The following is a 72089-nucleotide window of genomic DNA, read 5'->3' as shown; positions in this document are numbered from 1 at the left end:
GGATTTTCACGAGAAAAGATCTTTAGACTGGGTCATTGAACAGGCTACCCGCATCTATGAGGTGCAGAAGCCCATAGAAAATAAAAGCAACGCCCAGAAAAACCCCAAAGCCAACAGCACCCCTGCTGCTGCCAAGGTGGCAGAGGTAAAGGTCACCCCCGTTTTGGATTTGGAGATGGGGGGGCCTAAAAACCTACCTGCACCTAATAATGCTAGGCCCAGAAGGTCCTCGGGCCAGTCACAGACAGGGAGCCAGGGAGGCAGCCCCACAAATGGGGTCCCTCGCTCTCCTGACTATGTAAGTCCTCGCTACAAAGGTAACAGACCCATCCTGGGTTATGTGTGGACTCCTCCAGCCCAAGGGGGGGGATCCAGCCAAGCACCTAACCCAGGGAACTTCCCTCCAAACTTCCCACCGGAGGGCAGAAATTTACCAAACCCTGGGCAGAACTTTTTCCCCAGATATCCTCCCGACTTTCAGCCCCAAAACCATCCATCCTTCTTTCCTCAATTCCCTGAGCCCAGACCACTGAATCCGGGAGAGGGGAGGCCAAGGGTGGAGGGGTACCCAAATCTTCCCAACCCGGGGTACTACCAGAGGAGGGACAGCTACCCTTCCCGGGATCAGCCCAGGGGAGAAAACAGGGCCCCGTATCAGCCTGAGCGGGTTTCCCAGTTAGAGCGCCAGGTTCAAAACATGGCGCGGGATATGGGTCATATACTGAGGGCGCAGCAGAACCCTCAGATCAGCATGCCGGCGCAGAACGCACCCAACTCTGGACCTGGTGCTCCAGAACAATGACGGGGGCAGCACCCCGATAACTCACCGGTTCCCAGGGAGGAGGCACAAAGGGAAGGGGGGTGTAAAGCCTTGGAGGAAGCTTCCTTCCTCACTTGTAAACAGCCCCTGGAAACCCAGGAACCGGAAACAAAATCTCTTGCCCCTGAAAGTCTGCCTCCTAAGGAGCAGAGGGGGGGTAGGAGAAACAAAAGACCCAAACAGACTCAGTTTGAGGAGGAGGTACAGATCTTCCAATTTGAGGGAGAGGGATCCTCAGAGGATCCTGGGAAAAGGATCTTCTCCTTCAGAGAGGGGGGAACTCCTCCCAAAGAAAAATGGGTCCCTAGGGATGCAAATCCAGACTGGGGAGATGTGGAGACTGAGCTACCGCCGCCCACCATCTCATCCCAGAACCAACAGCAAGAAAATCCCCTGGTTCAAACCCATCCTGGGGACTGCCTCCAAAAAGGGGGGGGCGGCCCAGAAACAGAGCCAGGGGAACCCACAATGGCTCTGATCTCCAGTTGCAAAATTTTTCTTTCAGATTCCCAAGACTCTCCACAGAATTCTGCCCAAATCTCTTCGCTAGCGATGTCCAAAACCAGAAAATTAGCCCACCAGTTGTCCAAAAATGTACATTATCTGTGCCCCCTTGAGGAGAAGGAGGGAAGATATTATGCACCGGTACAAGTACAGGGGCAGGGTACAATCTCGGCACTGGTGGACACTGGATCTCAAGCTACCCTTCTGTCCAGAAGGGCCTTTGACGAACTGAATGCAGGAAGGGGAGAGAATTACCAAATTCCTCTCACCTCTCTTCCTGGACAACTACAGAACTTTGACGGGAAGGAAATTCCCGTTGAGGGGACTGCAGACTTGGACATTAAAATTGGGCGACATAAGTTGAAACACCCGGTCATAGTGGTGACACCAGAGGGCACCCCTTGTTTACTAGGGAATGACCTCCTGAGAAGGTTGTCACCCCTAATAGACTGCGTAAACAAGGTCCTCTGGACTCAGACTAGCCGACCCATAAAATTAAAACAGAGTGTCAACCATGTTAGTTTAAACGGCACATGCCACATGGTTGAACAAAAATCTGACCAAGTAGAATTTCACTTCCAGAACAACCAAATTCCAGACGTGACAGTAATAGCAGTAGGACAACAGACTGGTGATGGGGGGTCCTCTCTATTTCTGAAAATCAACCTTCCTTCCAGTCTAAAGTGGTATTCCACGCTGGAAGGAAACACTCTGAAATTCTATACCAATCCACAATCTGAAGCTCCCACTCCTATAGTCCAGAAAGATGTGAAATCAGCTCAGAGCCTGGCTGATATTCAGCAAATTGGAGAGCAGTTGTTCATCCCTGTTCAGTTAAATGATGGGAAGGACTCTGTTCTCGCTCGAGTGTGTGTGAACAACGGTAAGAGCTTCATCAGCGAAGCCATGTTCGCCAACTCCCAAAAGATCCAGCCATTCCCACCTTCAAACTGATAGACAAATGGGAAATGGACCTGGAAGCACCCAATTCAAAACATCTCCTGCCAAGCAGGTGTATGCTCAAAATCTCCATTGGCAACAAGAGCATAGTCCACAATGGTTGGGTCGTGCGAGACGTCCCTGCCGCCTTTTACTTAGGCAGTGACATTCTCAATCGCTTTGCCATTAGTTTGGACCTAATAAACTTCAAAGCTTGGTCCCGATTAGCGGATAATCCCATGGGCTTTGATGATCCAGAAAAAGCATTTAGGTCAGCTCAATTGCTACCTTATGCAGTTGAAATTCAGGTTAAAGAGGAAGTCACCATCCCAGAAAGGACCCGACAATTCTCCCTGGAAGTGAAAGTTAAAAGAGGACAAGAGTTGAAAAACCCTGATGCTTACATACATCTAAACGCTTCTCTCCAACAGCAAGGGTTGGGGGTAAACCCAACACCATTAGTCAACATAGAACATGACACCATTCCAATAGAGGTGGATAACAGCGACTTAAAGAGTATTACTCTAGCCGCAGGCACCATTATCGGAATGGCGGTTGATGACCGACATTTCTCCATTGATCTTGTAAATGAACTGTTAGGACCAATCCCCAAGGACTGTTTTGACAGTGACAGTGAGGACAACACAACACCAGACAGGATTTTTACCCGGCATGGGGGGAACTTCCTGGTGTACACTTCCTGCCCCTATGGTAAGGAAGATGTGACTTGTGACTTCAGGAGGGATGAGGTGATTTTCCAGGTCCATGAGGGCTGCCTTTCCCACCTGAAGCCTCCAGTCCAAATCAGCACTCTAACCAGGGACTTCTCCACCCAGCTGGAGGAGGCCGCTGAAATAGCCAAACCAGAAGTCTTTCCAGGCTTCAGGCAGATGGTGGAAGAGAGGGTCAACCTAGCTGATGCCTGTGTGACTCTGGAACAAAAGCAAAAGTTGAAACAAGTTTTCTTGGATTTCCAAGATCTCTTTGCGGTAGACTCATATGACTGTGGTCGCACTGACATCCACACAACAACAATCCCCACGGACCCTGGCATGACTCCTGTGTTTGTGAAGCAATATCGCTTGCCTCTCGCATCAATGGAGTCCCTTACTGAAATAATCCAGAACCTTGAGTCCCGGGGAATAATCCGTCCAGTCCACAGCACCTTCAATAATCCGGTGCTGGGAATATTGAAGCCGAACGGCCAGTGGAGACTCTGCGCCGACCTTAGGGAGCTCAACAAACGGGTCCATACTTCCCGATGGCCTCTGCCCTACATTGACCAAGGGCTGGCCCAGATCCAGGGGTCACAGGTATTCACTGCAATAGACCTGACCAATGGATACTGGACTGTGCCTGTCAGTAGGGAGGACCAATACAAACTGGCTTTTACCTTTGGGGGCCAGCAGTATACATGGACACGGACTCCCTTCGGATACCTCAACTCCGGCAATGAATTCAACATTTTTCTACACAAGGCCATGCCCGACTTGGGTGCAAGGGGTAACCTGGCTTATGTAGATGATGTCCTCATCAAAAGTTCATCTGTGGAGGAACACATAGCGGAGATCCGTTATGTTCTGACGCAGTTGAGGGCCGCCGGAGCAAAACTTTCCTTTCAGAAAGCACAGTGGTGTAGAACCCGTGTTAATTTCTTGGGGCATGAGATTACTCCTCAGGGCCTCTGTCCCCAGGAAAAGAAAGTGGAAGCACTTCAGAAACTGAAAGACCCCACAACTCTGCGAGAACTAAGGAGCCTCCTTGGACTGACTAATTACAGCAGAAAGTTCATTGAGGGATACGCAGAGATCACCAGACCCCTGATTCATCTCCTGAAGGGGGGGGTCAAGTGGGAATGGGGTCCAGAACAAGCCGAGGCAGTAAAACAACTCAAGAGAAGCCTCTCACAAGCGCCTTGCCTAGCTTACCCTGTCAGAAACAAGGAGTTCTTCCTGGAGACAGGGTTCTCTAATACGTGCTTGACGGCAGTATTATACCAAAAGCATGACAAGGTCAATAAAGTAATCTCCTATGCGAGCAAAACTTTATCCTCTGTGGAGGAAAAATTCAACGATTGTGAGAAGGCACTCCTGGCAACGGTGTGGGCATTGAAGAATTACCGCCCGTTTATCCAGGGGGAACACATCATAGTGGAGACTCCACACCAGCCTCTGCAATATCTCCAAAGTGACAGAATCCGGGCCGGAAATGTGAGTAATTCCCGAATTACTTCCTGGATTCTGTCAATGCAAGGCTTTCCTGTGGAGGTCAGATATGGCCAAAACAAGAAGAGTCCCCTCGCGCAAGGTCTGGCTGACTTGCATGATTGTGCCAGAGAAAACTGTCTCGAGGACGAAAGTCTAAAAATCAAGGACAACATGGAGGCATACCTTAATTCCCCCCACAAAGTCTTTGAAGAAGACAAGTGTGAGGGAATGCCCACTGTCTATGTGGATGGATGCTCTTACCATGTTGACAACAACGGGGAGAAAGAATTGGTGGCCGGCGTAGGGAATGCATGGGTGAATGAGTCCCCAGAACCCTCCGCTGGATACAAAATTGGCCCCCGAAGTAGTCAGGTGGCAGAATTGATGGCTGTGCATCAGGCCATCCTCACTGCTGTCCAGCATCAACTCCACGAACTGGTCATAATCACAGATTCGGATTATGTACGGAACGGGTTCGTGGAGCACCTGGTTAATTGGAAAACCAGAGGCATGTTATGTGCTAACAACAAACCCTTGAAACATGGGAAGTTGATCCAAAACATTGATGATCTGGTCACATCGAATGGGGTGACCATCTATTGGAAGAAGATCAAGGGTCATTCCAAAGTAGAGGGACCAGACAAAACTGGAAATGACTTAGCTGATCAGCTGGCCAAAACCGGGGCCATCCAAGGGGATCTAATTGAGATTGAGTCCCTGTTGGGGGAAATCCAGGTCACTGCTATCACTAGGTCCCAGACAAATGCTAACAACGACCTTTCAATTGCACAATGGAGTAAGGAGACCCCTGATGCTGATTTGATTACTGCTCAGAAGGGGGATCCAATAATTGGTAAATTTTACCAGCACCTTGAGGACCCTGAGAACTTTCCCCTGACGGATACCGATTACATTGGGAAAGAGGACCTAAGAGTGTTGATGAAATGTCCAAAAATGTTCCGAATCCAAGACGGTTTGCTGGTAAGGAAATCCAAAGCTGGCCACGATCAGTGGGTGGTTCCTACCTCATTCCGAAGCCTGATGTTAAGTCACGCCCATGATGCGGCCACGGCCGGTCATAGGGGGTTTCACACAACATTGGAAATCTTAAGAGAGGTTGCATACTGGCCACACATGGGCCAGGACCTCAACCAATATTTGAAGGGTTGTCTTGTGTGTGCACAATTTCAGCCGACATCCCTCACACACCGGGCGCCTTTACAAAAGAGGGGAATGACACTGCCATGGTCAGATTTACAAATCGACTTTGTAGGCCCTGTGATTCGCTCGGCTAGGGGGAATAAGTACATGTTGACCGTGACATGCTTGTTTACCAAGTGGGTGGAATGTCTCCCAGCCCCAAATTGCAAGGCAGAAACTGCAGCGGCCTTGATGATTAACCACATCTTTTCCCGTTTTGGTCTACCTCAAAGGATTGAGTCAGACAGAGGTAGCCACTTCACCAGTGAAGTAATGACAAAGATGTGGGAGATACTGGGGGTCAAGAGAAAGCTGCATATTGCTTATAGACCAGCTTCTTCTGGGGCAGTAGAGAGATATAACCGGACAATTGTGAGCATATTAAAGAAGTTTGTGGCAGATTCTGGGCCAAGTTGGGATATCCGATTACCTCTGGTCCTAATGGCTATCAGATCTACCCCTTCATCTGCAACCAAAATGTCACCATTTGAGTTGATGACTGGGCGCAAGATGGTGCTTCCGCAGCATTTGCTCTACAGGACCCAAGAGCAGACACTGATAAATGCCTCCACTACTCATGAGTATGTAGAGAATTTAAGGAAACACCTCCAACATGCTTTTGCTTATGCTCAGCGGAATCTAGAAAGATCGGCTGATAGCATGAAGACCCATTATGACCTGAAAACTTCCAGGAAGGAATATCAGGTGGGAGACCGGGTCTATCTATACAACTTCCAAAGGAACCAGGCCAAGCAGCGCAAATTTTTGCCTACATGGAAGGGACCCTTTGAGATCGTCGATAAGATCTCCCCTGTGGCCTACAAGATCCGCATCCCCAAAGGTGGTTCGGCAGAGGGGGAAGACAAGTGGGTCCACATAAACCAGTTGAAATGTTGCCATCCCAGGCACACTCTGCAACAACTGGAGGAATCCTCTGGAATCCTAGCGGGTACTGTATCAGACTAATTCAGTTCCAATCATAAAACCTACCACATCTAGTCTCTAAAATATTGTGATTTACATGAAACTGTCTTTAGTTATACTGTTTTTTTTTTCTCAAAATAAGAATGTAATGTTTCGTTATGATAAAATGCATATGCTGCCCCACTACCTCAACAGTGGTGGAAAAACGTCTATGAGTAGATATTGCCGCTTTTGCTTTATCATCCTAGGAGAGATGAAACCATGAAGGATGACCAAGAAGAACGATCCGGAGACCGGGAGCAGAGACGCAACGGGCCCGGGGTACCGCCCAATCTTCCCATCAGGACCGGCGAGGAGAACCGATCGATCAGTACCGGATGGAGAAGAAAACGCTGAACTGTGTCATCTACAGAAGAGGAAGAAGATTATGCGGACAGACCGGTGCATGGGTCAAAACCCTTGTGCACGCGACTCCCCATCGACTCAAATTCAAAGTGCAGTCGCGTGGGGGGGACTTGTTGGGTGTCCTGACCCACGTTTAAGCTATCCTGCTACAACATTTGGTGCTGTGGGCTTAGGAAATTCAAGATGGCGGAAAACCCACATGTGCGCTGAAATCCAGGAAAGCTGCGCAGTTTGTGCGCCCACCAAAATGGTTGCCTCACTTGCCACCCACCAGTGCGAGAATGAAAGGCCGGGTTGCCATGAGGGAAATGGGTTGCCAAAGGAAAAACAGTAGCGCCGGTTAGCTTCAAAGCGCTTTAAAACCACCATTGGACTACCCGCACAGTAGTCTGAAACCATTGGGAATGGCAATGCTGATTGCCAAATGCAACCTAGAATTGTGGGGAATTCATTTCTTAAATCCCAAAAATGGGTGCAGTACCAGTACTCACCACTATCCAAAAGCCGGCGTTTTAAAACCACTCTGTGTGTTTTTCTGAAGGCAAGCAAAATGCCTATTTCAAACCTTGCAACATGTGCAAAATATTCACTGAACACCAGCAGACATTTGGCAGAATGGAGTTTTGTGTGCCTACAAAATCTGGGAAATGAAGAGCCCAAAAACAATGCTTATAACAAAAATGCTATGGAGTCAGCAGCTTAAGCCTAACTACAACTGGATTTAAAACCACCAAAATCGAAAATGTTAAATTAAATGAGTGACCTATGTTTGGTGTCACATGCCTTTGTAACTGTTGAAATGTCATAGTTTTGCGCTTAGAATCAGCATTCTAGCTGCATGTGTAAAATTACAAGTTATTTTGAAAGCAACAAAAAGTTAGCTGAAGGTCTGGCTTAAGGAACTTGATTTTGCCTAGCAACTAACCCCCATCAGCAGTGAAACTTGAGTCACCACTGTGTTCCCAGGCCAACCTTCCTTTTGCTGCCCAGGCTAAGGATATGCCATCTATCTGATAATTGAATTATCTGTGCTCTGCAAGAGAGTGAACAAAGCCCTCTCCACTCAGGCAAAGGTTTTTTATTACAGACGTCGTAAAAAGTGGCTTCCTCCTGGAGAAGCTGGGAGGAGCACTGCCTGTGAGAAGCAAGCTGGCTTGGCAGAACTGGAAAGAACCAGAAATTCAACCTTGTGCTGAGGGTAAACCACACCCCTTTGGAGCCAGAACATAACTTTAAAAAGATGAATAACTCATAGAGCGGACATGTGAAAATTTTATAAATGATACCATAATTCTTGTGATTTTTCTGCCCACAGTTTAAGACGTGGTAGGAACCGGTGGTATGTTCAGGGGGGTTTTAGCGGAAAAGTGGATATTACTCTAAATGTGTGCATGTTAAAAATCTGAAACTTCATCAGTTAATGTCCCTACCCCCTGCACACATGTATGTAAAGTTGGGTCCATGTCGGAAATTGAAAAAGCAGTTAAAAAGTGAAATATGTGCCAGTTCTGAATGCAAGCTCCCAGGAAGAGCAGAGTTTGAACAGGGGATACCTCCTGTAATGCATGATGGGTGCATATGATTTTAAAACAATATGTACCTCTGCAAATATGTATTTGTTTCAAATCTAGATTTGTGTGTAAGTTGACAGGAGGAGTGGACTTTCTGCAGGCTGTAAAATGACATCAATCTGACTCACAGTTCAGTTTGCCAATCAAGCGGAGGAATGGAAGTTTGACCAATTAGAAGCTGAGAGAGAGGTAGGGTCAGTGATGCTAGAACACACCCACATTCTAAACACATAAAAGCAGACGGACAGGACAGATAGGGGCTTCAAAATCCATCTGCCGCTGAAAGCTCTGCCGGAAAAATCCATACTTACCTCCATCAAACTCCAGAGAGCCAAACTAGAGACTTCAATCTATCCAGAACTAAGAGACCAGACCAGAGAGACCCAGACCAGCAGAGAGAGTGACCCAGATCACTGTGAAGTGCAGAGGCCAGACCAGACCAGACCAGAGCCCAGTCCAAAACCCTGACCAGATCCATGGCGAGGCCCATTTCACTCAAGAATATAGTGTGAGTACATAGCAAACTGTGTAGAACCAAGCTTTTAGTTAAAATCATATAATTCAATCTATTTAACCTAAGTAGAACTGCCTCCTAACTGTCACCTGTCATTTTAGCTGCAAAAGCTGCACGTGTCTTTTTGAACTTTAAAATTTCGAATCTGAAAAACGACCTTTATTCAATCGTTCATATCTCCGCAACCGTTTGTGCTAGAGACTTGCAATAACTTTTATTTAAAAGCTTAGAATCGTAGCTTTGAATCGCACCAAGAACCGCATTCCTACCCCTTATAGTTTTACCGCAATCGCGGAACACGCATCCGCGAATTTTACCGCGATTTGCAATTTCTTCACTTGTAAAAACTGCTGCTGTTTGCCTGATTTCATTTGCCAGAAATTCGTTTAACCTGCTAACTATCCCTGCATCATTGCTAGTGTGAGCCTGGACTAATATTAACTAGATACCACTCACCCTGAACCTCTGAAGGGGAATTAAAAGCGTTTCTAGCATATTTCTCATCCATTGCTAGCACATATCAAAGCATTTGGGCCTGTGTTTTCAAAACTCCTATCTGTTTTCTGTGGTGTAAGCTTGCTGGGGTGAACTGATTACATTGATTGCATTTTTGAGAACTGCGTGCTTTCCTCCCATTCCCTTGCATTGCATAAAGAGGGGGGAGTGAATAGCCAGAGAAAAGTGATTACATTGTTTGGTTGAAATCATATTGAGTATTTTCTGTACTGCATTCATTGAATATTGCATCCACCTGAGCTTACATAAAGCATCCTCTACCACATTATACTTCTGTACCTATTTTACCAGTGTGCTACCTTATCCATTTCTTGTCAACTCCTTATTGATTATAGAGAAGCGTGTTAGTGCCAGATTCTCCGTTGTTAATATTTACCATATCAGATTAAGTGTGATATTCAATTATTAATTTATTAAAAAGTGTGATATATATTTTAATTTATCAAATAAACCTTTTAAACTTGCAAAACAGAATTACTTCTTGGCTCAGTGGGGTCAGGGGGATTCCAAGAGAGGGGTGTTATACAAGGGTAGTCATCCAGAACGCATGAACTGGACCTAAAGATATATCAATAAGGGTTTTCATTCAGTATTCTAGACTAGGCGTTAACTTGGCTGTAGTGCTGAATTGAATCCTCTTACAGCTCCCATATATAAATATGAATATTCTGCTACCCTGGCAATCTTGTTGTGCTCATCCTTGGCCTTAGGGGCCATATATAGTTCACTCAGGGCCACATGTAAGGGACCCTGATCTCTCCATATATCTGACCCAGTTACAGTGACCTGTTGCGTGATTGCCTGCAACCACACATTTTGGTCCTGTTCAGTCCACTCACCTCTCACAAATAGTTTATGTAAGAGGTGCTCTCTAGCTATTTTGATATCTACCAAGGTCGTCATTCTGGAAATTGATTTCCTTCCTGACTTACAGAAGTTAGCATTTTATTTAGCAAAACAGACCGTTTCCTTAGAGCGTTCCTTTGAGGAGTGTTTTTACAGTGTAATACAGCGTGTTGATCCAACAGGATTTATGTATCCTATCAGTTAGCACACTGTATCAAGCTGCACAAGCGGTAGTTCTAATCCAGAATCCCCGGCTACGAGCCCCCACTCTGTTAATGACTTCAATCAAGCACTCCAACTAAGTCAATACCTGGTCTGGGATGCGCAAGGGAAGCCCTTATTTATATATTTTTATGACAAGTTATAATCTGGATGATAAACCCTTATATAATGCCCCTCTCTTTGAATCCCCCTGACCTCACTGAGCCAAGAAGTAGGTTTGGTTTGCAAATTAAAGATTTATTGGAAAAATTAAACAATATATATATATCACACTTTTATAAATAAATTCATATTTGATAGTACACTTATGAATATAATGTTGATCAACAATGGGTAATGTTACAATCACACACTCTTTTCAATTACTTAGGAATGAGTATAGAAAGGATAAGGTAGCAGAGAATACTTTTATGGTTTCAAGGAAATGCAATGATGGAAAAGAATGCAACACAGGAATAACCTTGATATGATTTCAACAAAAGACAATGGGCCTCATCACGACTTCGGCGGTAACCCTTAAATCCGGTGGTAGCGCTATTACCGCTGGATTTAAGGGTCCGCCGAATCAGGGCTCCGGCGGATTTCACCCCAGCTCTGAGCTGGGGGGAAATCCGCAGAAAATTCACGCTATTACCGCCGGCGGGAAATCCGCCTGCGGTATTAGCGTGAAGATTCCCCATTGAGCCCAATGGGGAATGGGGCATTCCCGAATGGGCTCAGTGGGGAATGGGGACTTACATTACCGCCGAACTCGTGATCCGGCGCTATTAGCACCAGGTAGTTCGGCGGTAGGGCTAATAACGCTTGCGCTTATAGTGTTACTGTTACCGCCCAAGTCGTGATGAGGCCCAATGTAATCACTTTTCCCCCTTTTGGCAATTCCCCCCCCCACCCTTATGCAATATAAAAAGATGGAAAGAAGAGCACACAGTTTTCAGGAATACAATCAAATGTAGTTCAGTTCCCGTTCCCCCCAGCAAGCTTAGAGAAACAGGGATGATTTTAAACACAGGCAAAAGTACTTCTAAATGTGGTATGAAAAGAAGGGAAAAATATGCTAAAATGATTTTAATTCCCTATAGGAGATTCAGGGTAGGTGATAGCTACTTAAGATTGGTTCAGGTCAACCCTATCAGTGATTCATCAGGTTGAAAACAGATTTCAGCAATGCAAGCAAAAGACAGCTATTTTTGACAGGTGAAGAAGTTTGAGCTAGTTTTCAATAGATTTTCAGGAGTAAAATTAAAGTTTCAGAATGATAGATGCGCTGTGGAAGGTTTTGGATCAACAGGAGGGACACACAATTCTATGATGCAAGTCTAGATAGGTGGAAATGGTTTGTATTAGATTATTTTAAACTAAGAGATTGGTTTTGCACAGTTCTGGCTGCGTACTCACACTATAAATTTGAAATAGGCCGTCAGGGTCTGGTCAGGTTTGGACTGGACTCCTGGTGGGTGGTGGTTCTGAAGTCACAGCTCTCTAGGTCAGCTCTGCTCTGCTGGTCTGGCACTCGGCACTGCACAGCGGTCTGGATCTCTGGTTCTGCTGGTCTGGATCAAGTGGATTCTGGATACAGCACTGCTTTCTGGGTACTGGCACAGGGTTCTAGCCAGAATCAAACAGCTCAGCCCGGCTGTTTGAATAATTTGCAAAAGATTTTGAGGCCTGCTGAAAAAGGATTCAGCTGGTGGTTCAGGCCCCTCTGCTACAAGTTCTGAAGTCTGGATTCTAAGTTCTGGTGTCTTCTGGATATTGTCTGGTCTGGCAAAATGCTTCACAAGAAATCAGTTTGAAGTGGAAAGTTAATGTCCCTACCTGGGTCTCAATGACTCCTTCTTTGTCTTTTGAAAATGGGTTTGTGCGTGGGCATAACTAAGCCTCCCCCTCACAACTTATCATTGGCCAAGCTCTCCTCTCTCCCTTGATTGGGGGAATGAAATGGAGTGTCATCCTGATGAGGTAGGTTTATGAGTCAGAGGATCATCCCCTTGTCAATTTGCACACAAATCTATTTTTGATCCAAATATATATTTATCTATGTACCATTTTTCTAATATTATATGTCCAGTTAACATATTTTCTGTAGCACCAAACCATCCGATCCCTGTCTTTGTAAGATGTCGTGTCCACTTATGACAGAATTCTGCCCTTTTCAGCAAGAACACAACCTCTAAACTTTTCCAGAATTTACACAAACATGTGCAAGGAATATGGCCATCAGATGATAAAGTGTCAGATTTTTAACATACAGACATTTGGAGTAATACCTTATTTTCCGCTACTACCCCCATGAACATACCACAGAGTCCTAACACCTCTTAAAATGTGCACAGAAAAATAACAAGAATAATGATATTAATTGTATAATTTTGACAAGTCCGTACTATGAATTATCCATCTTTTTAAAATTATGCTCTGGCCCAGAAGGGTGTGGTTTCCCAAAGCACATGGTGGAATTTCTGGTTTGTCCACTTCCTCCAACTCAGGTTGCTCACAGAGGCACTGCTCCTCCCAGTTTCTTCCAAGAGGAAGCCATTTACGACCCCTTCATTAGTATTTGCTTGGAGCAAAGGGAAGCTCATTGTTCTGTTTCCTGCAGCCCCAGGTACCTCACCCCTAATTCAATCAGAGAGGTTTAATCTCCTTTTGGTGGGAACAGCAGAAGGCAGCCAGGCCTGTGAATGCAGTTGCTGGGCAAGTTTCAACTCCTGTCGGGGTAGTTGCTGGGCAGAATTCAATCTCTTCAAGCCAGGCTTCAGCTAAATGTCACTTTTGTTCCAATTTTCTTCATTCAAATCAAACTTACAATTTTTACACATGCAGCTAGAACGCTGATTCTAAGTTCAAAACTATGACCTTTAAACAGTTGCATCCTATGTGTCATGACCATAGGTTAGGTTTCCCATACTAGTCCTAAGAGATACAGGTTCATATGGAACTCATGTTGCCCTAGCGGGTTATTGATTCTAATTCCCCAATGTTAATGGTCGGTTGGAGTTTCCTTAATGGCTGCTAGGTGGTGCCTCTTAGTCAGGTAGCTAGCGGGTCTAGTTGTTTTCATGTGCCGGCTATTTAAGACCCGCCCATCAGGAGGCTCGCGCTTCATGTCGTTCGTCTGAGTTCAGATGGAACGCTCGCCGCGTACCTCCGTTTTTCTGTCACAGCTCAAATATTCCTTGTCCACTTACAATTATCGTTTGTTCCATTAGTAACTAAAACTAGATATCAGTTCCCTTCCTGTTTTTTCCAGTTTGCAGTCGCTCCCGCTCCAGTCACAGTCCGTAGTCCGGAGTCCTGTCATAGCGGTCTCCTCACCTCACAGTCCGTTGCAGTTTCTCTCACGCAAGTACTCCTAGTGATGTACGAATTTATTTGCTTCGTTTTGCTGTCTTATCAGATACTTCGAATGGTGTATAAATTTTATTAGGCTTCCTAACGCATTCTATGGTATTACGCTGTCATTAGCGGGTTCTTGCCTGGCTTTGGAGTTTTCCTTGGAAGTTTGTTTCTAGTGAGATATTTTGGTCACACTCATGTTCATATTATGCAAAGTCATTAAGTGCTTCCATGTATCCGGCTGAGTAGTTCTATGACCCTTCTACTTAGTTTCAGGGGTTTACTATTCAGTCACGCATTGTTGTGAGGAAGTTGGCAAGTTGTAATAGTTCTTCACTGCTCTTTTGTCAGTATTTGTACACACACATCTCACCACAGCATATTGCCCTTCCCCTATAAAAGAAAAAAGAAACATTCTCCTGTGTCCCTTCTTCAGGACTTGCGCCCCTGTATTGAACAGGATGGAGACCTCAACAAATTAAATACCAAGGTGAGCTATTGCTGGTCCTATAGTTACAAGTCTGTTCCTCCTATTTAAAAAGAAAACTAAGAAAGGGAAAATTGTTATTTTCTTCACAGAAATTCCGTGTCTAGCACTCAGGAAGGTAGAAGTCAGTTGGAGTTCCAGAAGGTTCCCGCAGAGTTCAGGTGAGCGTTACACTATGTGACACTCAAAAGTAGGTCACTCATTTATTTTAAACATTTCGATTTTAGTGGTTTTAAATCCAATTTCAGTTAAGCTGCTGACATCCACAGCTCAGCCAGTTTTGTTATAAACATTGCTTTGGCCTCTTCATCTTTCCAGATTTTGTATGCACACAAGACTACATTCTGCCAAATGTCTGCTGGTGTTCAGTGAGATTTTTGAATATCTTGCAATGTTTAAAATAGGCATTTTTAGCTTGCATTTCAGAGAAACAAAGGTGATTTCAAAGCGCTTTTTGAGCTAAAAGGCACTGCTGTTTTTCCTTTGGCACCACGTTTCACTCATGGCGCTTCTGGCCCACCACGCTCGCACTGGTGGGTGACAGGTTAGGCGACCATTTTGGTGTGCGCAAAACTGCGCGGTTTTCCTGGATTCTGGCGCAAATGTGGGCTTTTCGGCCATCTTGGATTTTCTAAGCCCACAGCACCAAATGTTGCAGCATAATAACTTGAACGTGGGTCAACACACCTGACATAATCCAGGTGAAATTCACAAGATTAAAAAGCTATCAAAAGTAAGTCCTAAATAATTATAGGATTGAACTTGATCAACAGGTAACAACCCAAGCCTTAAATCAAGACTTTGCCTCAGCTTGGCTGTCCATGGTCTAATGATCATGCTCTTAGTTTTAACTAGGTTTATAGTCAAGCCATTACCTGCATAGTATCTACTGAGACACTATAATCCCTTTGGTTTCAAATCAAGCAGAACCAAACCATCAGCGTAGCCCAAACAGGGTATTTTGTATCATACCTACTCTGGGAGGAACTACACTACTACTACTTAAGGCAGCCAAAAGATCACTTAGGTATAAATTAAACAACCGGGGGGCCAAAATACAGCCTTGTTTTAATCCCACGTAAGTGTTAATAAAATCAGTAATCATCTGTTACTAAGTCTAACTTTGACATTTCTGTTAGAGTACAAAGATACTAGCATCCTGAGTAGACCCAGAAAAATCCACCAGTTTGCAAGTTTCCTCCAAAGTTTTTCCCAACACACATTGATAAATGCTGCATGGACATCAACATATACAGCCTTTACAGTTAGTTTTCGCACATACCAGGAATATTGTACTAGGTTGCTCAGCATCAAAATGTCAAGCATGCCAGCCCCTTTGATGAAACCAGTTTAAAATGTAGTTATTATTTTACCTTCCAAAGCCCAACTTGATAATTCCAGCAATATCACTCTTGCGAAGATCTTTGCTGGAGCATACAAACATTTGAGAAGTCTGTAGTTCTTGGCGTCATGTCTGGATCCTTTTTTGTGTACGGAAATGATAATACTTTCCTGCCATGTATCTGAAAGGATATTGGGGACAGATATGCTTCTAAACTATTGATGAAGTAGTCCACCCCACCACTCACGGTTTAATTTGAACAGCGCATTGCTAAGGCCATCTGACCCAGGTGCATGAGAATTCTTCAAAGTAGCTATAACCCTACTTATTCCCTGGGCGCTCAAAATGTAGCCCCAAGATCCTACAGTAAGATCCAAATCAAATGTATCGGAGGAAGATTTACCAATATTTGCTCCCAAATAGACTTCCCATTCTTCCTGGGCCACGTTAGCTATGCATAAGGTAGGTTGTCTCTTGAACCATACCAAATCCCACTTTATTTCAACAATTGTTCGGTAGAATGGCAGATGTCAATAGATTCCAGCGTTCCAATTTCTGTTTTTCAATAGGTCTTGAGCCATTTTGAGTATCCATGGCTATGTTCCTTAATTAAGTTCACTATTATAGTGGTCTCATGGCTCCAGTATCATATATCTTAGGGGTGATTTTTGAGTTAACATCCCCCATGAGTAAAACCAGACAGGAAAAGCTATATCTGTCAATCAGGCATCCTACCAGCATGCATATGATTGTTGTTTATTTGTTGCCTATAGGATCATAAACATTAATAATAAGGTACCTAAGCAACCCACCAACAAGTGACTCACTAGTCAAAATACCTGCCAAGCTACACTCAGATGAGACACAAATGTCGCTCAGTGAAATAAACGGATTACAACTGATTGATAATCCACCCCTCGGGGGCCCACGAGGACCTTTGCATGCTTCTTTCTGAATTGTAATCCTACCCTCTAGTGTTCTATCCACTAGGGTCCAGGTTTCTGCAGTGCAGTCATCGAAAAACACAACTGTCCGAGCGGCGTGAAACTAAAGCTTTATTCAACCCCCGAATATCTGCTGTGGAGAAAAGCCAGCAAATTGAAAAGACAAACACCGGCCTAGAAAGAAGAGAAAAAAGCAAGAGGATCTTCAAATTGGAACAACTATAGGACACCCGAGAAGAACTCTATTACACTGTATCCCTAATCTGCGACTCCTAAGAACCAAAGATCTAAAAATAGTTGAACTGGGCCACGAGGACAGCAAAGCCAATCATAAAAACAATGATAAGAGATGCAGCGGATAACCTATTAAGGTTGGGATACGATTTAACTGAGGTAAAAGAAAATGTGTCTTCTTCCAACTCCCCACAGCAAACTAAAGGCCGCAATAAGTCTACAAGTGACCACAATTCCAAAATTGGCTACAGGCCAAAGACTGAGGAGCTACAAACAAAAAGAAGATCTAAAGATAGAGTCCGAAGCCAAACAAACAGAACAAACATGCCTAAAACCCCAAGTGAGACAACAGAAGGTGATTGGAATAAAAAAAAAACAAGACGGCTTGAAAAGTAATCAACCAGACCTAAGGAAGGGGACTCTCTTATTCTTAACGCCCCTTTAGGGATCAGTAGATTTCTATGCGGCCCAATACTAAAGATGAAAAGGACAATTGTTCAAGATCCTCTTACAATTGCTACAAATGCCCAGGAACAGAACAAAGCAGCCCCCTACAACACCTGTGGGCCTGGATTACAAAAGCGCTAACATCACACTTAAGAAAGTAGCAATGCGCAATTCCTCAACACCAAGGGCAAAAGTTGGAGCATATCGACCTTCGAATGTCGACACAAACGGTGTTGAGGTTGGGCTTGTGGAACACGAGAGGCTTCCAACACTTTACTATACCTGGTGGTGTGTACATGGGGGCTTTCGACATGTTGTGCCTCCAAGAAACTTGGCTGATTGATAAACCAACTTTGGATAAATACAACCTCGCCATTTCACCTGCCCAGAAAGGAGAGAAAGGTCGCCCCTCTTCTAGTCTAATCTCGGCTGTCCGTTTTGGCAGTGGTTTGCATGTGCAAGAAATCCTGGCAGCAAACTTATTTCTGCTGGGAATCCTTGTAAACTGGGAACATCAATCCAGCCAAACAGGAAAAAAGGTTCTTACACCGGTTATAATTATGAACACTTATTGGAACCCTCAAGTGATGGCAAACAACAGCTACATTCTGATGATGGAAAAAACAATTGACGAAACATACGCTGACCACCAAGCATCTTATATTGTCATTTGTGGTGATATAAACGCAAATTGACGGATTCAGGAGCCAAAGTGGCCACCAAAAGAGAAAATGTCTCCAGCTGAAGAGAGAGGTGCTCTATGGCTAAACCTAATGGCCTCTAGAGACCTCTACAACCTAGACTCACTGTTCAATCAGCCAGCCCACATCCCGACATGGGAAAGATACAAATCTTCTGCAACGCTAGATTACATCTTTGTATCGCATGCCTCTAATAACTTCCTTTGAGGTTATAAAAGCCAACGCAAGCAGCCATAATTAACTAACCACCTCATGGACGTCTTTATCTGCTCAAATACTGAAAATGCAAACTCAAATAGAAAGTAACATCAAAGGAAATCGTCTCAAGCTGAGTGCTAGGAACATCAAAGAACTCACTAGAAATTATAATTTGCCGCTGGCGCACACAACCAGCTGCTGTTTAGGATTTATATGCTCAATCCGAACAACTCAAAAATACCTCCAAAACTTAAAAACCACAAGTTCGACAAGATCTTGGTGGAAAAAAGACAAATCCTTCGAAAAATCAAAAGAACAGCATTAAGACAGAACAACCAAATCAACAGAGACAAAGCGTCAATAGCGACAAAGAAATATAAGTCTTGGGTCAAAGGCCATCGACTGATGTTATACCAGCAGGATTCAGAGGAGATGCTGAGGATGGTGAGTGGTCACAACCCACCAGAATTCTGGTCTCTTATAAGATCTATAGTAACCTCAACTGATGACGCGCTCTTGAACAGCATAGGAGAAGCCATCTGGGTGAAACATTTCAAAAATCTATTTGACTCACCACCAACTAACATCGTCCCAGTGCAAGGCGAGGTAAGCACTCCTTGGGCCGATTTTCAGGATAAACATACCATCATAGAAGTCATCCATAAGCTGAAGACATCTACAGCCCCAGGCCCAGATGGGATATCAAACATTGATCTGAAGAACCACCCTGCGGAATGGGCAACTTTCATTAGTATGGTCTTTAACAGATGCACTGAGTATAAGTCCATACCAACATCTTGGACATCCTCAATAGTGGTTCCCGTTTTTAAAAAGGGCAGCAAAGACGATCCAAGAAACTACCGCCCCATTGCATTATTAGATGTAATTGGGAAGGTATTTGGCTCCATGCTATTAACTCATTTTCAAACATGGGCAAGCAAAGCACCTTGCGCCAACCCATTTCTAGCAGGGTTTATGAAAAAATGTGGTACTATGGCAAACATCATGCTCCTGAGTATCCTCAAAAGTATTATCATGGAAGGTAGCCCAAGAGTTTCCATTGCATTCATTGACCTGTGTGTGGGAGCAAGGGGCCATCAGGCTCCTCGCATCTTTTACTTCTCAGTACAAAACTCGGACCAAGTGCCTCCAGTAGTGGGTTCGCCCCTTGCCCTTATGCAATGTTAACTTTGGTTGACTTTCGCGTAGATGGGACCACTGAGCAGGACACGAGGCATCAATTTTTGTACCCCCTTTTGACTCCATCTTGGTGACTAGGCCTCACTGCGATAGTACAAAAACGCTTCTCCTCCCTTTCTCGCAGCGGCCAGACGCGCAGGGCACATGGACCCCACCCTCGTTCTCACTCTGACTGGAAAACTCTGCGGTTCTGTCCTCACGCTGAAGCCAGAGGCATTTGCAACAACTAATAAATGTAACACATCACTCTTCCTCTGAGATCACTTTCCTGCATGTGAACCAGCATGAACTAAGCACATAGCTCGTTCATCACCACAAACGTGTCCTTGCCCCCGCACCCTCACCAGTGGAAACTGCCATTGTGACCCTGTGTCCCTGCAAGATATTCCTTTCATGTGCCAGACCACTGACCATGCCATGATGCCTACCCAGCAGATCCCTGACTAACATTAGACCCCTGCTGCAGTATATCGTTGCCTACCACTAACAAATGCCACATACCAGAGAGTCTTGTGAGCACAGACCCACACTTCAACCAGTGTATTATAGTGGTCAAGACCCTTAACCTAAGGCCTGTATAATCCAATGTTATTGATAGTATAGATATATGTGTGACTTTTATAGAGACATGATAAACTACTGAAAGACTTTGAACAATTGTTATTTAGTGCTTGCATTTTTGAGAATATATTATGTTAGCTTAGATAGTGACCACCCTGCTTCACAGCGACCTGACCGTCACCCATTCGGAGCACAGATGTCTGACGTCCATCCTCCCGCCAACCAAGCAACCAACCCGGAGGAAGAGATGCCAACCACACCTAAGGCACCACACGAACTGACCAATCCGGGACCAACGTAGTATCCTATGTTAGTTGCGTCACTTCGCTTATAAAAATGTATTGTAACGTTAATTTTGTCAGAGCGCTCTCAGAGATCTTTTGAATGCCGCCATTCATTAGATAAACCTTGCCTTGAACTCTCGCAGCCTGCTCTTTGCCTTATTCCCCGTCCGGGGTGTGTCTGTTTTATTCTTTTGCACGTGTAAGAGGGGGAGGGCACAAACATTTGGTGACCCCCTGCGACGTGATTTGGAGAGGGGCCTCGAGGCCCGCACCGTGCGGCGAGATCCGGGATGCCCCCCAGCAAAACCATTGCCTGCGCGGCCGACCAGCCTGTGCGCACTACAAGAAAGGGTCAAGGGTTCCCGGTTGATGAATAACCGACTGAAAAGCTGTTCGCCGAGGCGGGCCATGGCTTGGTTGGGATGCAGACCTGACTGGGGTCAGACCGTGAACGGTGATTCTTGGATTACCTGACTGAAGACGTGAGAGCCGGTTGCAAAGGTTTCCAAGGAAAGGTAAGGGGGAAAATAAGGGAACAAGATAACAGGTGATAGTGGGTTATAGCCAAGAGTAGGGGCTGTGTGAGTGATGCTGAGGCTTTTTCTGAACTGTCCTTTATATGGCCATTAGGTTTTGTGAAAAGTGAGAAGAAGAGGAGAACAGGTATCCTAGCCCGAATGGGGTAGAAGGCGGCGCCGCGTAGCATTGTATCATCCAGTGCAGATAAATAAGTGAAGATAAAGAGAAAATAGTAGGAGTCTCGTATATTGAGCAGACTCGGAGTAGATTATTTAGAATATTTTTTTTTCGTGTAAGCATGAATTCTTGGGAAAGAGTAAGTGGGTGTAAGGGGGAGTGAATGAGAAGAGTAGGTAAAATGGGGAAGGGTAAAAGGATTTGGTAACGGGAACAAAGGGGAAATAAAGGCGCACAGGTAGTGCATGTGCATGTTATGTGTTATATGTTTTTCGTTTCTTGTCCATTTTTTGTTACATATGTCAAAATATTGTAAGTAATTTGTTGGTAAGGGGTATACATGCGAAAGTGAACTGTTGAAATTGGAAATGCAATAATTACAAAGGTAACATTGAATATTGATACACAATAACTGCCAATAATTGAGAAACGCTTGACATATTGTTGATCTATGCAAGGGGACAGGTGGTTGGAGGGTGTGATTAGAGGGAAGCTCAGGTGCAAGCGCACATATAAGTGAGGGGAGAAACATCGTCATTGGGGAATACCACCATTAGCTCATATTTGCCAGCACCTCCCACTATATAGTGATAGGATACAAAAATACCACGATCAGTGGGTGACAGAGATAAAAGGGGACAGCGTGACACCAATTTGGCTAGAGGGATGGTCATTTGACAAAAGGGTGTTAGATTTAGTGTCCACGCACTTATTGGCGAGATATAAGGGGAAACAGTTGCAGAACAGAAGGGAAGTATTGGACCTGTGGCGAATGTTCGAGGAAATTGCCCCTACAGCAGAGGTAAGTACAGAAAAAACAATCAAAAAACAGAAAACGCAGGAAGAGGTAAGAGGAACGCCAAAGGGTGAGTGCACAACGACCACAGCTGAGAATGACACAACCAAAATATACCCCTTAATGACAAGACCAGCAGTAGGATACAGCGAGCCTCTATACATACCGGCATGCCCCACCCCCACTCCCTCAAACGGAGCAACAGCCACAGCACCACCACCATATGACAAAGGAGGCCTTTATGGACCAGCAAGTGCACCCCCTGTGAACTTAGCGCGATTAACCGGAGATTTAGACCGCCAGCTAGCACATGCACAAATGGAAATAACGCGGCTAAGGGCACTGTGCGACCGAGGCCAAATGCTACCGGGGGAGGGGGAAGTACCGCTGTTGTCCATAGCAGATCTCACAGCCCCGCTAAGTGCAACAGGGGAATTAGCCCCAGCGACGCCAGAGCCAGCACAGTCCGTACTTTCTCAGGGAACACCTACATCACAAGGGCGAGAAAAAGAATGGCGATCAGGAGAGTTCCTGTTCCATCTGAATGATAAACCAGTGAGAATTATACGCCCAGCCACCCCAGAAAGCCAGCGCAGAGAAGGACAAGATGAGAATTGCGAGCAAGAAGAGGAAGTAGAGGAGGTGTGGAGCGATCTAGACGAATACGAGGAAGGAGTGGCAGTTGTAGGATCCCCACTGCCACACCATTTCGATGACATGGATCCACAATCACCCCCACGATGGCAGGGTAGATTAAGGGAGCGAGTAGGGAATATGCTGGTAAGTAAGATGAAGAGAGGGACAGTAAGTAAAACAGGGAAGAAGCATAAGTTGCAGATGCCGTTAATACATAAAGGAGCAGGCAAGCCACACTATATCCCATGGGCCCAGATGGATAAAAACAACGTTTTGAAACTCCTCCCCCCACTTGCGGGAGGGGCGGGGAAATGGATGCATGCATTCGAGAAGAACACGGCAGGAGTACCGTTGGTGATAGGCGATGTAAAAAGTTTGCTAGTGTCCGCCGTTGGAGATCAAGCAGATGGGGTTTGGGAAAAGGTGGGATTTCCGGGAGTAACAAAGAGCTGTGACCGCCACGATGGATCGCCCTTTAACAATGTTCGAGCACAAGTATGGGACGCATTGCAGCGCACTTTTCCAGACATTCCAGATTTACATTTAGTAATGCAATGTACGATGGAGGAGAACGAGGATCCTACGCAATTCATACTGCGGGTGCAAGACTTGTGGAGAAGTGAAACTGGTATGGCGTGGAACCTATCCACCGCCTTGTTCTATTTTATCATCAAGAAAGGGCTCCCGAAGGAGGTACAGAAGGCCTTGGAAAAAATAGCTGGGATAGAAGCCAAGGGTTGGCCTGAAATTCAGAGTATAATTGTGCACCACTGTAGGAGGATCAAAGAGAGAGAAAAGGAGATAGCACAAAAAAGGTTGGCAGACGAAGCGAAACTGGTGCAGAACAAATTAGTGAAGGTCGCCGCCATAAACGCCAGCGTAACCACTGATAGAGAGAACAAGGGGGATGAAAGTGCAGGAAACCGACCAGTTGGGATAGCAGCGCTGTGGGCAGCAGGAGAACAAGGCCTGTGGAACGGAGAAGAGCCACACAGAGGACCACAGTGGTAAGAAAGACCGACGAGAGGAAAAGGTGGGTACTGTGGCCAGACGGGGGTTCGGAGGTATGGGGAATAGAGGATTCGGTGGGCAAGGGATGAGAGGGGGACAGCAAGGGTCATGTTGAAATTGTGGGAGATGGGGACATTATTCAAGAGATTGCAGAATGTGGCCTTCAGGGTATTTTCAAGGGCAACCACCCATGGACAATGAACTGGTATGGGGATGCCCACATCCAGGTAGCCCCTATGGATTACCAATGGGAGGGGGAAGACCACAGGAGCAGTGATATAACGAACCCCAAATGCAACAAAGACAGCCACGCCCACAACCACATCACAGTGCATCACAGCCATGGCAAGACAAAACACTGTAGGGAACACCAGCAATAACAGTTTCGCAACAGCTGCAAACGGTGCGCCTGCACCATTCCGTGGCGTAACAGTAGTTGGAGATAATGTCTTTTCAGTGCCAGGACAAGAAAGGTACACAGATTAGGACAGCCCACAGGAAGCACTTGCGTGTCCAGTCCTATCCACCACCCTACGTGCAGAAGAGGAACCACTAGTGGGGGCAGAGATAGGAAACAAGCAGTTTATCTTCATGGTAAACTCAGGAGCGGAAAAATCATGTCTTATGGAAGTGCAGTTTCCACTCTCAGGCAGGAATTTGGAAACGCAGGGGTTCTCTGGGGCAATTTTAAAAGGTCCTTACACCAAAGATCTTGATATAACGGTGGGGGGAAAAACAATGCGCGCACCCTTACTGTACCACGAAGATGCGCCAATCAACTTGCTGGGTGGAGATTTGCTAAGTAAATTGAACATGACCATTTCATTTACATAGCGGGGAATAGTGTGTTCCACCCCAGGAGTATGCCCAGTACGAGCAATGTTGATGATTAGTAGATTAGTACAATGATGAATGAAGTTGTAGTGCGAGGGATACCCATTGACATGGACATGTTTATCTATGGCATCAAAGTGTTAGCCTGAGTAGTTCCTAAGATAACGAGGAAAGAATGGAGGACACCATCAGACTTTATATTCCACCCAATTGCAAACAGATGTCGTGCCAGGCACAATAATGTCCATAAACATCGAGGCAGTTCAGGTATCGAGTAAACGTATTGTGGTCATAGACTTGGACACGCATGGGTGCAAGTGGAGAACTGTGTTATGCATAGATCTGAATATAATGCTAAGAGACATAACTGACGAAGAATTATTCACTGATAACGAAGACGATTGAGAGATAATAATGGAAATAAGCATACCGTTTGACATCATGATCCAGTACAGGGAGGTCCACAACCCACTTATGGCTAGTGTTAATGCCCCACCGACAATATTTGAGGAAGACATGGCAAAAGTCGCACCAGAAATTTGGACTACAGGCCCCCATGATGTAGGGTTACTACATGAAGTGACACCAATAAAGATAAAACTCAAACCAGGTGCCATACCACCAAGAGTGAAACAATACCCAATATCCAGAGAAGCAGAGGAAGGGATTAGGGAGACAATAAATGCACTCCTGAACCAAGGTATCATAGTGCCATCAAACTCCCCGTGTAACACAGCTATCTTCCCGATCAAAAAAGCAAAAGGGGGGGTATGGAGGATGATCCAAGATCTCCGCCCACTCAATGACATCATTCAAAAAGAGTTCCCGTTAGTGACTAACTCGGCATCAATACTGTGCAGTATACCCATAGAATCTACATGTTTCACTGTGGTTAACTTGAAGAATGCTTTCTTCTCCATACCACTTGACCCAGGATCGCAGTACCTTATAGCATTCACACTGGGAAACAACAGATATGAGCATCGCAGACTCCCACAGGGGTATTGCGAAAGCCCCATCATTTTTAACAGAGTACTACCGGAAGATATTGGAAACATAGATGTAGAGAGCACCATTATACAATACGTAGACGATTTACTCGTCTGCAGCAAAACAGAAGAAAAATGCAGAGAAGACTCCATAACGCTCTTAAACGTGTTAGCTACTAAGGGGTACAAGGTGGATAAAGGGAAACTATAATACTGCCTTGCCGAAGTTGTATACCTCGGACAGTTAATATCAAAAGATGGAAAACGAATGCTCCCAGACAGGGCAGCTGCTATGCGTAACATTATCATACCAAAAACAGTAGAGGACATGCAAACATTTCTTGGCATATGTAACTATTGCCGAGCATAGATCCTTGATTATGCAGCATACACACGTGCATTACAGCAAGCATTATAAGAAGTACAGAAGAGTAGAGCCCCAATAAAATGGACACATGACATGATGACTCAGTACTTCAGACTAAAAGACCTTATTGCAGATGCCCCAGTCCTCGCAAACCCAGATTATTAGAGGGAATTTTTCTTGTTCTCGCACTGCAATGGAACACTGATGACACCAGTACTGACACAAAAAACATCATTAGGCCACAAACCATTGCCTATTACAGCGGAACACTAGATGCAGTGATATAAGGTCACTTTGCGTGCAAACAGGCCCTCGGAGCTGCGGCCTTCACCATTGAAAAGAGTGCCACAATTGTGATGGGATGTTCCGTAACATTATATGCAGAGCATTCATTATTTGCGATTCTTGAGCGGTCAAAATCAACATTAACAACACAGAGAGAAACCGCATACTAGATAATAATTTTAACCCCCAATGTGCATGTGTTCAGGTGTAAAACAGTTAACCCGGCGACATTCATTAAAAAACCATGTACAATGGAGGGCATGCAGGAACACGACTGTGCAACCTATGAGGGGGAGGGCAACGATATTCCCAAAGCAAGTGAAAACGCCCTGAAGGAAGGAGAAGTATATTTCATAGATGGGTCAGCATCAATAAACCCAGAAACAGGGGAGAAGAATGTAGGGATGGCAGTAGTACGTATGGAGGAAGATAGCTATGAAACAATTGTCCAAAAGCACCTCCCGTCCCATTACTCCGCACAAGTGGCTGAACTAACTGCATTGATTGAAGCATTACGCACAGCCAAATGATGCACAGTGACTACATATTCAGATTCAGCATATGCAACTACCACAGTCCATTCAGGACTATCCCGTTCAGAAGAGAAGATGGCTCAGAAGAGCAGATGGCTCCCCAGTACAGCACGCCGTGCTATTGAATGAATTGATAGATGCATTAGCTGAGCCATCGGTAGTGGCAGTGGTGAAATGCCAAGCCCATACCAACAACACAGATGCAATCTCATTGGGAAACGCGGCAGCCGACACGGCACGAAGGAGGCCTCGTATTTCAATATAACACCAGCATCCAAATGCATTGTAAAGGCAGCCACTGCAGAGCCACTAGAAGAAGCTTATAGTAACACACCCATAGCACAGCTAATAGAGCTACAGAGGAGAGCACCACCGAGGAGCAAGAGTTGTGGAGCAAGCAGGGGTGCAAACAATCAGCCACAGACCACATTTGGAGACAGGTGACAACGGGAAAGGTAGTGATGCCGGTAGAATTACTAGAAGTAGCATTCCAACAGCTGCACTTCCATGTAGCGAAACAACACATCGCTGCAGACATCCAGGAACATTGGTTTGTCCCCAACCTACAGGAACACTTGTCAAAATTTGTCATAGAGTGTACAACATGTCAAACATACAATTCAGGGATGACATTGAGGACATTGCGAGGCAGTGGGTGGAGGTCGGGTCCATGTCCCCACCCAGACGCGAAGTGTGTGGCGAAATTTCTAGTGTGAGAAGTGTTTTCCCGGTGGGGAATATGTGATGTGATATGGTTAGACAACGGCACACACTTTGTGAATGACCTCTTCAAGGAAGTGACATCACTCTTGGGGGTAAAGCACAAACTGTGTTCCATTTATCATCCGATGGCCAATGGGATGGTAGAAAAGATCAACGGCCTGCACAAGAGTAAATTATCCAAGTTGTGTAATACATTAAAGAAAAACTGGGTATATTGGCTGCCCCTAGCACTGTTCCAACTCAGAACGCAACCATGCAAGGACCACCATCTGAGCACCCATGAAACTGTGACTGGAAGGCGAATACACACACCACTCTCCCCGATTAGGAGAGCAACAGACGCACACAGGGCTGCCACAGTGCTGGGGGAAGAATTTAAGGAATACTTAACTCAGCTGACGCGCGCAGCACGTAGCATAGTGCGACAAATAGCAACGCCTTTCACTGAAAATGTGGCAACTGACACTACCACACCGGCTGCGGACAGCCCAAGTGGGCCACTGATGCCAGGGGCACAGCTATACGTGAGAAGTTATGTGAGGAGATGGAATTCACTGAGGTTTCATGGCTCCTACGAAGTTATCTATAGTACGCCCACTGCAGTGAAAGTTAAGGGACTGAAATATTGGGTGCACCTCTCAGATGTGAGGAGGGCACGCGATAGTGCACTCCCTCAGAGCGAACAGGAATGTGCAAGTGGTACTACAAATGAGCCTGAGAAACAATGACAATGTGATTTAATGTAAAGAAGAAAACAAAAACTGTAAAGGGCGAAAGTAATGATGCGCCCTCTGATTTGCCATGCCCTATGTCCGTATCGTTCTTCCTTTCATTCTCTTTTCATCACTCTATCTCCCTCTCCTGCTATAAATGCCTAAAACAGTGTACATGGTTGAAACGAATGTATAAAAAAGAAAACAAGCAATAGTAAACGGAAGTAATGAGTAAACATAAAATGTAAATATATATATATATATATATATATATATATATATATATATATATATATATATGTACATATTCTAGTGACTTAACACATTTGTATCGCCCCTCCAGGTGACAAATGGCCCAACGAAGCACAATCACGGAGAATACATTAATGTTAGATAGTAATAGGGACACCATTAGGGCTAAAATGTTTAGCAATGTTGAATGCATTTTGAAACGTGCTGCGTTTTTATTTTCTCGGTGATGTTGTTTTTCGTGGCCTGGTACTATACTCTCTTATCTCTGGTTAATGACATGCACAAAGGGGGGAGCGGGGCTAATATGATACGAGAAGGTTCCAACCTAATATGGACTGGAGTAAAGACAATGTGGGGAGAAACATATAACATTAGTATTAACGGTACAAATGTGACGCAACCTTCAGAACACACCGCTGCAGGTCCAAAAATTGTCTCCTTGCCACATCCTGGCATAAATATGAGTAATGATTATGAATCGAATTAATATGATGGCGACTATTATTGGCCCAGCAACCTAGCCAACACAAGTACTGTGGGATGTATTAACCCACTCATCCGAGCCTGCAACAGTACTGTGCATTGCTGGCAGCAGAAACATCAGAATGGCCACTGGAAAGCATGCTGCTCGCTCCAAATCATCCAAAAATGCACAGTACAAACCTGGAAAATAGGCTGCCATCTACTTTTGCCTCTGTCGGTGTTAATACAGGAGACCATTGCCAGACCCCATCCTTTGGCTGCACACAGAGCAAAATCAGTGCAAAGGAATACAGAGCTGTTCAAAAATCAGTTTTCTTGATTGTCAGAAATTGCTAAAATCATGGCTCACAAATCACAAAATAGATTCAACCTTCTTGTTGGGTGTTCCACATTATTCTACTGCAAGAATCCACATCAATACAATGTCAGCAAGAATAATATGCTACTAAGTAAAATCCCCTTTTGAAAGATATTGATGTAAAGACATTTGTCAAAAATGGGTGTAGGACCGTTGCTCACCTCTACCAGAAAGCCAGCGTTTTAAAACAATTCTGTGTAAAAATGAACAACTGAACCCAAACTATGCCAAAGAAATACTGGCTTTCAGAAGCTTAAGGGGTAGAGACAATTTAAAACTATATTCTGAAATGACTTGAAGGAAGCAATTGTTTAATGTATGTATTAAAAATGTGGGTTATATTGTATGAAAAGACAAATTGTAGACATTGGTTGCAGAGTTAAGAAGTTTCGCACACTGGGAACCCTTCACACCTTATCCCTAGACAAAGGAGATGTCCCCTGCCCCAAGCCAAGAGATGACAAGTTGGTGTGAAAAGGAACTGGAGAGTGGCACCCTGGACTGGGGCTCTGCTGCCTGGAAACAAGACAATGGATTCTTTCAGCTGAATAGAATATGCTGATTTGGATGTGCCTGGTCAACAGCTGCTCTAGCAGGAAGGCAGGCCATGTGACCATCTGACTCACCAAGCTTCTGGGGGGAGGACCAGGCTGGGAGGTGGATTTAACATTGCACCAAATATATGTTTAAGGAAAATGGTTCTAAAATATTGTACCAAACTGACCAAAATGTCAAACTTTGAGACGGTTAATATGAAAAATTCACTCACAATTCAAGATTAAGCTGGACGCCGGGTGATGTTCTGAGACCAAACCCCGGGATTTATTAATATTGTAGATACAGTGTTTATGCTAGAAACATAAGAAATATGCTCAGAGAGGGTGTGTATGTCTGTGTAAAATTTGGTGCAAAACCAATATTGGGAAATTCACCAAAAACAAAAATAAGTCGTCATTTCTGAACCCAAGCTCGTTGGAACATGGGGCTTGAACAGAGACGTGCCTTAATTCATCTGTGAGGTGTACATGTATTCTCAACAACTTGTGTATCTGGGAAATATGTTTTTTATGAAAAATTGATTTTCTAAGTAAAAGCAAAGGGGAGTTTCTTCACTAGATTGTAAAACACAGCATCACTCTGACTCATTCTGACACGCTAATCCTTTCTCCAGTCAAGTCACAGGGAATACTCTAACCTATCAAATCCTTAGGGGGTTGGGCATGTAGAATCAGCCTTCCAACCACTTTGAAAACACATAAAAAGAGACTGCTTAGGACAGGCAAGGACACACTCTTTCCACTCTTCAACCGATTTGCAAAGCACTCTGCCGGAAGACTCCAGACTCCAGACTCCAGATAGATCCAGAGACCAGAACTCTAGAACCAAACTCCACAATCCAGAACTTTGAAGCAAAGGCCTAATTCACAAGCTGAATCCTTCTTAGCAGGCTTCAGAACTTTTGCAACCTGATTCTCAACAGCCGTGCTGAGCTTTTTTGCTGTTCTAGCTAAGAACCCTGTGCTAGAACCCAGATCCAGAGAGAGCCGTGCTGTATTCAGAACCGTCAGACCCAGACCAGAGGCTGTGCTGTGAGCAGAACCAGTGCCTGAGACCGTCCGGTGGTGAGTGAAGTCCAAACCTGACCAGATCGGTGACGAGGCCCATTTCCATTCCATTCCAAAACTAGGAGTGAGTATCTAGTCTAGAACTGTACAGAACTAATCTCTTAGTTTAAAGTAATCCTATTCCAACCATTTTACCCTGTCCAGAACTGCATTATAGAATCTTGTGTCCATCCTGTTGTTGGTAAATCTCTAAGGCGCATTTGGCATTCTGAAATCTTGACTTTATTTCTTAAATCTACCTCCACAAAAACGTCTGTATCTTTTGAACCGCACGTCCTAGAAGCGAAATGTAACTGTCATTTTAAAGCTAAGATCCTAGGCATTCCAAAAAACTGACATTCTAATTCCTTATAGTTTTTCCGTAATCGCGATTTACGCACGCGGAACAAGTGCCGCGAATTGCAATTTAGCTCAATTTCACCACATTTTAAAAATAGCTGATTCTTGCTTTCGACTGCTTAGATTCATTTTCAACCTCGTAATCACTCATGAATCATTGCTAGTGTTGACCTGAACTAATCCAAAGTAACTCTCATGTATCCTGAGTATCCCTTAGTGAATTAAAAGCATTTTAGTATATTTTCCCATCCTTTGCAATTACATTCAAAAGCATTTTGACCTGTGTTTTAAAATCATACCTGTTTTCTCTAAGCTTGCTGGGGGGAACTGGAATTGAACTACATTATTTATTGTATTCTTGAAACCTGTGTACCCTCCTTCCCATCTCTTCATACTGCATAGTGGGGGGAGTGAGTAGTCACAGGGGAAAAAGTGACCATATTATCTTTTGATTGAAATCATATCAAGTCTATTTCTGTGTTGCATTCTTTCCCATTATTGCATTTGCTTGAATCACATAAGTATTCTCTGCTACAGTATCTTCCATATTCATACTTCTAAGTGATTAAAGAGAGTGTCAATTTTGTAATATTACCCATTGTTGATTACCGTCCATATTCATAAGTGTGCTATTCAAATATTATTTTATTAATAAAAGTGTGATATATATATTGTTTAAATCTTCAAATAATTCTTTTAATTTGCAAAACAAACCTACTTCTTGGGTCAGTGAGGTCAGGGGGATTCAAAGAGAGGGGCGTTATATAAGGGTTCATCATCCAGATTTAAGAACTTTGACATAAAAATATATAAATAAGGGCTTCCATTGGGCATCCCATCCTAAGCATTGACTTAGTTGGATTGCTGGATTGAAGTCACTTACAGATTGGGGGCTCGGTTGTGGGACTTCTGGATTAGAACTACCACTTGTGCAGCTTAATACAGTGTGTTAACTGACAGGATACATAAATTCTGTTGGGCTACTACGCTGTATTACACTGTAAAAGCACCCCTCAAAAAGGAACGCTCTCAGGAAACGGTCTGTTTTGCAAAATAAAATAACAAACTTCTGTAAATCAGGAAGGAAATCAATTTCCATAATGAGGACATTGGTTGATATCAAGATAGCTAGAGAGCACCTTTTGCATAAGTTGTTTGTGAGAGGTGAATGGACTGAGCAGGACCAGAATGTGTGGTTGCAGGCAATCACACAACAGGTCACTGCAACTGGGTTAGATATCTGCAGAGATCAGGGTCCCTTACACGTGGCCCTGAGTGAACTATACATGGCCCCTAAGGCCAAAGATGAGCACGACAAGATTGTCAGGATAGCAGCATATTTATATTTATATATGGAAGCCATACAGGACAAATGTGCTGAAGGCCAAGATCTGGCAAGTAGGCAACTGTTGGCATTAGAGAAGGCCCAATCTGATCTGGACTCTTCTGAGCAGAGGCTGCAGAGGAGCCAGGAGTCAGAATATGATAGTAGGCAGTATATAATTAAAATAAAAGAGGATATGGGTATCCTGCAACAGGAAAGGGCAGACCAGGATACCAGAATTCTGGCCTTGCAGAAGGAGTATCAAGAAGGTTTGGACTCCCTACTGCAGAGCCAGAAAAAGCTGGAGCAACAGATAGATTTGAACAGACATGCACAAAGCAGGTAGCCACCCTGCAAAGCCAATTGGATAAAGAAAAAGAGGAGAGCAATAAATTGATTTTGAAAGACCTGGAAACCCAGTCAGAGTTTGATGAAGAGCGCCAGAAAGCTGGTGCCCTTCAAAGGCAGAGGGATGACCTGGTGGCACAGAGGCAGGCTCTTGCTCAGGAAAGGGACACCTTAGGCCAGGAAGTCTGCCACTTAAAAGGGAAGCTGGAAGAAAATCACCTGGCCCTCCAGGGACTGGGTGATCTCCAAAAAGACAATCAAAACCTGTTGGAGCACACCAGGAGGGTGGAAGATGCTCTGGCAAGAAAGGAGCAGACCAGTAGGATGGGACTCAGGAGGTAACCCTCCTGCAGCAAAGACTGACCCAGCACTCCAGGACCAACCAGGAGGCACAGAGGGAAAATGAGCCTCTCTGTCAGCACAATGATAGGCTCCAGCAACAGGTAGCCATGCAGGAGAGACTGATAGAGTCTAGTAAGGCCTTGATTGAGGAATTGAAAGCACAGGTGCTGGCAGGGTAACAGGGAGCAGGTGCTGATAGAGATGAAGTTCGCTGGGAAAGGGAAGCACCTGAGCATAATCTCAGGAGCCCCAGGCCTCTATCTCTGCCAGTCCCTGGACTCTGCCACCCCCATGTCCCCTGGCGCACATGAGCATAGGTCCACGGGGATGGCAGATTACTATCCAGTAAGAAGTATGGGGCTCAAAGACCAGTACCTCCAAGGAATGGATGTGTGGGCATCCGGGCATGGGCACCCAAGTACTGTGAAGTTTAGTGGGGAACCCCAGGAGAGTAGGCCCACTAAGGGAATCCTGAAAACCTCTGCCCAGTTAGGTCAGTGGGGGGGTACCCATCAAATCCTGGGAGCAAGGAGGAATCTGAAGACTCCTCTGAGCATCCCAGGACACAAGAGACTAGGTCCCCACATTCTGCCAGCCATTCCCAGGCTCGCAGAATCCGGGAAAACCTGTAAGATCAGATGGGCACCTCTGGGAGCAGTGCTTCTGAGTCAGAAGATGAATGGACCAGGGTTACCCAAACCAAGAAGGCCAATAAGGCAAAAAGGCCCTTGCTTAAGGACCCCTTAAAACAGATCAAAGCAATAAGGAGGGTCATCACTCCTTATCATAAGAACTCCAAGTATTCTGTTTGGGAACACTTGGAGCTCTTTGAGCAAATGATGGAGACTTTCCATTTGAAAGACCGCAGTAGCTGCATTCAGTATGTAAAATGGACATTCTCCCCAGAATACTCCAGTTTCTTTGCGGGGTTGGAGGACCAAAATCATGCAAGATGGTCCACATATAGGGCGGCCATTTTAAAGCACTTTTCTGTTCATAGAAATCCCCAAGAGGCTCGCAGGGCAGCCTACAATTTGCAGTGTGGGGAGGTTCAGGCCCCACAAGAATTTGTGCAGGAGTTGAAGCATGCCTTTGCGCAGATTACCAAAAGGGTGCGCACGGACAGTAAAGAATTTGTAAATAAGTTTTTCCATGCCTTACCCAAATACATCATGACCCAGCTAGTGAGAGATTTTCATGAGTAAAGGTCACTAGACTGGGTTAGAAGCCCATAGAAAATAAAAATAATGTTCAGAAAAGCCCCAAACCAACCAGCACCCCTGCTGCTGCCAAGGTGGCAGAGGTAAAGGTCGCCCCCATTTTAGATTTGGAGGTGGCGGGGCCTAAAAACCTGCCTGCAAAGAATAATTCCAAGCCCAGAAGGCCTTCGGGCCAGTCACAGACAGGGAGCCAAGGAGGTAGTCCTACAATTGGGGTCCCTCACTCCACTGACTATGTAAGTCCCCGCTACAAGGGAAACCGACCCATCCTGGGTTATGTGTGGAATCCTCCAGCACAAGGGGGGGGATCCAACCAAGCACCTAACCCAAGGAACTTCCCTCCTAACTTCCCCCAGGAGGGCAGGAATTCACTGAACCCCGGGCAGAACTTTTTCCCCAGGTATCCACCCAACTTCTAACCCCAAAATCATCCATCCTTCTTTCCCCAATTCCCTAAGTCCAGACCACCTAGTCCAGGAGAGGGGAGGCCAAGGGTGGAGGGGTACCCAAATCTTCCCAACCTGGGGTACTACCAGAGAAGGGATAGCTACCATTCCCGGGATCAGCCCAGGGGAGAAAACAGAACCCTGTATCAGCCTGAGCGGGTTTCACAGCTCGAGCGCCAGGTCCAAAACATGGCACAGGATCTGGGTCGCATGCTGAGGATTCAGCAGAACCCTCAGATGAGCATGCTCGCACAGAATGCCCCAAACTCTGGACCTGGTGCTCCAGAACAATGACAGGGGCAGGACCCCGCCAACCCACCGGTTCCCAGGGAGGAGGCACAAGGGGAAGGGGGGTGTAAAGCCTTGGAGGAAGCTTCCTTCCCCAGTTGTAAACAGCCCCTGGAAACCCAGGAACTGGAAACAAAATCTCCTACCCCTGAAAGTCTGCCAACCAAGGAGCAGAGGGGGGATAGGAGAAACAAAGGACCCAAACAGACCCACTTTGAAGAGGAGGTACAGATCTTCCAATTTGAAGGAGAGGGATCCTCCGAGGATCCTGGGAAAAGAATCTTCTCCTTCAGAGATGGGGGAACTCCTCCCAAAGAAAAATGGGTCCCAAGGGATTCACATCCAGACTGGGTAGATGTGGGCACTGAGCTAGCGCCGCCCATCATCCCATCCCAGAACCAACAACAAGAAAATCCCCTGGTTCAAACCCATCCTGGTGACTGCCTCCAAAAAGGGGGGGGGGGTGGCTCAGAATCGGAACCAGGGGAACTAAAAACTTCTCCAGTTGCCAACTTTTTCTTTCAGATTCCCAAGACTCTCCACAGAACCCTGCCCAAATCTCTTCTCTCTCCATGTCCAAAACCAGAAAATTAGCCCACCAGTTGTCCATAAATGTGCATTATCCGTGCCCCCTTGCGGAGAAGGAGGGAAGATACTATGCCCCGGTCCAAGTACAGGGGCAGGGTACAATTTTGGCACTGGTAGACACTGGATCCCAAGCTACCCTTCTGTCCAGAAAGGCCTTTGATGAACTAAATTCAGGAAGGGGGGGAGAATTACCAAATTCCTTTCACCTCTCTTCCTGGACAACTTCAGAACTTTGACGGGAAGGAAATTCCAGTCGAGGGGACTGCGGATTTGGACATTAAAATTGGGCGACACAAGGTAAAACACCCAGTCATAGTAGTGACTCCAGAGGGCACCCCTTGTTTACTAGGGAATGACCTCCTGAGAAGGTTGTCACCCCTAATAGATTGTGTAAACAAGGTCCTCGGGACCCAGACTAGCCGACCAATAAAGTTAAAACAGAGTGTCAACCATGTTAGTTAAAACGGCACATGCCACATGGTTGAACAAAAATCTGGTCAAATAGAATTTCACTTCCAGAACAACCAAATTCCAGACGTGACAATAATAGCAGTAGGACAACAGACTGGAGATGGGGGGGGTCCTCTCTATTTCTGAAAATCAACCTTCCTTCCAGTTTAAGGTGGTATTCCACACTGGAAGGAAACGCTCTGAAATTCTTTACCAATCCACAATCAGACATTCCCACTCCAATAGTCCAGAAAGATGTGAAATCAGCTCAGAGCCTGACTGATATTCAGCAAATTGGAGAGCAGTTGTTCATCCCTGTTCAGTTAAAAGAAGAGAAGGACTCTGTTCTCGCCCGAGTGTGTGTGAACAACGGTAAGAGTTCATCAGCGAAGCCATGCTCCACCAACTCCCAAAAGATCTAGCCATTCCCACATTCAAACTGATAAACAAATGGGAAATGGATCTGGAAGCACCCAATTCCAAATATCTCCTGCCAAGCAGGTGTATGCTCAAAATCTCCATTGGCAACAAGAGCATAGTCCATAATTGTTGGGTCGCGCGAGATGTCACTGCCGCCTTTTACTTAGGCAGTGATATTCTCAATCGCTTTGCCATTAGTTTGGATTAGCGGATAATCCCATGGGCTTTGATGACCAAGAGAAAGCATTTAGGTCAGCTCAATTGCTACCTTATGCAGTTGAAATTCAGATTGGAGAGGAAGCAACCATCCCAGAAAGGACCCGACAATTCTCCCTCGGAGTGAAAGTTAAAAGAGGACAGAAATTGAAAAACCCTGATGCTTATATTCATCTAAATGCTTCTCTCCAACAGCAAGGGTTGGGGTGAACCCAAAACCACTAGTCAATATAGAACATGACACCATTCCAATATAGGTGGATAACAGCGACTTAAAGAGTATTACTCTAGCCGCAGGCACCATTATTGGAATGGCGGTTGATGACTGACATTTTTCCATTGATCTAGGTAATGAACTGTTAGGACCAATCCCCAAGGACTGTTTTGACAGTGACGGTGATGACAACACAACACCAGACAGGATCTTTACCCGGCATGGCGGGAACTTCCTGGTGTACACTTCCTGCCCTTATGGTAAGGAAGATGTGACTTGTGACTTCAGGAGGGATGAGGTGATTTTCCAGGTTCATGAGGGCTGCCTTTCCCACCTGAAGCCACCAGTCCAAATCAGCACTCTGACCAGGGACTTCTCCACCCAGCTGGAGGAGGCCGCTGAGATAGCGAAACCAGAAGTCTTTCCAGGCTTCAGGCAGATGGTTGAAGAAAGAGTCAACCTAGCTGATGCCTGTGTGACTCTGGAGCAGAAGCAAAAGCTGAAACAAGTTTTCTTGGATTCTCAAAATCTCTTTGTGGTGGACTCATATGACTGTGGTCACACCGACATCCACACAACAACAATTCCCAGGGACCCGGGCATGACTCCGGTGTTTGTGAAGCAATATCGCTTGCCTCTCGCATCCATGGAGTCCCTTACTGAAATAATTAAGAACCTTGAGTCCTGGGGGATAATCTGTCCAGTCCACAGCACCTTCAATAATCCGGTGCTGGGGATTTTGAAGCCAAGTGGCCAGTGGAGACTCTGCACCGACCTTAGGGAGCTCAACAAACGGGTCCATGCTTCCCGATGGCCTCTTCCCTACATTGACCAAGGGCTGGCCCAGATCCAGGGGTCACAGGTATTCACTACAATAGACCTGACCAATGGATACTGGACTGTGCCTGTCAGTAGGGAGGACCAATACAAGCTGGCTTTTACCTTTGGGGGCCAGCAGTACACATGGACCCAGACTCCCTTCGGATACCCCAACTCCGGTAATGAATTCAACATTTTCCTACATAAGGCCATGCCCGACCTGGGTGCAAGGGGTAACCTGGCTTATGTAGATGATGTCCTCATCAAGAGCCAACTGTTGAGGAACACATAGTGGAGATCCGTTATGTTCTGACACAGTTGAGTGCCGCCGGAGCAAAACATTCCTTTCAGAAAGCACAGTGGTGTAGAACCTGTGTTAATTTCTTGGGGCATGAGATTACTCCTCAGGGTCTCTGTCCCCAGGAAAAGAAAGTGGAAGCACTTCAGTAGCTGAAGGACCCCACAACTCTGCAGGAACTAAGGAGCCTCCTTGGACTGACTAATTACAGCAGAAAGTTAATTGAGGGCTACGCAGAGATCACCAGACCGCTGATTCATCTTTTGAAGAGGGGGTCAAGTGGGAATGGGGTCCAGAACAATCCGAGGAAGTAAGACAGCTCAAAAGAAGCCTCTCACAAGCGCCTTGCCTAGCTTACCCTGTCAGAAACAAGGAGTTCTTCCTGGAGACAGGGTTCTCTAATACATGCTTGACTGCAGTATTATACCAAAAGCATGACAAGGTCAATAAAGTAATCTCCTATGCAAGTAAAACTTTATCCTCTGTGGAGGAAAAATTCAACGAGTGTGAGAAGGCACTCCTGGCAACGGTGTGGGCATTGAAGAATTACTGCCCGTTTATCCAGGGGGAACACATCATAGTGGAGACTCCACAGCAGCCTCTAAAACATCTCCAAAGTGACAGAATCCGGGCCGGAAATGTGAGTAATTCCCGAATTACTTCCTGGATTCTGTCAATGCAAGGCTTTCCTGTGGATGTCAGATATGGCCAAAACAAGAAGCGTCCCCTCGCACAAGGTCTGGCTGTCTTGCATGATTGTGTCAGAGAAAACTGTCTCGAGGACGAAAATCTAAAAATCAAGGACAACATGGAGGCATACCTTAATTCCCCACACAAAGTCTTTGAAGAAGACAAGTGTGAGGGAATGCCCACTGTCTATGTGGATGGATGCTCTTACCATGTTGACAACAACGGGTAAAAATAACTTGTGGCCGGCGTAGGGAATGCATGGGTGAATGAGTCCCCAGAACCCTCCGCTGGGTACAAGATTGGTCCCCGAAGTAGTCAAGTGGCAGAGTTGATGGCTGTGCATCAAGCCATCCTCACCGCTGTCCAACATCAACTCCACGAACTGGTCATAATCACAGACTCGGATTATGTACGGAACGGGTTCGTGGAGCACCTGGTTAATTGGAAAACCAGAGGCATGTTATGTGCTAATAACAAACCCTTGAATCATGGGAAGTTAATCCAAAATGTTGATGATCTGGTCACCTTGAAAGGGGTGACTATCTACTGGAAAAAGATCAAAGGTCATTCCAAAGTAGAGGGACCAGACAAAACTGGAAATGACTTAGCTGATCAGCTGGCCAAAACCGGGGCCATCCAAGGGGATCTAATAGAGATCGAGTCCCTGTTGGGGGAAATCCAGGTCACTGCTATCACTAGGTCCCAGACAAATGCTCACAATGATCTTTCAACTGCACAATGGAGTAAGGAGACCTCAGATGCTGATTTGATTACGGCTCAGAAGGGGGATCCAATAATTGGTAAGTTTTACCAACACATTGAGGACCCTGAGAACTTTCCCCTGACGGATACCGATTACATAGGGAAAGTGGACCTCAGGGTGTTGATGAAATGTCCAAAAATGTTCTGAATCCAAGACGGTTTGTTGGTAAGGAAATCCCTAGCTGGCCATGATCAGTGGGTGGTCCCTACCTCATTTCGAAGCCGGATGTTAAGTCAGGGGTTTCATACAACACTTGAAATCTTAAGAGAGGTTGCATACTGGCCCCACATGGGGCAGGACCTCGACCAATACTTGAAGGGGTGTCTTTTGTGTGCACAATTTCAGCCAACATCCCTCACACACTGTGCGCCTCTCCAAAATAGGGGGATGACACTACCATAGTCAGATTTGCAAGTCGACTTTATAGGGCCCGTGATTCGCTCCTCGAGGGGAAATAAGTACATGCTGACTGTGACATGCTTATTTACTAAATGGGTGGAATGTCTCCCGGCCCCAAACTGCAAGGCAGAAACAGCAGCTGCCCTGATGATCAATCACATCTTTTCGCGTTTTGGACTACCCCAAAGGATTGAGTCAGACAGAGGTAGCCATTTCACCAGCGAAGTAATGACAAAGATGTGGGAGATACTTGGGGTTAAAAGGAAGCTACACATTGCTTACCGGCTAGCCCCTAGTGGAGCAGTAGAACGTTACAATAAAACCATTGTGAGCATCTTAAAAAAGTTTGTGGCAGATTCTGGGCCAAGTTGGGATATCCGATTACCTCTTGTCCTAATTGCCATCAGATCTACCCCTTCATCTGCAACTAAAATGTCACCATTTGAGCTGATGACTGGATGCAGGATGGTGCTTCCCCAGCATCTGCTTTACAGGACCCAAGAGCAGACATTGATCAATGCCTCCACAACTCATGAGTATATTGAAAATTTAAGAAAACACCTTCAACATGCTTTTGCCTATGCTCAGCGAAATCTAGAAAGATCAGCCGATAGCATGAAGACCCACTATGACTTGAAGACTACTAGGAAAGAATACAATGTATGAAACCGGATTTATCTATACAATTTCCAAAGGAACCAGGCCAAACAGCGAAAATGTCTGCCTACCTGGAAGGGACCTTTTGAAATTGTAGACAAGATCTCACCAGTCGCCTACAAGATCCGCATCCCCAAAGGCAGTTTGGCAGAGGGGGAAGATAAGTGGGTCCATATCAATCAGCTAAAGTGTTGCCATCCCAGGCACACTCTGCAGCAACTGGAGGAGTCCTCTGGAACCCCAGAGGGGGCCGCTCCAGATCAATAAAATTCCAACCCTAAAATATTCTACATATAGTCTATAAAATACAATAATAAGAATGCAAATGTCTCCTGTTTTATAAAATGTATATGTTCGCCCCACTACAATAATAGTGGTGGGGAAATATATACGAATATGTTTCTGCCTTTTGCTTTGTCATCCTAGGGGAGAAGGAGAGAGAGAGAGAAACCATGGAGACTGACCAAGGAGGACAACACAGGGACCGGGAACAAAGATCCGAGGGGCCTGGGGTATCAATCGATACTCCCATCAGGACTGGCGAGAAGAACCGATCCATTGACCCCTGATGGAGGAAAAGATGCTGAACTGTGCCATTCGTGGAATCCGGAGAGATGATGCGGACATCCCAGTCTTGCGAAGTTCCATCGATGAAAGATCGACGGCCATCGCAAGAGGGGGTATTGTGGGATGTATTAACCCACTCATCCGAGCCCTGCAACAGTACTGTGCATTGCTGGCAGCAGAAACATAAGAATGGCCACTGGAAAGCATGCTGCTTGCTCCAAATCATCCAAAAATGTGCAGTACAAACCTGGAAAATAGGCTGCCATCTACTTTTGCCTCTGTCAGTGTTAGTACAGGAGACCATTGCCAGACCCCATCCTTTGGCTGCACACAGAGCAAAATCAGTGCAAAGGAATACAGAGCTGTTCAAAGATCTGTTTTCTTGATTGTCAAAAATTGCTAAAATCATGGCTCACAAATCACCAAAAAGATACAACCTTCTTGTTGGGTGTTCCACATTATTCTTCTGCAAGAATCCACATCAATACAATGTCAGCAAGTATCATATGCTATCAAGTAAAATCCCCTTTTGAAAGATATTGATGTAAAGGCAGCTGTCAAAAATGGGTGTAGTACCGTTGATCACCTCTACCAGAAAGCCGGAGTTTTAAAACAATTCTTTGTAAAAATGAACAACTGAACCCAAACTATGCCAAAGAAATACTTGCTATCAGAAGCCTAAGGGGTAGCGACAATTTAAAACTATATTCTGAAATGACTTGAAGGAAGCAATTGTTTAATGTATGTATTAAAAATGTGGGTTATATTGTAAGAAAAGACAAATTGTAGACATTGGTTGCAGAGTTAAGAAGTTTCCCACACTGGGAACCCTTAACTCCTTATCCCTAGACAAAGCAAACGTCCCCTGCCCCAAGCCAAGAGATTGACAAGTTGGTGTGAAAAGGAACTGGAGAGTGGCACCCTGGAATGAGGCTCTGCTGCCTGTAAACAAGACAATGGATTCTTTCAGCTGAATAGAATATGTTGATTTGGGTGTGCCTGGTGAACAGCTGCTCTAGCAGGAAGGCAGGCCATGTGACCATCTGACTCACCAAGCTTCTGGGGGGAGGACCAGACTGGGAGGTGGATTTAACATTGCACCAAAAATATGTTTAAGGAAAATGGTTCTAAAATATTGTACCAAGCTGACCAAAATGTCGAACTTTGAGACGGTTAATATGAAAAATTCACTCACAATTCAGACTAAGCTGGACGCCGGGTGATGTTCTGAGACCAAACCCCGGGATTTATTAATATTGTAGATATGGTGTTTATGCTAGAAACATAAGAACCTACAGTAATATGCTCAGAGAGGGTGGGTATATCTGTGTAAAATTTGGTGCAGAACCAATATTGGGAAATTCACCAAAAGCAAAAATAAGTTGTCATTTCTGAACCCAAGCTCGTAGGAACATGGGGCTTGAACAGAGACCTGCCTTAATTCATCTGTGAGGTGTACATGTATTCTCAATAACTTGTGTATCTGGGAAATATGTTTTTTATGAAAAATTGATTCTCTAAGTAAAAGCAATGGGGAGTTTCTTCACTAGATTGTAAAACACAGCATCACTCTGACTCATTCTGACACGCTAATCCTTTCTCCAGTCAGGTCACAGGGAATCCTCTTACCTATCAAATCCTTAGGGGGTTGGGCATGTAGAATCAGCCTTCCCACCCACTTTGAAAACACATAAAAAGAGACTGCTTAGGACAGGCAAGAACACACTGTTTCCACTCTTCAACCGATTCCTTGTGAAGCACTCTGCCGGAAGACTCCAGACTCCAGACTCCAGATAGATCCAGAGACCAGAACTCTAGAACCAAACTCCAGAATCCATAACTTTGAATCAAAGGCCTAATTCACAAGCTGAATCCTTCTCAGCAGGCCTCAGAACTTTTGCAACCTGATTCTCAACAGCCAGGCTAAGCTGTTTTGCTGTTCTAACTAAGAACCCTGTGCTAGAACCCAGATCCAGAGAGAGCAGTGCTGTATCCAGAATCGTCAGACCCAGACCAGAGGCCGTGCTGTGAGCAGAACCAGTGCCTGAGACCGTCCGGTGGTGAGTGAAGTCCAAACCTGACCAGATCGGTGACGAGGCCCATTTCCATTCCATTCCAAAACTAGGAGTGAGTATCTAGTCTAGAACTGTACAGAACCAATCTCTTAGTTTAAAGTAAACTTATTCCAACCATTTTAACCTGTCCAGAACTGCATTATAGAATCTTGTGTCCATCCTGTTGTTGGTAAATCACTAAGGCGCATCTGGCATTCTGAAATCTTGACTTTATTTCTGTAAAAGTCACAAAAACAAAAACGTCCGTATCTTTTGAACCACACGTCCTAGAAGCGAAATCTAACTGTCATTTTAACGCTAAGATCCTAAGCTTTCCAACAAACCCACATTCCAATTCCTTATAGTTTTTCCGTAATTGCGATTTACGCAAGTGGAACAAGTGCCGCGAATTGCAATTTAGATCAATTTCACCACATGTTAAAAATAGCTGATTCTTGCTTTCGACTGCTTAGATTCGTTTTCAACCTGGTAATCACTCATGAATCATTGCTAGTGTTGACCTGAACTAATCCAAAGTAACTCCCATGTATCCTGAATATCCCTTAGTGAATTAAAAGCATTTTAGTATATTTTTCCATCCTTTGCAATTACATTCAAAAGCATTTTGACCTGTGTTTTAAAATCATACCTGTTTTCTCTAAGCTTGCTGGGGGGAACTGGAATTGAACTACATTATTGATTGTATTCTTGAAACCTGTGTACCCTCCTTCCCATGTCTTCATACTGCATAGTGGGGGGAGTGAGTAGTCACAGGGGAAAAAGTGACCATATTATCTTTTGATTGAAATCATATCAAGTCTATTTCTGTGTTGCATTCTTTCCCATTATTGCATTTGCTTGAATCACATAAGTATTCTCTGCTACAGTATCTTCCATATTCATACTCCTAAGTGATTAAAGAGAGTGTCAATTTTGTAATATTACCCATTGTTGATTACTGTCCATATTCATAAGTGTGCTATTCAAATATTATTTTATTAATAAAAGTGTGATATATATATTGTTTAATTCTTTAAATAAATCTTTTAATTTGCAAAACAAACCTACTTCTTGGCTCATAGAGGTCAGGGGGATTCAAGGAGAGGGGAGTTATATAAGGGTTCATCATCCAGATTTAAGAACTTTGACATAAAAATATATAAATAAGGGCTTCCATTGGGCATCCCATCCTAAGCATTGACCTAGCTGGATTTCTGGATTGAAGTCACTTATAGTATGCATGCACAGACAGTCATAGAACCTACCTCATATTATGCTGCTGCTACTAATGAGTATACACATGCCGTATTCATCAGCAATTACACTGCCTGGGCTGTAATGTTCCCAATATATTACCAAAAAGTGAGAAGCTACAAGGAGGGAGGGAGAAGGAGAAGGAAAAGGGGGACGGGAGGGAAAAGATACGACATTTATCATGACCTGGGGTTAGACGAAATAGAAGACCCCCACCACCCTAATCAATCTAACAAATGGTATTCAGACATGAGTGCCACGGCAAAGCAAACAACAAATGAAAGCTGTAATGTCTGTTCACTCTTACCACATGCATCAGGGACACGGAAAATGTTGGTACCACAGGAAGTGCCCTTGTCGGGGGCTCAATGTTTAATTCATTTAGTTTTGTGCAGGATAAAAAGCACCTTCCAGGCACACACCGTCACTATAGAAAGGATGGAAAATGAGAGAACATGCACAAGCCGGTGCCAAGGAGTAATTTGCCTCAAAGAGCCATTTCTTGTCATCAAAGGGACAAGGTATGCAGAGAATAAGTGGCACGATTAAACTATCAAATGCAAAGCAGAAACACTCCGGGGGCTATCTGAAGACACCTTCCAATGGATAAAAGAAGTGTGTACCCCATTTGGTCGCAACACGTCACTAAGCTAACATGGATCACAGCACTGGAAAAGCCCATAAAAATACAGAAAGAAGTACCACATGGACCATGCTTCCATGGGCAAGGGAAGGTGAACATGGGGGAGGCAAAGAAATGCAATAAGGCAGTAATAATACCTGAGATGAGGAAAGGCACCGCAGCTTTCATGGATATGTACTGGATTTGCGGCAAACAAGCTAACCTGCATCTCCCTGCATTCTGGAAAGGTACTTGCGCCTTAGCAACCCTCCATACAGCCCTGATGGTAATACCAGAAAGTCATGTCCAAGGAACAGCAGGAGAATCGGCTGGCAAAGCGGCAGCAGGGCAATCAGCTGAGCCATCAACAGCGCCCCAACTAACAGTAACAGAACCTCCAGCTTACAAACTGTTGTCAGAGCATGAGTTGAAAACCAAGCTATCACGAAGTAAAAGATCATCCAACCATATCTCATCCGAATCTTCAAAACTGCTTGCTGAGATCCCACAAATGTACAAGCTTTTCTCATCTGCAGAGACATTCTTCGCATCGCTCCTAACTCCAGGGCTCCAAGCACGAGTGAATGCCAAATGGTTACAAATAATGCGCTGGGAGCTTATCCAACTGGCCAACGACACTTAAGAAGGATTCAACGTTATAAAAATAGAGCTCCGTGCCTTGCGCCTAATGACAATGCAAAACAGCTATGTTCTAGATCTCCTCACGGCGATGGACGGTGGTGTTTGCCGAAAAATAGGGGGGCCTGTTGCACATTCGTGCCATCTGAAGATGCAGATAACGGGACAATCTCACATGTGATAACAGCAGTCCACAACCTAGGAGAAAGGATGAGAACAGAAGGCGGAGCAGAAGAAAGCACATGATTTGATAACATGTTCAGCTGGATACCATCATGGGTGAATGTAATGATGAAAATACACGTCCCCATCATCGTCTTTGTGCGCCTATTCTTCTGCGTGTGGCAATTAGCACTCCGGTGTTATGCAAAAAGTATGTCTACCTCAACTATGATGATGATAACAATGGGCCGTCCGACAATGGTAGCAACCATGATAGATGCCCAAATACAAACAGGGGAACATAACATTCCAAAATACAGGATGACTGCTATCTACAGGCAATATGGGGACAGGGTTGATAATTTATATCACACCACAATTAAGGAACCAACAGAATTGCAATGGTATAACGAGGTATGGGTAGACCTGGACGGGAAAGGTGGGATATACTTAACATGCACTCCAGATGAATATGCAAGAAGAGGGAATAGCTTGAGAAGTGTATGCAGAGCATGGATGCCAATAAAGCGCACACCAGCCTGGGAAGAAGTAGTTGCTGAAGGTGAGTACTACCAAAGGGAGAAGGAAAAGAATAAAGTGTTATCATTCATTACTTTAGATGTAACGAAAGGGTGGAATGTGTGGGAGCAAGGGGCCATCAGGCCCCTCGCATCCTTTACTTCTCAGTACAAAATTCGGATCAAGTGCCTCCAGTAGTGGGTTCGCCCCTTGCCCTTATGCAATGTTAACTTTGGTTGACTTTCGCGTAGATGGGACCACTGAGCAGGACACGGGGCATCAATTTTTGTACCCCCTTTCGACTCCATCTTGGTGACTACGCCTCACTGCGATAGTACTAAAACGCTTCTCCTCCCTTTCTCGCAGTGGCCAGGTGCGCAGGGCACATGGCCCCCACCCTCGTTCTCACTCTGACTGGAAAACTCAGCGGTTCCATTCTCACGCTGAAGCCGGAGGCATTTGCAACAACTAATAAATGTAACACATCACTCTTCCTCTGAGATCACTTTCCTGCATGTGAACTAAGCACATAGCTCGTTCATCTCCACAAACGTGTCCTTGCCCCCGCACCCTCGCCAGTGGAAACTACCATTGTGACCCTGTGTCCCTGCAAGATATTCCTTTCATGTGCCAGACCACTGACCACGCCATGATGCCCACCCAGCAGATCCCCAACTAACATTAGACCCCTGCTGCATTATATCGTTGCCTACCACTAACAAATGCCACATACCAGAGATTCTTGTGAGCACAGACCCACACTTCAACCAGTGTATTATAGTGGTCAAGACCCTTGACCTAAGGCCTGTATAATCCAATGTTATTGATGGTATAGATATATGTGTGACTTTTATAGAGACATGATAAACTACTGAAAGACTTTGAACAATTGTTATTTAGTGCATGGATTTTTGAGAATATATTATGTTAGCTTAGATAGTGACCACCCTGCTTCACAGCGACCTGACCTTCACCCATTTGGAGCACAGATGTCTGACGTCCATCCTCCCGCCAACCAAGCAACCAACCCGGAGGAAGAGATACCACCCACACCTAAGGCACCACACGAACTGACCAATCCGGGACCAACGTAGTATCCTATATTAGTTGCGTCACTTCGCTTATAAAAATGTATTGTAACGTTAATTTTGTCAGAGCGCTCTCAGAGATCTTTTGAATAGCATTCATTAGATAAACCTTGCCTTGAACTCTCGCAGCCTGCTGTCTTTGCTTTATTCCCCGTCCGGGGTGTGTCTGTTTTATTCTTTTGCACGTGTAAAACGGGGAGGGCACAAACACCTGGCTCAAGCGTTTGTCCAGATCGATCGAGCGAAACTGTGGAATAAACTGTCATCCTGTGATTGTCCTCTGGAAATCCTGGACCCGATCAAAGCTCTACACACTAACACCAGAATGAGTACGCTTGAGCCAACAAGGTCTGTTAACAGATGAAATACCTACAATGAGAGGAGTTATACAAGGCTGTCCCCTCGCTCCTTCACTCTTTCTAGCATACCTGGTAGACTTCAACGACACCGAAGAAAAAGTAAGATCATTCCCTCCATAAATTGTATGCAGGTGACCTGATTTTACTTGACCAAACGGAAATTGGTCTACAGAGGTTACTTGACAATTTATCAAAATACATCTGCTCCAATAATTTGGAGATCGACAAAGGTAAGACCAAAGTTATGTCACTAGGAAAATCAAGCAAGAAAAATGAGAAATAAAAATAGCACTTGCAAGCATCCTGAATAGAAAAAGTCAAAGAATTTAAATGTCTTGGAGTGACTCTCGATAATTCAAAATCGGAAATTTCAAAGCAACGACTGGAAAATCGAGCAAACTGACATCGCAAACAAGAGCTGTGGACAAAAGGTTTGGCCGTTTCGCATTGCTCCCAGTCATTAGCTTTTATAGAGCTAAAGTGGTGCCATCTTTAACATATGGTGCTGAAGCAATGCCATATATACCAAAAAAAGTGTCATGATCCACAGAACACGCCCCTTTTGGACCTCATGGTCCTTGCCACAACAGGGCTTGCACTCCTTGATACTCCCAACATGGCCGTATAACGTGCAACATCTTCCTTGTCATTACGTCAGACGTAGCGTATTTACAAATAGGCCGCGCCCCCGCGGGCCCACACGTCTCAATGCTACTGCAAGCAGCGACTAGACATGTGCTCCGTAGTCCGCTACACTTTTATCCTTGTTCCTGGACCTCCTAATTCCATTCCCATTACCCTCTTGCTTCTTCCTTGTTTCCCGGACTCGTGTGCTGTGTGCTCACCTTCTTCGTTCCTGGATCCCGAAGTGTCTGAATCCTGGAGCTCTGAATGCACGCTGGAGCCAGAAGAGGCTTGCGCGAGCTTATACAAGACCAGGTCCATGCGTAAGAAGACACCGCCCAAGAAATCCTGCAAGGATCGCTCCCAGGTGAGAAAGGAGGAATTCCGTGACAGTTTGAGACGACAAACGACCGAAGTCGAAGCCGACATGGAAGCGGCTGTTCAGGATCTCATGCGAGGCATGCAAGAACTAACGACCGAGGTACAAAATTTAAAGGCGGAAAACGCTGCTCTCAAACAATTAGTTCTATCCCGTGATTCTACCACAAAGGAAAGCATATTGCTGGGTGGCATTGTTGACAAATACGATGGGTCAGCAAAAACCCTTTGTGGATTCCTTGATTCTTGTTTGGTTCACTTTACTTTTAAGCCCTACTACTTTTAAACCCCTAGGGCTAAGATTGGCTTCCTAATTTCACACCTTTCCGGAAATGCTCTAACTTGGGCTACGCCCTTAGTCAATTCTGGTGATGCCCTCCTGGATGACTACGACGGTTTCATACAAGCCCTTAAAACATGTTTGACCGCCCTGAGCAGGTCTATAGTGCCCAGGAGCGCCTGCTAGACTTTCAACAAGGATCCCAGGATATGCTTACGTATGTAACCCGATTCAAGCAATTGACCAAGGAAGCTGACTGGTCTCCTGAAGCAAGTTTTACACTTTTCAGAAGGGGACTGAATGAGGAGATGAAAGATGAGTTGGCCAGAGTGGCTCGCCCAAGCTCATTCTAGGCTCTTTTGGACCTTGCCATGCAAATAGATTTTCGTATCCAGGAAAGAAAGGCAGAAAAAAGGAAATTCAAAGTAACCCCCCCCGAAGGCATCGTTCGAGATTACCTCCAAGACTAACACAAATCCAGGGTCAGCTGCTGAACCAGAACCTATGCAGATAGGAGTCTTCTGTGGACCCATATCCCCGCAAGAAAGGATGAGAAGGATTCATACGGGGTTATGCATGTACTGTGCCTCGGATAAACACCTGGTTAGAGAATGCCCTATAGCCCCTCCTCAGCGTTTGGGAAACGCCAGCTCCCGATCCTAGATGGAGCAAGGCTTTGGGAGAAAGATGTTTGCTCCACGTCCATTCCATCCTTGAACTCTCCTGGACAAAACAGCCTAGTGATTGTACAGGCCCTTCTATCACCATCCAAGAATAAGACCTACTCCATTTTGGCCTTGGTTGACTGCGGAGCAATGGGAGTATTCATTGATCAAGATTGGGTTACGTGTCACCACATTCCGTACGAGACACGAAGTACCATGCAATCGGTGGAAGCGATCGATGGAAGACCCCTCACTTCAGGGCCTATAAGCCTGCAGACTAAAGAGATCCAACTTTCAATAAACCATCACCAAGAGCTGATCAGATTTGACATCATTAAGTCTGCTCATTATCCCATGGTCCTGGGTATGCCCTGGTTATAGAAGCATAATCCTTATATCAACTGGGCAGCAGGATCCTTATTTCTTGGATCTGAGTTTTGTATGTCTCACTGGCTATTCCTGGAATCATCCGTGACACCTTCCAAAGAACCATTAATAGATCAGCAAGTTCCACTCATGGTTTCCAATATCGTATCGGTTCGAAAGGTCTATTAGAGTTATGCTGATGTGTTTTCAACTGCCATAGTCCAGGGTCTACCCCCTCACAGACCTGAAGACTGCGCCATAGACACAGAACCCTCAGCATTGATTCCCTTTGGGAGGATGTTCATCCTATCCGAACCTGAAAAGAGAGCCCTACGAGAATACTTGGATACCAACCTTGAAAATGGCACCATAAGACCATCGAAATCCCCAGCTGGAGCCTCACTGTTTTTTGTCCCCAAGAAGGACACCAAGGAACTTAGACTTTGCCTCGATTATCGTGGATTAAATCAATGCACCCTCAAGGAGCGCTACCCTTTACCCTTGATCTCGGATATCCTGGAAGCGATGAGAGGAGCTGTAATCTTCACGAAACTGGATCTCAGGGGTGCCTATCATCTGATTTGTATCAGGGAAGGAGACGAATGGAAAACAGCCTTTCGAACACCCTTTGGACACTTCGAATATCTGGTAATGCCCTTTGGACTTGCTAATGCCCCTGCCGTCATTTAACATTTCATGGGTAGGGTGTTCTCCGATATGCTGTTCATCTTCGTCATCGTCTACCTGGACGATATCCTGATCTATTCCAAGGACCTTCTAAGGCATGAAGAACATGTTAAGACTGTTTTACAACCACTATGCGCACATAGACTCCTAGCAAAACCTGAGAAATTCCTGTTTAATGTGACCTCTGTTCATTACCTAGGATTTGTCCTTAGTCCAGAAGGAATTGCTATGGATCAGTCAGAGGTAAAAGCCATATTATCCTGGCCGGTTCCCACTTCTGTGAAACAAGTTCAATCTTTCCTGGGGCTAGCCAATTTCTACCGGAAGTTCATACCCACCTTTTCCGAGATTGTTCAGCCGATCATTGCACTCTTGAAGAAAGACACTCCCTTTCTCTGGTCTACACCTCAAGACAAGGCATTCCAACGTTTAAAGACAGAGTTTACTCAAGCCCCCATCCTAGCCCAACCCGACATAAATCGACCATTCATAGTGGAGACGGATGCCTCTAACTATGCCATAGGAGCAGTGCTGAAGCAAGAGTTCGAGGACAAGATGGAACACCCCATTGCTTATCTTTCAAGAACTCTGACTCCCAGTGAGACACATTACTCTGTCCTGGAAAAGGAACTGTTAGCCATCCGTCAACCCTTCACCGAATGGCGACACCTACTCCTGTGAGTGAGACATCCAGTCCAGGTCCGCACGGACCATCGGAATCTTCAAGTTCTACAATCCTTGGAGTGTAGGAACAGTCGTCAGGCCGGTTGGGCCTTCTTCTTTGCCCAGTACCAGTTCCACATCCATCATGTCCCCGGATCACAGAACATAATTGCTGATGCCTTATCCCGACGTCCTGACTACGAAACAATTGAAGATCGGACCTATCCCAAGATGTTTCCCCACACGATTTTTGTAGCTCAAGCGGTCAGTCTCCTCGAAGAAATTTGGATACCAACCCAATGCTCTGAGCTCTGGAAGGATATTTCAAGGAAGAATCAATGGGATTTAAGAATCAAGGATGGATACTTGTTCAAGGATAATGCCCTAGTCATCCCCACACAGAAATTACAACAACAAAGGATAATCAACCTCTGCCACGATACCCTTCATTCCGGACATCGTGGCATCACCAACACCCTCCGTTTTATACAAAGACAATTTTGGTGGCCCAGAATGAAGACAGACGTACAACTGTACATCCAAGCCTGTTCTATTTGTAGTCAGAACAAACACGATAACAAGAGACCAGCAGGTCTCCTACTACAACCTACTCTACCAACAAGACCATGGGAATTAATCGCTACAGACTTCATTGTGGAATTGCCACCTTCCAGGGGATACACGACTATCATGGTTCCCATTGACTTTTTCACTCACATGGCTCACTTTACACCCCTGTATAAACTACCGTCCTCATCAGAGCTAGCTGGAATCTTCATGGAACACATTTTCCGCCTACATGGACTTCCTTCCAAGATCATATCAGACCGAGGACCTCAATACGGCTCACAATTCTGGAAACATCTCTGTCGCATTCTGGGAATCCAACGCGCTCTCTCATCAGGTTATCATCCACAAACCAATGGAGCTACGGAACGTGTAAACCAGACCCTGGAACAATACCTTTGTTGTTTCGCCACAAAGGTTCAGGACGACTGGTCGCTCCTAATACCCCTGGCTGAGTTTGCGTACAACAATTCCGATCATTCGGCAATCAAGACCAGCCCCTTTTATTGCAGTCAAGGATTCCATCCATCAGTGTTACCCTCTGTTCTTCCACATCCCACACCTGTTCCTACTGTTGACTCCTGGATGGAAACACCTGTACACAAGGAAGCCAAGGAACACTTAGAGAAGGCCAGAATATGAACTAAACAAAATGCTGATTCTAAAAGAAGACCAGGGCCTTCATATGCAGTTGGTGATCAAGTCTGGTTGTCCTCGAAGCTACTATCCCGACACTTACGGCCAAACAAACTGGCCCCCCAGTACTATGATCCATTTCCCCTCAAGGAAATCATAAATCCTATCTCATACCGACTCAAGCTACCCGACTCCTGGAAGAAGATTCACCCAGTTTTTCACACTTCTTTATTAAAACCCTACATCTGATCTTCCCGGAAATCTTGCAAACCCCCTCCGGTGGTGGTGGACGACCAAGTGGAATATGAAGTGTCCCGAATATGCGATTCCAGGTATAAACGGGGTCCGCTTCAATACCTGGTTGAATGGAAAGGATATCCACCAAGTGAAAGAACCTGGGAACCAGCATCTAACCTGAATGCCCCTCGATTGCTCAGAAGATACCATCTCATACACCCGGGCAAACCCGGTGGAACGAGTCTTCGGAGGAGGCATGCTGTCATGATCCACAGAACACGCCCCTTTTGGACCTCGTGGTCCTTGTCACAAGGGGCTTGCACTCCTTGATACTCCCAACATGGCCGTCTAACGTGCAACATCTTCCTTGTCTTTACGTCAGACGTAGCGTATTTACAAATAGGCCACGCCCCCGCGTGCCCGCACGTCTCAATGCTACTGCAAGCAGCGACTAGACGTGTGCTCCGTAGTTCGCTACACTGTTATCCTGGTTCCTGGACCTCCTAATTCCATTCCCATTACCCTCTTCCTTCTTCCTTGTTTCCCAGACTCGTGTGCTGTGTGCTCACCTTCTTCGTTCCTGGATCCTGGAGTGTTTGAATCCTGGAGCTCTGAACACACGCTGGAGCCAGAAGAGGCTCGCGCGGTCTTATACGAGACATGGTCCGTGCGTAGGAAGACACCGCCCAAGAAATCCTGCAAGGATCGCTCCCAGGTGAGAAAGGGGGAATTCCGTGACAAAAAGTATGGCTGAAGTTGGAAGGCTACTTTTGGAGAACTGTCCTTAACTTGCCTAAATCCACCCCAATGGCCTCGATTAGGCGTGAATTAAGGTTGCTGTCACTGCAAGCAACGATTGAGCGTAACAGCATGATGCATTACAGGAAAACCTTGTTGCAGAACCGTCCAGAAATATTCAATTTGATCAATACAGAAATTGCTGGAAGACGCTGCAAAATGCTTAACTCGTGGGCACAGGAAAACAAAGAAAAACTGGTTGAGATCCAAAGCTCTGAAGAAGAACTTATCCAGAACCCGGTAAAGGTGAAAAAGAAAATAGAAGAGCTTGACTAGATTCACACCTGGGAATAGCGGGAAAGAACAAACTGACAACTCACTTACAGATGAATACAAGAAAACTAAACCAGAATCAAGAATTTATGAAGACATTTCCAAACAGAGCTTTAAGGAACATTTTCATAAGAGCCCGTTTTCATCTTTTGGAGACAAACAAAATCTTGGCGGTTAGAGGGCTTTCATACTCAAACAAGTGCAGATTTGGTGGGAACCAAGACCAGACTGAAAAAATAAGACATCTTCTGCCGTCTTGCCCCATAACTCAAAACATCAGAACGTTGCTCATTGCACACAAAGTTGCTAAAAGAGGGTCTGGCTCAAAGATAAGGTGAATATCATCTAGAAGTGTAGTTTTGTCAGTAGATGTTGAAGTTTTGAATCATTTTATTTTTTACAGCCGTCTTTTTTGTGGTTTGTACAATATACTAGTGCCTTTAGCATAAGTGGCATCAAACAATGATTGAATGTCTCTTTGAACGAAATACATTTTGCTGATGACTCTCAAATATATTTCTCCTTTACTTCCTTTACCCCAACCATCTTGTTATGGATAACAAACTGTCACTCTGCAATTCATCACAGGATGGCTTTCTGCTGCCTCTTGCTGAACTCTTCAAAAATGAATGTCGTCTTTCACTTGGCTTCTAATGCCATCCCTACGCTCTGCTCTCCCATCCCTTCCCGGCTGACCTTCTTGCTCCTTTTCCCTAGGCTCTCAATCTTGGGGTCCTCCTTGATAGCGACCTTTGACTGCAACATTTCATCAATATCACTGTCTTTACTGCTCATTGTAATCTCAACATTTGGACAATTTGCCCTTTTCCTACTAACCACTCTACAAAAAATGTAATGTCCACTCTTGTGCTAAGTAAGCTTGTCTACTGCTCAAGCTTACTCCTGAGCCTTCCTCCTCTGCTCCTTGCTTCCTCTGGAGAAAGTCCTCAATGTTGCTATCCACGCTCTCTGCAACTTCCCCACATCCTCCCCCTGCTTCTACCTACTGACATCATGCTGGGTGGCTTTTCCATGCATCTCAATTCACTAACCATCTTGTCCCCTCTGATCCTCCTATGCACTCACTGTCCTATGGGCACACCCATTTTTTCTCTTGCTTCTGCTCTTTCTCATTACTCTCCCCACTCCAATGGAACCCACTGCAAGGCACAATTGAAGCCAAGATGACTGTGGATGTCTTCAAAGCTCGGCTTAAACTTCCCTTACTTGCTGAAGAGGGAGTTGCCCCTGCTTTCTCCTACATCCTGCCTACCTGACCCCAGCACTCTTTCCAGTTCCACATTATAATGTAACAATATGATATTCATACAGATCTCTGCTTTAATTTGAAGCACTTGCCCCTTGTATTAATATCAGCTTTGTAAGTCACCTGTTTTTTATATTTTTTTTGTTACATTGGCCCTCATTACGACCCTGGCGGAATTCGGAAAACGATGGCGGAAATGCAATACCGCCATCGAATAGCGCTCGGTGCGACTATGACCCGTCACCGCAAAGTACGATGCCATTAGCGACACCGTAGTGAACGCCAACGCTAACTGCACCAAGCACGCGCGCGCGCGCCATGCCAAACCGTAAACACCACCATGGCGCAACGGTACGCCAATTCCGACCCTAGCGGACATGTACCTAACGCCATCAAGCATGGCGGAATGCACCATTCCGCCATGGTGAGAAGTACGGCATCGCGAATCAACCGTAAACGGCCCCACTGAGTGCCCGTACACCGCTCCCTGCCCACAAAGTACAACTCCCCGTAGGTGCAATGAAACCACAATGCAACCAGTGAAATGTACAAGTCACCCATGCATGCCAACGTACAATAGAAACACAACAGGGGCCAATGGGAGCTGCAGGGCACAGATGGCACGAATACAGAAGCCATCCCAATGGACATGACCACAGTCCCCCACCAAGAAACGCACGCAAACACAGGCACCTGTGACCAGCAATATTCCGAAAATCACATCATTCCACCAGTCCACCTGGCTGACCGGCATCTGTTACACAAAACCCAATCCCCCGCCCCTGAGCATGACAACATTCAAACTGTCATATTGGCAGCCCCCATCCCTGACCTCACGGGCTTCGTAGGCAAACGCGCCCAGTACAGTACCACGCAACTAAACTCCGAAGCTGGAACCCAGTGCAGATCTCCTCACAATACATCGCCCCCCAAATAGGCATATGCCACATCACTTGCAAAGAAGAACGCTACACGGGCCAAATCAGAATAGAAATTTAATGCACATCAAAATCACCAAGCCCATACAGCCATCAGGCCATGAACTCCAAAACACATTTCACCATTGTGGGCTGCATCCGCAAGAAATGACCAGCCACTACTTGTGTGACGCCCTGTTCCCTCATGGTACACAGAGCCACATTCACGTACGAAAAGGCAACATGGAAGCGCACAGAACCGCAGGGCCGTCCCAATGGGGAGGCACTAGTCCAGCTGAAAGGCCGAAATGTTGCTCCGAGCCACCAGTACTGCGTAAGGGCATGTGGCCCATTGGCGATCGTCCCATAAGATCGTAATGCTGCTCCACTGATTAACACGAAGCAGCAGGTGTCGGGAGTAAAACCCATCTGCAGGAGTGGCATACAGATGGCAGTGGCAAAAGGGGAGGAGATACCTGTCAACCAAAAGAAAAGAAAAAGAACAGAATGGCCATCAGTACTACATTCCAACAACTCACTGCAATGATCACACTAAATCCACAGCCACATGCATGCTAGCCCACTCCAAAGGTCCATCACCACCCAAAAACCACTTGCGACTCATAACTATCCATATGGAGGTGTAAACACCATCACAAACGAGTGTACCTGTGCATGCGCCTGTGAAAACAGAATCCATCTGATGGGATTGGTAACGTGCATGGACACAAGTGTCTGAGGGCGCGTCGAGACAGGGAGGGCTCAACAAGGCCAGATAGACGATGGTCCCACTATGGCAGCCCTGCATCACATAGCGTAGGGGAGGCGGATAGATCCCAAGAAGCCCTGTACATGGCAAACTCTGTATCAAATCACCTGCCCATGCATCCATTCATCATTCCCTCATCCCGGGATTAAAACGCCTGAATATTTACTCACATAACATTAGAAATATCCATTGAGTCTGTGCGTTATGCAGCCTGCAAAATCCACAGTGCCCCAGCCCGTAATTCCAGTGTAGTGAAGTAACATGTATTTGGGAACGTCCGGCCTCATCGCCCACGTCGCTATTGCGCATCCCAAACCATTCATATCAATCATTGCATTCTCGCCATGGCCCCTGTCCCAAGGACATTGAACAATAGAACGTTATATTTGCAGTCAGACCTGTGGGCATCTCCTCGCCGCTAGCTGGAAACCGAAAGCGCCGCCCTTCGAATTCCTCATTTGCAACATCACGTCGAAGAGGCATCTGTGGCCGTTTGAATACACTAATTAATCCATCGAGTGCGGCTGTGTGTGAAAATGGCAACTGCCTTCACCCACGAATGGGACGCCCCGCCCGTCGTTGCAACTCGGTACAGTGATGAATGAGGGCCCACCGTTACTCGAGTACTGCGTTCCACTGACCCTTCACAACTCTGTTCGCGACTGCACAGATAGTATGTGAAACAATGGGACCACAGCAGAATGAACATATCAACCAATGTTACACGGCCATCGGGTACAAATACATGATTGCAATAGCAAGATGCCATTCCACGAATTGCAGCGTTGTGCGCGGGACGCGCTCGGCCAAAGGGGAGAGCAGTTTGCACAGGTGGAATGAATCACCACAGGTGGAGGCCATTCAGCCTGAAAACACATAAATTGCACAGCCAGTCTCCTCCCACAACCACACCGAAATGCTACCGGCAGGACTCGCGATGTTGGCCCTGGGGGACCTGATAGCACTGCAAGTACTCCAACACCAAGAAGAAGACGAACACCAACTACAACCGGCCGCACGGAGGAGACGCAGGAGGAGGAGGAGGCCAAGGCAGGGCCAGCAAGGGCCGCCAGCACAGCCACTACCACCACGCAGGCAGCCCGCAATCCCACGCCTCCGAGCACATCCGTTCAACCTCACTGATGAGCAGATCCACACCCTCTACCGTCTGGACCGGGACACCATAGCCGCCATTGTGGACATGACACAGGCTGACCTTGTCAGCATGATAGATAGCCCAACCGCCATCCCACCCCTACTGAAGGTGGTGTCTGTACTCCACTTCCTGGCCACAGGCACCTACCAGCACACAGTCGGACAGTTGCATGGCATTTCTCAGCCACTGTTCTCACGGACACTATTGCAAGTGCTCGATGCCCTCCTGCAGCACGCAGACGACTACATCTCCCACCACGCTCGGAGCAGGAAATTACCAACACAAAAGTGGGATTCCATGCACTTGCCGGCATACCGGGTTGCATTGGTGCCATCGACTGCACCCATGTGGAATTGGTCGTCCCACATGCCATGGAGGCCCAGTAGCGCAACCGAAAACAATTTCATTCTCTGAATGTACAAATGGTGTGTGACTCCAACAGGATCATTACACATTGTTGTGCCCGATTCCCTGGATCAACCCATGATCCTATGGTCTTGAGGAACTCTACAATACCACGCTACATGGAGCGACACGCAGGGAACAGATCCTGGCTACTCGGTGAGTCTCATTTCATGCATGATAATGTGGGGTATGTGATTCGGCAATGACCTGGCAGGAAGGGGGAGGAGGGGTGTGCGTACGTAGCAATGGCATTCCACATCATACGTTTCTCGTCGACATACAGGTGATGCTGGATATCCACTGAAGAGATGGCTCCTCACACCAGTCCGGAACCCACGGGACCAGCATGAGGAGGACTACAACCATGCCCACTCACATACCCGTGTAGTCATTGAACAGGCATTCGGCCTACTGAAGGGTCGTTTCCGCTGCCTCAGCAGGTCTGGCGGGGCACTTCTGTACCGCCATGAGAAGGTTGCAAAGATGGTGATGGCATGTGTCATGCTCCACAACATGTGCGTACGTAGAAATGTGCCCATGCCCCCTGACGCAGAACTGCAAGCACCTGATGATGGTCATGATGAGGGTGGGGATGTGGCAGCACCTCAAGGAGTCTGCGAGGAACCGGAGGCCCGTGACATTCGTCAGCATCTCATTGATGTATGCTTCTAGCACTCACGCCTGGTGGCTGATACATGGACACGGGACTCGTGGCACTGTGTGTGTCTGGGACATGCACAATATGGACTGTACGCCTATGATGGCCTAGTACACAAAGATCAATGTCCACACATCTCATTGGTTGATCGTGCACTTTTTATGGCATATGTGATATCATGTTGTACACCCTATCGACCCGCCACCCAAGTGAGCCCAACACACCCCCTCCACCCTCCCACCTCCCCCCCGAACACCAGTGTCCAAAGATGCTCATTGTCAGTGGGCAGTCGCTATTGCAAGCCCCCTCTGCGGGTATCAGGGGCACCCCTGCCTGTGGAGCGCAGGTTCCTCCCAGATCTACGTTGGGGGCTGCCCTGGACGGAACTTGCAACGGATGATGTCTCTGCCTGCTCACGTCCATGCATGTCCCTAAGGGTTTGCGAGAGCTCAGTGAGCACACGGCGCACTGCGGCAAGTTCGGCACATACGTCCTTGGACGTCGCATGCAGTTCCCCCCTCAGGCTCTCGGTGCTTCTCTCCATTTGTGCCCTTAGTGTCTCTGTACCTCTCTCCATTTCTGCCCTAAGTGTCTCAGTTGATGTTTCTATGTCTGCCTTAGTGCCCCCACATTCATCGGCATGGTCCTTGAGGAGCGTGGCCAGTTGCTGCTGTTGCACGATTAACTGGTCGAGGGACTGTTGCCTCTGCTGGGCCATGGCCATTTGCGGGGGTGTCACAGAGGAGCTGTTGTCCTCATGTTGCCCTGCCACAGGGCTTGTGGGGGATGGCCAGTCGTCGTCTTGTGGGTGCCCCTGCGTGGTATCCTCATGTTGTACGGGATGGGACAGACAGGGGGATTGGGACAGGTCATGGATGGATCTGACTTCGACATCCCCGTCTTCTGTGTCGGAGCATGCTGCCATCAATGGGGTGTCACCTATGGTGCTGCTGCCACCAGAAGCAGTGCCTTCTGTGGCATCCGTTGGGGGGACCTGTGGTGGTGGTGTTGTGGGCATGCTGGCTGCTGGGGTGCCTGTTGATGTTCCCTCCTCTGTGCTGCCACCTGATTTGTGCTGCTGCCGTGTCTTGATGCGTGCAGCTGAGGTGGAGGGTCTTTGGCCGTTGGTCTTGGCCCTCTTTGCAGGTGTGCTGGTAGGGGTGTCCTGGAGCTCGTCGTTTGGATCGGACCCTGTGGTGGAGTAAAGGAGGGCGAGGGTTATTGATGGGTCTGTGGGAATTGGAATGGCATTGTATCACATGCATTGGGGTGGTACCTGAGGGTGATTTGGGTCGGGGCCTTGGAGGTGCTCTCATTTGTGTGTGGAGTGAGGGTGCAGTTGTTTGGCAGCCTGCAGTTGGGGTGTGCCTGCTGCACGTGTAGTGCGTGTTTTAGGGGTTTTTAATTATTTATGTATTTATTGTGGGTTTTAACGTGCGCTATCAGGCCGATGTGTGTGGACGTTCTCCTGGACATGTGTTTCTGTTGCACTATGTGGACGCATGGTACTTCACATGGATGGACTTTGTGGATTTGGCATTGTTTTATTTGGGCCACCTACCTGAATCTTCGGATGTCTGCACTCCTTTCTCTATCCCTCCGACTCCCTCTATGCTCTCCATTCCGATGGTGGAGGCACAGATTTCTTCCCAGGGGGTCAACTTGATGGGTGATTCAGGACCTCCCCCGGTGGCTGTGGCAATGTTGCGGTTGGCAGAGAGTATGCTGCGGACGCGTATCCGCAGGTCGTCCCATCACTTACGGCATTGCTGTGGGGTGCGGGGTGCGGTCCCCACCGCACTTACCCGCTGTGCCACCAGAGCCCATATGGCCTTCTTGTTTGCAAGTGCCGTCCTGGTCATTTGCGTGCAGAAGACGACGGCAGCATTCTCCTGGAGGGTCTCTGTTAGCACGGTGAGTTCCTCACGGGAGAAGTGGACCTGCCGCTTGCGGTCGCACGCTTTCTTCGCTACTTTTCCCATTTTTCTTGGTTTCGCTAGGGTGGATGACGGGTTGGGGTGTGTCTCAGGGTAGTGATTTTAGTGGTTGTGTGGTTTTAGTGGTTTTATAGGTGTACGGCGGGATGTTTCCCGTTCCGGCCCCGTGTTTTAACTTCCGTTTCCGTATATTTCCGGTCACCGTACTTTCCGGTAGGCGCACACTGCGGTGTCCGCTGTGATGGGTGGCGGTATTGCACCTAGGGCGCCGTACGGCGGCGGTGTGGGCCGTTTTGGGTTCATTTCCGCCATCGCGGACTTTGCACTTCTGCCATGCCGTGGTGCTCGTGCCCGATGGGTCGGAATGGGCCGCACTTTGCTCCTTCGTGCAATGGGGGAAACGCTATTTACGCTGTGGCGGTCCGGTCAGTCACTTTCCGCCAGGGTCGTAATGAGGGCCATTGTGTCCCCGGTCTATCTCCTACTTTATTCACTCCCACACAAATTGGCTCACCAAGTGTTTGCGTCTTTGTGCTATTGTACAGGCACCATTCAAGGGAATGCCTCTGCCATCTGTAAATGTATTATTATAATCCATTAGTGATCGAAATTGGCATCCTTGTCCTTCAAATAAGTACAAATACAAAAACCAAAATACAGGTACAGTTCATTTGAACTCTGAAATACGAAACCCCTCATAATTTGGAAAGTTAATGTCGTTCAAAGGAATAGGGCTAACAGGAGCAGAGTGAACCAAAGTGGATTGCAGGGTCTTGTAAGAGGTAGCAATTGAGGAAGTGTCAAAGTGTTAATGAATGAAAGGTATCAAGCTATGTTGTAATACTTGCAAAGCTAGCATCAATGGCCTCCGTCTTTGGACTAAGGTTGATTCGTCCATTTTGTTCTCAGTCTCTTCCTACGTATGGAATATTTTGTGTTTGAAAAAGGAGGTCAGCTTCGTTCAGGGAGCTGTGCTGAAATCAATGATCAGACTAACAACGATGAACATGTCAAAGTAGGCATCAGCTTGTAAATAGATTTTCTTTATTGTCTGCTCGATCAATTACATTTGAGAAGAATAATGGGCCTCATTCTGACCCTGCCGATAGATATCCTGCCGCCAAGATACCGGCAAATGTAGATACTGTTTCTGGCACGGTTTTTTATCGGACCGGCCGACTCAGAATGAGACCCAATGGCCCTCATTACAAGTCAGGCGGTGGACCATGGTGCTATTAGCACCATGGTCCATGCCGGATTCCGCCATTGTGGATGGCGGAATTACCGCCCCATTCCAAGGTGAGTGGGGCGGTAATTCCCCATTCACCATTTGCCCTTCCCCATTCCCATTTTTGCCCCATAGGGCATAATGGGGATGGGGAAGGCGCTAATTACGGCACCGTAAATTACGGTGCCGTAATTAGCACCAAGGTCGCTTAGCGCCTTGGACTTTAACGCCTGCAAAAAGCAGGCGTTAAAGTATGAATCAGGCATTAAGGGTTAACGGCGCCGACGGCGCCGTTAAACCCTTAACGCCTGACTTGTAATGAGGGCCAATGTCTTGACTGCACATAATGGAATCCCACAATGCTGTTCTCCCTGGACATAATGGTATTATGCCCATTGCAAGTCTTGCTATTTTAACACAGCATTGATTGCTAAGTGGGTAGCGTGCAATCTGTCACTGTTCTGATAACTGGACATAGTGAAATCTAGCTGCATTTCTCTAACTGGGTATGACGAAATCTAGCAGTGTGCTGCTAATTGGGCATAAAGGAATTTGACACAGCTCTATTGGCAACATACGAGCATTTGATCTTACAGTGCTAAGTGTGTGTAATGGAATGTGGCACTGATATCCCAATTTGGCATACTATCTGGTGCTGCTATGATAAGTAGGCCCCTTGGAATGTTACTCCGCTTTTCTAATCAGCCATATAATTGAAAAGGATGCAAATAATCGGCCTTGGTTAGCAAAGATGTGAGTACAGGAATATTGATGGCAATACTTTTCATACAATATCAAAATCTGGAATATGTTGTGAGTACCGGGGGATATCATGGGCATACCAGACCAATGTTGGCAATCCCTGTGAGAATAGCAGTAGATGGAAATGGTGTGTATCTGATCATATCATGCCAATGGCTTGTAAATGGCTATTCAATGCCTTTAACTGTTATGTTATGTTATCGTATCTGTCTCTTTTACTGGGCTTACAATCACTGTAGTGCAAATTGTGACCCTGCCTCTGGTGGCAGCCAGATGTGGTCTGTGGGGTGAAAAGTAAACAGGGCCAAGCCAAGAAGAGCAGGAAAGGGGAAGAGTGGGAAACGTCAGGGAGACAAAAATGTACAGACTTAACTCACAACATGCAGGGAAATGAAAACACAAGGGTGAGTGATAGTGATCTTTGAGATGAATGTATAGTTTTCAGTTTTTTAATCAGAAGAAAATGTAATAACTAAAGGATGTTGCTTCCCTTATTGGCCGGGAGAACTTTCATGGAGGTGGTTACCAGTGTGGCGGTGGTATTACGCTAAGTCATGCTGTGGATGTGTAATGGTCCTGAGGTGTACTCAAAAGCACCGAACAGTGGCAGAGGCTATTAATTGGATAATCATACTGGACTGCCTTCTGTGGAACCTGCACCCGCTGTAGGAGGTGTCAGAGCCAGGAATTGACTGTGTGCAGAATGAGTGCTGGGGACACAAAAGTACAGTTTGACAAAAGGCTCTCCCCCATCCCGAGTCATACCAGAATGGCATAAGGTGGAGAAGAAGGAACAAGTGTTAATCTTGTGTGTAGTGAACTGGTAAATAAGTCACTGGAAGGCAGCATGAGAGAATTAAATTAGAGGTAAGGTTGTAAAATATTGCATGACAGGCTACTTAGTTCAAAGGAAGACTGTACATTAAGGACAGCACTCTAGGAGGACAACTGTCAATTATAAGGCTTGTATGCATCGGTATTGAGAGCTTCCTGCACTCCCTACATGTGAACTATGGGCACTCCTAAATGAGGGTGACTTTTCATCTGTTGCTCTACTGGGTACAAAGCCCTGTACCGGGCTGCCCGAAATAGATGCCTGTTAGGAGCCTTATGGGGATGGTATTGGGGTAGAGAATGTTTGAATTCCTCTTGGCCTGCTGGGGTGCCGAACCGCACATGACTTCACAGATGGCCGCCATGGAAATGGATGAGGGGTTCCGAACCAGAGCCCCAATTTCCAGTTCCATGGCGGCCATGTTAGGTGAGGAGGATGCCTTTGTATGACTCAACGGGTGTGACCCATTGATTCTTACAAAGGTATTGCTGTTGGCACCCCGAGGGTTAGCCTCAGGGTGCAAATAGCAATAAGCACCTGTTCTGGGCACTTCACCGGGTGGTAATGGTGCCGGGGCATGACGTTAAGGCCTTCACCTCACTCAGCCCTATAACTTGGAACCCCAGGCTGTTACCACCCAGTGAAGCTTCCAGAACGGGTGCTTATTGCTATAATAAAGGGCAGCAGCAGTGTAATCTTAGGATCAGTAACATTGTAGAGTCTGCCTTTGCAGGTCTTAATTTTGGCGATGTGACCCTTTCCATGTACTGAGTACTGCAGAAGTGTATTATTTAAGAACTCAGCTGTGTATGGAGTGCTACATGTCAACTTAATGCTGAGTTGCAGTCATTGTTGGCCTTGTACAAAGCGACAAGATAGTGCAAATATGACATAACAAAACAAGGCATGACATAACACAACAAATCATAACGTGGCAATTTAACAGAAACCACCATTATGTCCAGAAATTGAAGGGAGGGGGGAATAAATATACAAATAGATAAAATGAAAAATGAGCACAACTCTCCCAAAAACTAAAAATGTCCTTCGGTGATAAAATCAAAATTTGAAAGGAAGAATTAAAGTAAAACACAAGAATGGAAAGAAGTGGAAATCCAGCGGCAGTGGGTGGGTGTATATATGTAAGGAAGTAACACACCTACCAAGGCAGACAGAAGGTGTACATAAAAAAAATAGGGGTACAACAATTGTGGTTCTCATTTAAACTTATGATACGATAGGTTATTTATAACACGCTTAATACCCAGAGGTTTATAAGTTTGAATCCGTGGATCGAACCTCTGTTGCTCCGTGTCGTTTTGTTTCCAAGGCGAGCACGTTGCCGCTGAGCTATCCTCCCAAGACTATGACTGCATGCTGGCAGATATTCATTAAAACCTGTCATAATACTAATGAATTTCCTCCAAAGCAGGCTCCCTGACATCCATGACCAGCAGAAGGGTAAATGTGGAATCATGCAGCACCTTAGCAGTGAATCCTTCCCCAGCCTTTCCAAACCCCAGGTGGGATTACATTACATCCCCTGGAAACCCACATTCATTTTCACCAACACTAATCCCCAGTATGGAGATTTTTCGAGCATCATGGAGAAGTGCATTTTAGTTCATTCAGTCAAAATATTTCCAAATTGCTCTTTCCTTCAAGGGGTTTCCAGAGGCAGGTGTGGCGACCATGCATACTCCTTGCTCCTTTTCTTTCCTTAAATGAGCACACACTGTCAGCTCTGTCAAAACGTGTTATGTGTAGCATCTCTGCTGCTGTGGATGAAGGAAGTCCCAAGTGAGAAAAGCTTGTTGGAAGTGGGAGAAGTACTGTTTGAAGGGTTCGCTGTTTGATCAAAGGCAGAAAATGAGACAAATGAAGGCATTGGCTTTGTTCTGGAACTACTGATGTGGTGAATGGCTTTATGTTTGTATGTTTGAAGGGGTCAGTGATGAAAATGAAAACTGATGTTCCCTGGTGTGATGTCACATCTGCGGACAATGGCTATTCATTGTTGCCTCCTCCAGAAACAACACAGGAAGCTGACCACAAACTGGGACGTCATAACTCCTCATTTCACAGTGAAGGTAAACTCGAGCAGGAGCATATATTTTCTCAGTGCTGGACTCGATTGCTGCAAGGGCAGGGGTTTTACCTCTGAGCCTTTGTGCTATGGGCCTCTTTGGTGTGGCAACATAAGTTCATGATGCCGCGTATGCACAATTTGTGCATTGTGTTGATCCATTATGTAAAAAACCAAAGAGAACTCAATGCATCAAGTTTGAGAATATTAACATATCGTACATGGCAGCGGGATGTAAGGTCCGGAAGAAGGTTGGTCGGCCATGTTGGGTTCTTGGGTCATGCACTCAATCTGAATCCACGGAACCTGTCCCTGAAGACCTATCAGGGACAGCGTGGTAATGCACGCTCAAAGCGTCCACATCCTCACATTGTGTGGTGGAACAACACAGGAACTCCCAAAAAGGAGATGGGGACACTTCCACAAGCTGCCTGCCTCAGAGACCAGCCCGGGGAACCACAAGCGAGTCAACGACATGCGCAAGGAGCCATCTGGCTTCATTGGGGCAGCGACTGACCTCTGAAGTGATCCGCCTTAGATTTGTTCATTTTTTTTAAATGTTCCCCTGTTCTGATGGAGTGAGAGGCTCAGACACCAGAGCATGAACAGATTTGCTTATAAATTGAATGGGGCTCACATGACTGGGACTGCTATTAACCAAACCCCATTAGAGAAGACAGTCGCATGCAGTGCTTAATTTTTAAGAAAATAAGTGCCAGGGCCCAATTATATTCTCTCACACAGGCGGGCAGTCCCCCCCCTCCTCCCACCCCCACCATTGCTGCCACCACCCATAGCTGCTCCCCACAGTGTCAACATATTTGGGGTTAAACAACAGCTCACACCTGCTCATTGGGGTTGATGGATGCTGTGGCTATTATCACCTCATAATTAATATGAGTCTGAGACAATAAGTGCCGGGGCTCAGAAATAAGTGCCAGGACTCTGCCCTGGCAAACAGCCTCACAAATGAAGCACTGGTCGCATGTGAGCGCTTCATGAAATTAAGACTATGCAAAGAAAATTATCCGTATGAAGAGGGTTTATAAATGCCTTTTTTAAATATATGCTTGGCCGTTGAGGGCAGCGGCATCAGGGCGTGGTTCTAGCAAGCTAGTAGCATGTAGTGTGAGTGGGAGATGAGCAATACTCGTCCTGCAATGATCGTCCTATTGGCTAATGACTATCTGCTTACAGAAGCACTCGAGCAAAATTGGCAAAACAAGATTGTTTTCCTAGCTGGCCTGTAAGAAAGGTTTCACTTTCTGCTGTGATAGTAAATTGCCATGTTTTGTATTATAGGAATTGTTGCTGTATTTTCGCACAAACATATATGAGCGGCAACAAAAATGCGTGTTTGTATGGATGTAAGTATGTATGCACGTATACATGTATGTATGTATGTCTGCATAGGATGTATTAAGTGCAAGTGTACCCATAGAGTGCTGTACATTGGGGATGCAGCATAGAAGTCACAGATTTAGTAAAAGGACATTAAAGGCGACAGAATGGGCAGGCAGCCTGGGGGAGGAAGCTCGAGATGGGGAGTGGAGCGATGAGTGCCTGGCAACCTGCATATTGGAGTCCCAGATCTGAAGTGCACAGGGGATGGTACAAAGGTTAGTAATCTGTTTGGCTACGGCTTTTGGTTCCTCCAGGTCTCATTTTCCAGGGGCTTCTTGCACAGTCTTTTTCCCAGGCTTGATCAATAGGTGTGTTGGGATGTGAGTGAACAGTGTGTCTCGCCTGCTTTCACCTACTATGCCTGTTGGTTCTGTGACTCCCCCTAACTGCCCAGACCATATGATGCCATCAGGTGCGTTCGCGTCATTGTGCATAGTAACAAACTGCATGTCTGTGACGAATGCTGACTTTAAACAGGTGTCCTTTTGCACACCATTGTACTGTTTGCCTTGCCTGTCTTGAAAGCATAGTTGCATTCTTTAATGTGCAGTCTTCATTCAGAATGGGGAGGCAAATCTACAATCATACCCTTTTTGCCCAACAAAGATTTATATATGTGTGTGGGTGGTTTGAAGGTGTGATTTATGTACTTTTAAAGTGTCTTTAAGGCCTTAAATCAACACATATTTGTCAGCTAAGGGGCAGATTATATGTGGTCAAGTGTATAAAGCGCAGACTGGGCACAAACCTCTGCTTGACCTCTTAACTAAATTATTTTCAAATTATTTTATCTCACTGTGTCGTATCTGCTCAAACTGGGGTGCCACACATTGGTGCATGCTGTGGGTAGTGAGGAGGCAGGGCAGCAGGATGATTTGTGTGTTCTAGGAGATAGGGAAGGAGGGTAGCAGGTGTGAGTATGTGTTGTGCAGGGCGGGGATCCAGGACACCAGGTATGGCTCTTGTGTGGCGGGTGGTGGGGAAGAGGATACCAGGCATGGAATCTGTATTGTGGTGGGTGGGAAGACACAGTGGACGGTATGTAAAATGTTCTGTAAGTAACTCGTCTTACCCATTGTTTCAAAATGTTTTGGGGGACACGTTCACAACTCTGTTTTAACGGGGATGAGCTCGCTTGGTGCAATATGGGGCCACTTTGGAAACATTTTTAAGGGCCACTTTCTGTTCCTGATCCACTCCTGGCTCCTCAAAACTCTCAGAGGCCTGAGGGAGGAGTGAGGCGGAGTGCAAGAGGGGCTCGGTTTAGCTATGTTGTTGCTATAACCCCTATCCCATCAGTCACAAAACAGCCAAGCTGCGTAAGGCACACTAAGGTTTCCAAACAAGGCTGACCACTGATGTGGTTACGCCACTTCTCCAGTCTGTCTTCTGAAAGTGTAAGGAAATTGCTACCCAGTGCAATGGCCTTGCTAATTTGACCGAGCTGATACAGAGACTGGTGACGGTATCTCATTCAAGGTGGCAGCAGAACACGTGCTTGCGGGGCGGTAGTCTAAGAGAGCTGAGCAATAATGAGGAAGCATAGCAGGCTACTGTGACAATAATCCAGAAAGTATTAAGAAAGATACCAGGGCTTATATCTTACAAAACAAAAACATTGCCCTGGTGCAGTGCAACTTTTGCAGCAAAAACAACGAGTTTGGCTGTGTGAAAATAAGCTAATAGGTGTATTTCTAGAGCCTGCGTTCATCCCAGTGGGACATTTTTACACTGATAGCAGATGTGTATTGTTACCCGACTAAGGTCACGGTTCATAGAAAAAACACAAAGAGCCTGCAAACTACTCTTGCGCATTCAACGTATTCATGGATTTCAAAGCGCAAAGTAACCTGATGCGCAGAGATACCTGAGTTGCGTCTGGAACGCCCACAACAGGACCCTACGCAAACAGAGCCCATTGCCAAAGAACAACCTTTGCACCTACCTTCGCGTCAACATTTCCCACAACATCCAGCACCCCGCCAAAACTTCACACAGTCACCTGTAAATCAAGGCTGCCCCACGGCGAAACTGCACACGCAGTCACCTGTAAATCAAGGCTGCACCTCTCGGAAATTGTGAGTGCGGTTCCCCGTAAGTCAAGACTGCACCCCGGCGAAACTGTGCTCGGACCTGCGTAAATCAAGGCTGATCCCTGGGGAAACTTTGTGCGCGATCCCCCGTAAATCACGACTGCACCCCAGCAAAACTGCAAAATGTCCCTCCTTCTCCCATGGCACCCAAACTGCTGGCCTATACACCTAAGTCATAGCGTCGTCCTCAAGTTCTGACACCACCCAAAAGCCCCCCTGACCTTTGACACTAACCCAGTCAGCTTCTTCAAGTCCGGACACCGCCCACCAGGCCCCCTGACCTCCACCACTACCTCTCAGCCCCCTCAAGTCCTGACACCACCCACCAGACCCCCTGACCTCTGCCACTAGCCCAGTCAGCCCCCTCGAGTCCTGACACCAGCCACCAGCACCCGTGACCTCACCCACCAGCCCCCCTGACCTACGCCACTACCTTTCAGCTCTCTCAAGTCCTGACACCACCCAACAGTCCCCCTGACCTCTGCCACCCCATCCAGTCCCCTTGAGTCCTGACGACACCCACCAGCCCCCCTGACCTCTGCCATTACCCCAGGCATGCCCCTCGAGTCCGGACACCACCCACCAGCCCCCTCACCTCTGCCACTACCCCAGGCAGTCCCCTAGAGTCCTGACACCACCCACCAGCCCCTCTGACCTCCACCACTACCTGTCAGCCTCCTCAGGTCCTGACACCACTCACCAGCCCCCCTGACCTCTGCCACTACCCCAGCCACCCCTTCGAGTCCTGACACCACCCACCAGGCCCTCTGCCACTGCCCCAGTTAGCGTCCTTGAGTCTTGACACCATCTACCAGCCCCCCTCACCTCCTCCACTACCCCGTCTGCCCCCTCAAGTCCTGACCTAGAGACCTCTGCTACTACCCCAGTTAGCCCCCTTGAGTCCTGATACCACCCACCAGCCCCACTCACCTCTGCCACTACCCCAGGCAGCCCCCTAGAGTCATGACACCACCCACCAGCCCCCCTCAGCTCTGTCACTACCCCAGTCATCCCCCTCAAGTCCTGACTCCTTCCACCACCCACCAGCCCCCTAACCTCTGCCACCAACCCAAGGCTGTCCCCTCGAGTCCTGCCACCACCCACTAACCCCCTCACCTCCGCCTTAGCCCAGTGAGCCCCCTTGAGTCCTGACACCACCCACCAGCCCCCCTGGCCTCCACCACTATCCCAATCAGACCCTTCAAGTCCTGGCACCACCCACCAACCCCCCTGACCTCTGCCACTACCCCAGTCATCCCCCTCGAGTCCTGACACCACCCACCAGCCCCCTTACCTCCACCACTACCCCACTCATCCCGCTTGAGTCCTGACACCTTTCACCACCCACCAGCCCCCCTAACCTCAGCCACCACCCAAGGCCGTCCCCTTGAGTCCTGACACCATCCGCCAGCCCCTCTCACCTCCGCTACTACCCCAGGCAGCCCCCTCGAGTTTTGACACCCCCACCAGTCCTCCTGACCTCCACAACTACTCCAGTCAGCCACCTCGAATCCTGATACCACCCACCCACTGACCTCTGCCACTACCCCAGTCAGCCCCCTTGAGTCTTGGCACCACCCACCAGTCCCCCTGACCTCCTCCACTATCCCAGGCATCCCCCTCAAGTCCTGACACCACCTACCAGCCCTTCTGACCTCCACCACTACCCCAGGCAGCGTCCTGACAGTCTGCCACCCTACCAGTCCAATGTTTAGATGTAACTTACCTCATCCCCTCAGGTCTGCCTCCACCATGAAGTAGATCTGCCACTTGTCCTCCACCAACACCATCAACTGGTAGCACTGCCATTGAATCCAGGACTGGAGCATCTCCTGTCACTCCCTGGTAGACCTGAATCTGATGCACCTCAACTGGACAGCACACTGTTGCACCACCTATACAGTGGCCACCCCATGTACACGTGACATGAAAATGCAATGCAAACTGGCATGTGCATTTCCACAATAAATGACTGGGTGCATTTCAGCCTGTGCAAAAGTAGCCAGGGTGGTTGGGGTGGCAAAGTCCCTGTCAGGGACAAAAACATGACAGGCCCGTGTATGGGTGATGGGAAGCCTGTCAGAGAGTGTGTGACTCAGTGAGACAGGAAATGTGTGCTGCCACACTGAAACAGCAATCCTGTAACTCATCTGCATTCCAGTAGCAGAAGTTGTGCATGACATGAGAGCAGGCAGTGCATGATTGGAGATGTGTGTGTGGGGGTGACCATGACACGTGAGTGGCACAGCAATCAATTGTCAAATGCACGAGTGATGTGTCCAGGCCACCCATCCACAGTGGGCCCACTTCCTAACTTCAACAACCACTATGCCAAATGCTCAAAACAGCGAATGGAGTGTGGGCACAGACACAATCCCAAGCATGTGCCAAGGGAACACCTGAACAACAGTGGATGCGAAATGAAAACAATACAAAATAAACCCCACCTTTGCAGAACCAATTCAGATGACACCAGATACAACACACAATGAAAACATGTGGAACATGTGGCAATACGCATCAAAAGGTGGCAAGCCACCCCCAATGAGAGACTACAAAAACCATCATAAGACACCCACATATCACAACCATACCCGTATATATACC

Source organism: Ambystoma mexicanum, chromosome 10, assembly GCF_040938575.1.
Source record: "Ambystoma mexicanum isolate Mex_15411 chromosome 10, UKY_AmexF1_1, whole genome shotgun sequence".
NCBI lineage: Eukaryota > Metazoa > Chordata > Amphibia > Caudata > Ambystomatidae > Ambystoma > Ambystoma mexicanum.
The sequence above is the reverse complement of the archived record's forward strand: the minus strand, read 5'-3'. Positions refer to the sequence as shown.